The following is a 70,610-nucleotide window of genomic DNA, read 5'->3' on the forward strand; positions in this document are numbered from 1 at the left end:
ATAGAACGGCGTGTAAAGTAATTTAAATGAAACAAATGTTTGTGGCTTTGTTGATTCGTATGCTTGTGTTATTCATGCTAATTTTAATTCACGATCGTATTCCCTAGAATAGAATAAAGCACACCAGGAAACGACTAGAGCACGAGAAAAACGTAAAGAAGAACACAAGCGAAGGCATTGCCTTATATTCTGATTTCTTTATTTCGCCCTGTCCTACTCGGCACCCTGTTCGCAGGCATAGGCTATGTTACACGCATATTATGAACATGTGCACACGAAATGTCTTGGGAAAAGGCTCTCATACCAGGTTGCTGCAATGAATAAGTACAACTAGTACTCAGGCAGACGCTTTTAATTCAGATCTCGCAGATTCAATACTGACTGGAAGTATTGCTACTATTTAAGGATAACAGTGTCCCGAATGATATATATCATATTTTCGTCGGTAAGACCCCTAACTGCCTATAAACTTGCTTTATTATGTTGAAATTGAAAGACAAAAACACCAAATGTGACATAAGCAAAAAAACTATCAACTTAAGAAAATGTACGACTAAAGATTAAAAATCACGAGAATGGAACGTTTAAATTCTTAACATCCTGTCACAGAATCAAACTTGACGAACTGTAATTCACCTCTATCCTTGTATTCCTGCACTTCTTTTCCACAATTATTGTTTTATTTTCTCTGTAGAATGCTTTATCCAATTAATTTGTTTATTTCGCGGTATTTAGTAGTATAATTTGAAAATAGGAAAGATAACTTTTGACAATCACTCGCGCCCGGTACACTGTTCTGTAAAATTGCTATTCTCCCTCCCTATCCCACGCCTACAGCACTTTGTAAACTTAACGTTGTCCCAGCCATTCACCATTGTCCATTTAAACGTCTGACTGGAGGGAAGTAATGCGAAATAATCTGTCTTGTAAAAGAAAAAACCCAGACTTCTTGAATAACGATAGCGCTCCCCAATAAATCACTGAACAAAGAACACATTTTACTTTATTTCGACTTGTTTATTCATTTAGTTGAGTTCGAGTTGCAGCACTTTGTTCAAAATATACGGTCATATGTTTTCTGCTACTAACTACTCACGGGTTACTGCTTTTGATCCTATATCCGTGCGTTCCTTTTAGTTATAAGTTAAGAAATCTTGTAGGCTTTCAACATAACCCAACGTGTGGCTACATGCACATCAAATTCGTCCCCTACTGCTTAAACTTCTTCATTTTTTACCTTTGACAGCTATCTTTAAAACGAAAAGTTCGTATGTTGTTTAAATAGCACAGTTTTTTTGTTTGCGCTTAGCCAAAAATTAAGCTTTTTTAATTGTTCGTAATTCTTCCCTGCTATTGACCATATTTGATCCTCATTGATTGGTTTCGCGTCACCGCTTTGGTGCATTATACCTTAGGCAAATATTAGTTTGAGGTTCTCTTCGATTTAAAGCTTAAATGATTTTTTGCTTTCAACACACTTAGCGGGATCAAAATGTTTAATATTATTATTTATACCATGCCATAGAAAATACAGCCAATCAGAATACAGGAAAGCCGTTGTATATTCGACGGTATTCAACCCAACCTTCCCATCGTGCGCTGCGATTGTATTCTCGACGAAATTTAGTAAGCGTATTTTCTATGGCATGGTATACCGAGAAAATACAAGTGACTCGTGGGATATTCCATAGTATACCACTCGAAAGCGTTGCATAACTAGTATATAAACATCAGTGAAATACCAGGAAATCTTTCGCGCGAAAAAATCATATCTTCACACGTGAAAATAACATGTTATTTTCAAATGTGAAGATATCGATTTCGAAACATTTTCTGACAAGTCTGCCCTGTTTCAATGCTGAATGAGCCAAAGTAAATCGATATTAAGTCGAAACCTCAACGGATCTTCCTCGGCAATCTTCGGATATCTTCGGAAATTTTCGGAAAAGTTTGGAAAATGTTCGGAATCATTTGTACGACCTTCGGACAGCATTTTGCAAATCTTCGGAAATCTTCGGTAAATGGTCGGCAATCTTCGGAAAATCATAAAAACATCGTAATTAGTAGGTTTATATAATAAACAGAATATTACATGGTTGCTTGGAGATATGAAATTTATCTTCGAGTGTTCAAATCGATATCCCACTCGTTCGCTGCGCTCACTCGTGAGATATCGATTTGAACACTCGAAGATAAATTTCATATCTCCAAGCAACCATGTAATATCCTCTATATATTTAACTGCTTACCGAACTTATGTTAAGTAGTGCCAATTTCCAACTGTTGCTAAACCATACAATACTTTAATATACCCATCATTGAATCTTTGTTTATGCATGCACTCCAAAAACGATCCAAACATAAAGTGACCTTTCATTAATCTCTTCCCCTAACCTCTAGAAATGATCAAAATTTAAAATCTCCTTACACTATGGATAACATTTAAACAAACTACATGACCGATCTGTAAGGAGATTTACTATGATGATCAACTGGAGACTGGTTTCGATGATTTTATGGTTTAAGCTGTTTGTAAGCCTTGCATAAGACCCTTGCTATTTGCTGCCGTCGTCTGTTTCTTTAGAGGCGCTTTCGCCATCGCTTTCGTCTGCGGCGTTTTCATCAGGTTTCTCGACGTGTTGGTCCACCGCCATTGCATTCCAAGCCCACAAGAACCAAGGCGTGTACGAGAAAGTAAAGGAAGGATCTAAAACAAAATAGAGAATGTAAATGGTAGCCGAATAAAACGTGGCGATAAAGGTTTAAACAGGAGTGCAAAGACTTTGAAGATAAAATATATGAATCGAGTTTTAGCTTTTTCTATTGCTATTAAGAAGAAACTTGACCGTATTCTGTTTAAAATCCGCGAATCTGATTTGTTGTCACGTTGTTTTTCATTTAATAGAACGCGATCACGTTTTTTTTAAACGGACCAGTTTTCTTTATTTTTGTCTTAAAGTAAATAAAACTGTGGGCTTTGAACTGCAATCCCTAAGAGTTTATACCAGCTGTGTTGTACAAACTTCAAATGTTTGATGACAAATCATGCAACGTTTGGTACCTACTCAAATATTTTTTTTCATAATGTGTTCACGCTTAGATTTACAATTACACTATTCGTCCTTGTTTTAAACGCACATAAAAAAATCGAACTCGTAGTTTAAAGGCAGGGGAGGGAAAACAAATTAACGCCCATTTCAGGAGGGCGGCCAGGATCTCCCCTGACACTTTTTCTTGGATAAGTATTTCTATTTACGCCTGGCGGCCGAAAGAATCAAGAAAATAACTTTAATTAAACACAAGCTCTATTTCGGAGAACATTAATGGCTTCTTCGAAAATTAACTGTACCCGTAGGACAGGAGGGGGTACCCATTAAAGCGCCTTTCACGAGGTATAGTAACAGCTTTCGTAAGCTTGTAATCCTAATGGTCCTTCAGTGTCGCAGTTTCTATTGTTTTGGGGGCTAGAAGCATTGTTCCTGTTGTTTGTTCTAATTTTCCCTTGGAGGGTAGCGAGTCATTTTTGTGAGACCTCGCGAGAGCTACCCGACCTTGGTTATTTTAGAGCTTGAGCGCTTACCTGCTGATCTGCACAGCACAAGAGACTCGAACGCTGGGAAAGCTGAGTTTGGACGAGGCCCAATATGAGTAGGAGCCATCATTTCATCCACCAACTGAAATAAACAGAGTCACGGTTAGACTGACCAGGCATATGCGGCGGAGCTGGGGCGACAGGCGGGGCTGTAGCCCCCCCCCAAAAAAAAAAAAAAAAAAATTTGGGGGGCTCAGCATCGGACACTGTTTTTTTTTTTTTTTTTTTTGGGGGGGGGGGGGGGGAATTTGATAAGGGGGCTGTACTCGGCTTGGAGTACGATGCCCCCCCCCCCTACGTTTCTCTGTCGGGAACATGTTTTTACAGCCGTTTCACCCGTTTCGTCAGATCTCCAACCCGATAGTTTTTACTTATAGTCTGTGGATGAAATCCTAGTCTGTGCCAATTCAAATGAAAATTATTGAGCGGTACCTTCGTGCGTTAATTCATATTTAAATGAAAATGCTGTTCCATTATTGTTTTTGTCTATTGATGAAAACTTAGTGTGTGACCATTACCATTCAAATGAAGGTTATTGAAAAGTACTTTAATGGGGCGCGTTCGCTTTCCAAAATTAGCGATTTTTTTCGAGCCATTACTTGGGAACATTTGTTATTGAACCCGTTGTTGAACTAAATAAGGGCGTTGAACGATCTGGTAGTTTTTTTTAAAGAACTGGGGTCGATCAATCTATCTCCGGACAAGGGTGAACGTTTTGTGGTGGGGGAAAGGGGCTATTTCCTTTGTACACTTTCCGTGGGAGAAACAAGATTACCGGGTTGGGGGGGGGGGGGGGAAATCGCGTATGAAAGGGGCGGTTGTTTTTCCGGACCGGAAGAACCTCTGCTGAAAAACACCGAAGTGTGTTGTGGGATTGAAAAATCCCATGGGGACTCCCATATCGAAAGGAAGGGAGCATGTCGGAAAATTCGAATTTTAACTCCAAAAGAAGACCAATCTGGGCGTGGCTCAATTATTTTTGGCCCCTATAGGAAACCATGTCTCTTGCCTGATTGGTCCATTCCGCCACACTGTATGACAACATTTTCCATTTCTTCACGTGTAACCCTAAGTGAAACCTTGACAGCTAAAAATAATGGCATTTTGTCCTGAATATCCTAAGTGAAATACGTGATTTTCACCTCCAAGCGAGACGACGAGCATCCCCGTCCCTTTTACATGGGAGCCATGCAATGCTTCGCTTCGTCACGCAACCCTTCTTCCCACAAACGTTACGCTGCGTGACGACACTAAAAACGGCCGCAAGGGAGACTACTGGGAATCCTGTCCCAGGAGGAAAACTAAAAGCCAATGCTCAGGGTTTATGTTGTGTGTTAATTGCACCTTTCTTAATTTTTTGTCTTTAACAAACAGATAACCGGGTATCTGTTGTTACTTGGCTTACAATTACATTAACATTAGTTTTACCTGAATAATTTCATTCTCTGTAAGGTCGGGATCAACGGCTGTGCTCTCTGAAAAAAAATTAAATGAGTCTGAATTAACTTATCTGATCAAAACAGTCAAGATAAGGGACGGGCCATTATTTTTTTGGAGGGTTTATTAATAATATTGAAAAAAAATTGAATTTAAATTTCGAAAGAAAAAAGATTTGCAGAGGTGCACAAACTAAAAAGAGGACAATTTTTTTAAACCCCTCCTCCAAAGGAAAATAATAGTCTGTCCCTAATGGCTCAAAAACCAAAAAGGTCGGTCACCTGGGCACTTTATATTTTCGAATGCAATCAACGACAGGTTTCGTTTATGTCTCGGCGATCCTTATAAAACATGCGCCGAGAGAGGACCCTGGGAACGAGGTTGCGACAACCTGACTCTAACTCCACCGCGGTCAAACGACAGAAATATGCAAAAAAAATAAGAAAAGTACTGCAAAGATAAGGTTTTAATTTTCACAGTTCAAAGTTCGATACATAACCGGTATCCTAAGGGTTTACTAAGTTTTTTGGAGCTTTACTAAAAACGTTCTACGTGTTTGAAAATAGCGATATGCGGACTTGTAGCTACTTGTCGGCGCCATTTGTCAGAGCACCTTTGGTTCGGATGCGAAACATTTAAAAAGTAAAAACACTCGTTTACCTGAGGTAATGGGATTATGCTTTCACTCGGCAACTATTTTATCTATCCTTGCTCGTAATAACGCTTAAATACGCACAAAAATGCCGAAATGGAAAGAAAATCTGCCTGAGACGTTTGACCGCGGTGAAGACTCTAACTGTTTGTTTTAATCTCGTACCCAGATCTTCTCAGCCTTCGGAGAGAACATCTGGCAAAGTCGGATTTTGCACGCATCATGTGTCAGAAATCTGACACACGAAGCGACTACGCATGCTCGGTAACTAAGTGGATGAAAAGTTCATTTGGCTGTAATAAATCTGCTTATGTCGGCGTTCCACGAATGTTCGACAGGACACACTGTTAGACGTCGCGAACATTTTGTCGCGGAAAATTTATTGTTGGGGTTTTCTTGTGAATTTCTTTTGGCGCCAGTTTTGGAATAAACTTATTGTGTTTGGGTTAAGACTCTTAAGTCTTCCTGTTTTGTGGGAGAAACATCTGCAATGAGACAAAACCACCTTCCAGCATATCCGGTTGGCAACTATGTTGGGCTGTCCATCAAAAAACAACGCAGAAGGAAAAACGACGATAATTTATTGGCCGGAAAATGTGAAATAAAACGTTGCAATTTCCATGAAAAATTAAAATCTGGATCAGGCAGCCAGATTTAATTAAGAAACATCCAGAAAACATCACCTTGACGACGCTAATACTCAAGTGAATTTTCTAGGAATTTAATATATCCTGTTTGCAGGTCACAAGACACATTTAGACGAACAATGACACGAATATAATTAGGAGCTATTAGGGTGTGGAGGGTGGGGTATCAAATGGTTATCTTGTGATATGGACAGCAGCTGTCATATGACGCGACGCTTAGGTTGCATTTCTTGTGGTAAACAACTCTTTGTGCCAAGTAATCAGATTTTTTTCATTTGGGTACTTTCCCCACTTAGGACAACTATCAAAAGCTTAAAAAGGCTTAGAAGATTAATTCTCCCTACTGCACATTATAGACATTCCTTTTTTTTTAAAAAAAAAAAATGATATTAGTTAGGAGAATTTGGTTATTAATACATCAAAATAATATATTCTCTGTCGCGTTCCCCTTCCCTCCCCCGTTAGTCACCCCTTATTAGCTTTTCCAAGAAATCGAATTTTGTTCAATCAGTAGTAAATATATTTTTCAAACTTACGTTTTTCTTCCTTCTCACATGCACTCTGTAATGGGATTATGCTTTCACTCGGCAACTATTTTATCTATCCTTGCTCGTAATAACGCTTAAATACGCACAAAAATGCCGAAATGGAAAGAAAATCTGCCTGAGACGTTTGACCGCGGTGAAGACTCTAACTGTTTGTTTTAATCTCGTACCCAGATCTTCTCAGCCTTCGGAGAGAACATCTGGCAAAGTCGGATTTTGCACGCATCATGTGTCAGAAATCTGACACACGAAGCGACTACGCATGCTCGGTAACTAAGTGGATGAAAAGTTCATTTGGCTGTAATAAATCTGCTTATGTCGGCGTTCCACGAATGTTCGACAGGACACACTGTTAGACGTCGCGAACATTTTGTCGCGGAAAATTTATTGTTGGGGTTTTCTTGTGAATTTCTTTTGGCGCCAGTTTTGGAATAAACTTATTGTGTTTGGGTTAAGACTCTTAAGTCTTCCTGTTTTGTGGGAGAAACATCTGCAATGAGACAAAACCACCTTCCAGCATATCCGGTTGGCAACTATGTTGGGCTGTCCATCAAAAAACAACGCAGAAGGAAAAACGACGATAATTTATTGGCCGGAAAATGTGAAATAAAACGTTGCAATTTCCATGAAAAATTAAAATCTGGATCAGGCAGCCAGATTTAATTAAGAAACATCCAGAAAACATCACCTTGACGACGCTAATACTCAAGTGAATTTTCTAGGAATTTAATATATCCTGTTTGCAGGTCACAAGACACATTTAGACGAACAATGACACGAATATAATTAGGAGCTATTAGGGTGTGGAGGGTGGGGTATCAAATGGTTATCTTGTGATATGGACAGCAGCTGTCATATGACGCGACGCTTAGGTTGCATTTCTTGTGGTAAACAACTCTTTGTGCCAAGTAATCAGATTTTTTTCATTTGGGTACTTTCCCCACTTAGGACAACTATCAAAAGCTTAAAAAGGCTTAGAAGATTAATTCTCCCTACTGCACATTATAGACATTCCTTTTTTTAAAAAAAAAAAAATGATATTAGTTAGGAGAATTTGGTTATTAATACATCAAAATAATATATTCTCTGTCGCGTTCCCCTTCCCTCCCCCGTTAGTCACCCCTTATTAGCTTTTCCAAGAAATCGAATTTTGTTCAATCAGTAGTAAATATATTTTTCAAACTTACGTTTTTCTTCCTTCTCACATGCACTCTGCTCTTTCTTTGCCTTGCCGCCGCTGCATTTCATTTTGTAGATCTTATACCCCTTGGGGCCTCTTGGGCTGCTTTCCCCGCGAACCTCTTTGAAATCTGGCAAAGCGTTCAGTGTGCATCTAAAATTCGTTTTCCATTTGATTGGATTCGGTCTGTCTTTGCCCTCTTTGTACTTTCCAGAGTACTTCGCCCACTGTGAAAATATTTCAGCGTCTGTCATACACCAGTTCTGGCGGGATCCGTGGACCCAAGGAATTTTAAACAATCCTCGTTGTCGATTGATCCACTCTACCCCTTGGATTTCTCCGCTGTCAAGTTTCTGAATCAGCCAGTCTCGAAATCGCAATCTCTTCTTTCCAGACAGTTTGCTATAATCGTGCATCGCGTCTTCTTCTGCTCCTCGCCTCTTGGAAAACCAGATATAAACTCAAAAGTCGCTTTTATGGATTCAAATTTCGATAGACTGAAATAATTTCGATTCCTTCTTGAAACTAAACCGGAAGTTCATTCGCTCTTTTTTTCTCAAAACTGAAAGTGAAGTTTTTAAAAAAATCGGTTTCGCTTTTGCGAAGTTAACAGGGGAACACACCAGACGTTTTGGTGAACTTTAAGCTGCTAACTGCATCTAATATATCTGCCTTTTACATGTGATATGAATGTGTAAATATTAGGGAAGGGAAAAGTCCCTAAAGGGGTTTTCCCCTTTTTCCGGGTGGATGCACTTTGGAAGACTATCACACCACTCGACGCAGTCATGCAAATCATTCGAATGCCCGACATAATGTTGGTAAAAATGTATTATTTTTTGAAAATCCCTCTACACTTCATTTTCTTATATCTCTTTAGATATGTAACTGTAAATCCCGTTTTTCATGACTGTACAGTCACTCTCACTTGGCAACTACCAGCTGTAAGCGAGTCAAATAACACATAATTTATTATTCATTATGCTTAGGGGTTTTTCCCTTTCCGAGACCCGTTTGTTCAGGTTAAAGAGGCAAAATATTATTCGCTGTCAGTGGTTTCTGTTATTAAAATGAATTATTTTAAGCTATATTGGGAACTTTTTGTTCTTTTTTTCCTGGAAGCGAAATATATTTCTTGTAAATTTAAACATTCGACTCGACTAACATTAAAACGATCGTATTTTCAATGTGTTTACAATATGCGCTCTGTTGAATACCGTAATCAAATAACAAAGATAAGTCATGCGTTTACTGAGTCTCGTGTAAAACTGTTCATGGTATGCGCTTATTTTTTACGTTACTTTATATTTTAACTTTTAAAAATCCTTTATTTTAGTCGTGCAAATGTTTTCCTTCAACATCGAAAATTCAAATCGGCTTAAAATGCAAATACGATATCATAGCAGCCACACATGGGTTTTAGAATGCATTAAGAATTAGGGGAATCCCCGAAATCAGCGATTGTTTACAAGCGCCAAGGTGTTCTGCTTTTCGTCGCACGATAAATGTTTTTTTTTTTTTACTGTTCTCTATTCCTATCAGCTAAGCGACTACATATTGATTCGTATTGGGACTTTTACCTTTGATATACATGAACGATTTCGAACAAAACAAATTTACTCAAAATAATAATTAATGTTATGTTGAGTTGATTTTAGTTATTTTGACCTTTGTGACCACAAAGCCTCCCACATTGTTTTTATAATCACCCACTTGTTAGATAGGTGGATATTTGGCGGTTCAGGTCTAAATCGTCAGCGAACCGTTTAAAGGAAAATGGAAATATTATTTCAGTGAGCTGGATGTCTTGTTTGAAAACAGAGGAATTTAAAATTCCTGATTGATTTTACTTGTCTTCGATAATCTTATCACCAAAGTGTTGGCATCTTTTCATTTCTTCGGTGGTTAAATGACTCTTATTCCCTTTCATTAATATTGTTTGCTCTGCATGTAAGCTTGCAATTTGAAATGTTTTGAAGCAATGACTGTATTCGTCGGGCCATCAGCTGCATTCCAGGTACTAAGAATTTTTCGCGTAAATTACGCAAAAACGTTCAACTATGAAGGGAACTTAATAACATATTGGAGCAGGGTGAAATATATATAGTCACGAAACACATTCTACTGAAACATTCCTGAAGTTTTTCACGACATGAACGGCAAACTGATCCTTACGGCGAAAGCAGTCAAAATAAACAAAGTGGATAAAAAACTAAAATATAGGGCAATATATTTTTATCCACTTTGTTTATTTTTGACCACTTTAGCCGTCAGGATCAGTCTGTATAATTATTTTAAACTAAGTTACTGATCCAGGTCTTCAAGAGATCCGGCACCACTCATCGGTTTGTCGCTGTGATATTGCAGATTTTTATTTTTGACGTTTTTCAGGCACATATAGCAAGATATTTTCTTGGCAACCAATACGCCAGAATTTCAGACGTCTTCCTCCGGTTGCGCGCCCTCGAGAGCGTGCAGGAGGCGATTAAAAGGCGGCGAAATTTTTAGTTTTGAAAGCAATCGTTTGTTTCAACTGAACGGATATAAATTTACCAAATCTCTCGGTATTCACAATAAGACACACACACAAAAAAAATTAAAACAGACGTTTTTCATGTGAAATTTATTATCAATCAAAATTGAACTTGATATTCAAGAAGGATTGCTTTTAGCTGTTGGGATGAGTTTCCCTAATGGTCGCGGGTCGCGGGTCGCGGGTTTCAAGTCGCGTGTCGCGGGTTTTAAATAAGTCGCGGGTTTTGAAAAAGTCGCGGGTTTTGAAAAAAGTCGCGTGTTTTTAAAAAGTTGTGAGTTTTCAATAGAATGCATTAATTTCTCAGTAGAATTCATTCAAACAAATTTAAACCGGTTGCAGAGACGCCGGTTTTAAAATGATCGCATTTTCTTAGGAGCTACGTTACGAAGTAACGTTGCGAGTTAGACAATCAAATTGCGAACTTCGGAACAAACTTCCCAAACTTTGCCGACTGAACTTCTGAACTTCCCAAGTTTGCAAGTTGAGGAGGAACGAGACACGTTACAAAGTGGTGGCAGAAATATTTCAGCGATTCTAGCTGCTCGAGTTTCAAAATAGTTGTTTGAACAAGCACGGCGTCGGTATCAACGTTCTGACCCACAGTAAGTAAAAGGATGACATATACCGTCCGTTGCATCACGTCCTGAAAAAAAAAATGTTCAAATTGGGTATCAAACATTGCATGATTTGCAATCAAGCTTTTAAGTTTGAAAACAACGTTGCGCGCGAGCGATCATGAAGTTGAACCAAAGTATTCATGATTGAACGCGTACGGTTGATAAATATATTTTACTAGTATTCTGTGGCAAAAACTCTTTAAAATATTTTTAACTGGCGCAGATTTTAAAAACCCTTCTGTAGTTATGTTTACAGAAATGGTTTTGCTTCGCTAAACCATCGGAAGAAAACAGGTACCATAAAAATAGAATTGAGCCGTAAACGTGTCGCGACTTTTAATTTAAATTTGTCTGACTCTTTCGCATTTGTATAAAATTAATTCCACGTGAAGATCGGTAAAGCCGTCCAGTTTCATTCGGTTTACAAACGCAGAAGACTTGACATTGAAGTAAAAGCCTCGCAAAAATTTGAAAGATGTATTTGCTGTATATAAAAATTTGAATTTGACCAAATTTCAGCCGACGTAAAATTTATTTATCGGCAGATCGCTCATGCGAAACGACGTCAGGCTCTTCAACTTCAACAAAATATTTTGTAACTCTAGCCACTGGAATCGCTGGAACATTACCGCTGCTGCCATGTTTTCTTCACCTGAATTTCCGAAATGACCATGACTTTCGAGCAACATGTCTTGTTCCTCCTCAACTTGCAAACTTGGGAAGTTCAGCCGAACCAAAGTTGGGGAGTTTTTTCCGAAGTTGGTAATTTGATTGTTTAACCCGCAAAGTAATTGGCTACTTTGTAACGTAGTTCCCAAGAAAACGAGTTTAAATTTGTTTGAATGAATTTTACTGAGAAATAAATAGTTTCTATCGAAAACTCACAACTTTTTAAGAACACGCGACTTTTTTCAAAACCCGCGACTTTTTCAAAACCCGCGACTTATATAAAACCCGCGACACGCGACTTGAAACCCGCGACCCGCGACCCGCGACCATTAGGGAAATTTCTATAGGATAATGAACGTAATTTTGATCAGGTCGGAATTTTATCTACCTTTCTGGATATATTCTCTTGAGCTTCCAAAAAAATACAATGTCGCCTGTTTTATGTTTTATGAAAATAGAATGGAGGATTGGAGGCGAAAAAGCCGCTGTTGTAAAACCATTTCCGGAGGGATTCTTTTCACCTTAGTAAGCATCAAAATGGCAAAACACCCAAATAATTCTGTGCTATAATTAGCTTTAAGCTGTATATTGATTTAAACGTATCCTTTTCTGCTGACAAAGCACTTGACTGCAATAAGACGTACAGCGACGTATCTATAAAGAAAACCATGCTCTATTTTAAATTGCAATGTACGTACATAACTGAAGGGGTTCTCGTAGCGATAACAGAAGTGTTTAATATAAGCAACCACAGGCTAGAAACACTGAGAGTCTGTCTTTTTATTGTCCATATTGTGCGCAATATAGTGTTTGTGTAAGGGATCTGATGTCAAATATAACTAGTAAACCTTCATACTTTTAAGTTTACCCTCACCGGTGAGCGCATGTGCAATCCATACATTTGTCTCCAAATTTTCGTGCTCACTTGCTCGGCAAAATAGTCAAAATAAAAAGTAACTGCTAGACAGCCTAAATTTGAATGGTCACACACAAGGGGTTGCATATACACAGAAGCTCCTTGTTGATGTTTGAGAACCACGTATTGCCAAATTGCTTTATTTTTCTGAATGGTCATCCATAAAAGCTTAAACCCAGAGTAGCTTAATTAGAGTCAAAACTCTGAAACACCTTGTACAGTATTATCATCAAAACCATAGTTAAAAAACTGCATGAAAATGCTGCTCACTATAAACCTTTATTCAAATGGTCACACACTAGAATTTCGTCTTCAGACTAATGAAAGACGACTTCCATTATGTAAATATTTCAGACTCAAAAGCTGGAACCACGACGGACTTGAAAATATGGAGTTGAGTAATATTTATGTAGTTTTAAAAGTAAATTCTAACTCTGGGTAGATAATTACGATAATAGAAATGCTCATTTTACAGCTACTACTCAAACATATCTAAAGAAATTAAAAATAGTTCATCGTATCAAGGTTTTAAACACAATTTATTTCGTATAATTTAAAGTCTACACACAGTTTCGGGTCATTGCTTTGGAATTTTAATTTACGCTGAACTGACTCCAATAAAACATATTAGACTGATTTTAAGGTCGATAAGAAGTGATATCTACTACGCTGATTGAATTGAATAATAAAATGAACAAAACACTGACCAATTAACACTATTATTTTCAACACTGACTCGTCAACTTCTAAAGATAGACGACTTTCATTTTGTAAATATTCTACACAACGTTAAGTACAAAGCTATTTTACAAATACCACATACAAAATATAATATTGTTTACTTTTTAAAGTATTTACCACTATTTAATAACTGTTTTGTAAAAACGACTTTTTCTGCAATAATGCATGGCATCATGATATAGTTCTGCAGGTAGAAAGTTTTAATGGGTGAACAAAGATCACTTTTTGAGTTGACAAGAAAATCTGATTTCTAGGAATAGACACGCTTCAGCTTGGTCCTTTAAAGCTGATTTCCAGTCCGTACTGCGCAGACTCGGGGTTTGTTTTCGTTTTTGTTTTGAATTCGTTGAAACGTTACACTTCGTTGACAGCATACATGAAGTTTTTTTTAGTCCGCCATTACAGTTCGCATCGTTTAAGAATTTCCGATGAGCTGAAACGTCGGTTTGAAATAGCGTCAAGGTTCTTCTACTTGTTATTATTTGTTCTGCAAGGATATCTGGCGTTAATAATGAAGAAACAGGTAAGTTTGTCAAGTAATTTTTAGTTTTGCTTTGTTTGTGAGGCTCACATAAACATTGCAGCCGAGATTGCGCAGTACGGACTGTAATTCATCTTTAAAGGGTAGATACAGTTTCTGTAAATGGCTTAATTAACCCTTTTCCAACCACGAGTGACCGAATTCGAAATTGAAAAAGTGTTGTGTCATGCCACGATAAAGGGGTGGGGTTATGGGTGGAGCGGGGTGAGAGGAGGGGCGCACTTGTATAAGGGAAAGAGTCATTTATGAGGTTCCAAAGGTGTCCTCTAATTGGAGATTAGACGGAGCCTTGTTGCTTTTTAGATCGAAGCCGACTGGTTAATATTTCTTTGTATTCGTGATAGCACGTTCCCTTTGGTTGCTGAAGTTGACATTTTGTTTATTTCTTCATTAGAGTTCTTCACAAGAGGTTCCTCAAATGTAGATTGTGAAAGATTGTTATGATCTCTTAAGATCTGTTGATGACACTCAAAATCTCCCGGGTGGAGTCTGGCGTCAAGGGGAGGGAAGCAGTGTACTCATTTCCATAATTAGATGAGCCTTCAGTCTTTAAGACCAGCCGCAGAGGCGGGCGCTCTGTTGGAGTGGAGGCCTCTTCTGTAAAATCTACGAGAGAGGAAGAACATGTTTTTATGGTGCGTGACTGAGTATTTTGCCTTTGAATTTTGCACAAAGGTCTTTACGATCAGCTGACTAAACGACAAAGAGAGATGCTTACAAATTCGCGAGAAAGCAAACAGAAGTTGATAGAGAAATATCGTGCTTTTATTGACATCTCCCTCAATAAACATACATTAAGTATCCTTTTAAATAGAGGCTATTAACACCGACTGGGGGGGTCCGCTTTAAGGCCTGCCTTAATATGTATATTAGAAAGGATATTGCTGACGATCTGTTCCATGATTCATTCCAACCATAGAAAGAGGAGCAGTTCAAAGCTTCCGTAAAGCTTCTTATAAGCATTGCTTAGAAAATGTTCTAAATGTTTTGGTTAAGTAATAAGCACTATTTGAATCTAGAATTTTGTAACCTTTTTGGAAAATGACGTGTAATTGTTAACGGTCTAACGTTTAGGACGGGTAAAATGGAATTGGGTTTTGGGACATTTTTATTGGGATGGGTTTTGGTTGGTGGGATTCAAGAAAAATATTTTGGGAAATGGGATTTTGAAAAAATGGGGGAAAAAATTTTTCCCCCCCCCCCCTTTGTTAGGGTTGATTATTCCTCACTTAAAAAATACCATTTTTATGAGACCTTTATATTTCAAGCGTTATCGTCCTCTGCTTCAAATGGCTAGCAGTCTGAGATATGTCGATAAGATTTTGACTCACCTTCATCATTTGATCCCTCCATGCCATCCAGCTCGTCAAGTGAAGAGCCACTCTGGTCTGACATTTGGTCTACCAGCTAGGAAGGAGAGGGAAAAGCATTTAAGTTATCACAGCCAAACTAAGAGTAGTAGCGGGGGGTGAGGGGTTAGGGGAAGTAATGTAAAAAGGCTTAATCAGTTTGTCAATAACGCGGGGCTTTTTAGGAAATCCATTTTCGACGTTCTTAAAAGAAACTTAACTTCACCTCCTCGCCCGGAAACTGTTAAAAAACGCTTCAAAAAAAAAGCATTTGACTGATTATACCATGGACACTCCCTAAAGGGTTTGAACTGGCTCAACTTCAACCTTGTTAGCCAATCAGTGTGATCCAACAATCGCACGTGCAATATATCGAAACGTGCCTGCCATAGAGACTTTTGGGAATACCAATATAAAGACGTCAAAAAGATTTTAAAAATCTATCTTTTTTGGAACGGCAATGAAACAGCAATTTCTTTTACCACATAATACAAAACAAGGCAACGGCAACATCAAGAATAACATCAACAACAGCAACAACAAAGAACATTATCTTACATCGATGATTTCCTGATCGCTGGGCACTTCATCTTCTGCAAAAGTCATATTAAAACAAGGTAAGTATGAGGTCACAGATTCAAAAGTCTGTTTACTATGAACAGTGCAGTTTACGTGTTAGAATATCAAACGCAAAACCTCACCTTCTTTCACGATCACTTTGGCAACTCCTGAGGAACCCTGAAATTAAGATGAAAAGAATGTAAACTTGGAATAAGTACAGACGTTGAAACAATTTTAGATACAACATATCTTAAGGCTACATGTACAGAGGCTTTTTTCTCAAACTTAGTTTGAACATTGCAATTGGGCACTGTTTTTGTCATTTTGTGAAACAACAGATCGAATTGAATTTTAAAATCATCGCTTTTTATTTTCAATCTTTAAAATTACATGTAAAAAAAATTAAAATTTCTGGCCGGGGGGAAAAAATAAAAAAAAAATTGAAAATTCTCCCAGTTTAATAGTTGACCAAGTGCTGCTAAAACTGTGCAGTTGAGCAATTATTGAACAAATTCGCTTTTCTAATTTCTGTAAGCCATGTGACTATCCTCGTTTTTCAGGTCGGGATGGGAAGTGAGAGTACCCTGGGAGTGAGTTTGACCATTTCACGCGACTAAGGGCGTGTCTAGATATTTTACGAGCTATTTATAACTCAGTTTTATTCAATACCTCTTCTAAATCAACGAGTTCCCTGGAGCACGATGGCATCATTCTTTCATCTGGAGACAAAGGTTCTTGTTTGATTCCTGGTTGAGTCATAACACCAATGTCTGAAAGCGATGAATGGCAAGAGGAAGCTACATTGATAGTTCAGTGACAATTAGTAGAGAATTTTTTTAAACACTGTCGTTAAGTAAAACTAATCAAAGTAGTCACATTGGGCCAATCGTAACAAAAGGCAGATGACACAATGAGCCAGTCAGATCACGTGGCAAAGTCATGTGACTTTGTTACAACTACACGAGAATGCGTGTAGGAAAATCTACGATGAGTGTTGACGTTGCTCTTCATCCACTATCAGTACAATCGACACTTAAAGGTGCAGTACATGACGTACCTTTCATCTCGGGTCTTGGGTCGAACCACGTGCTCATGTAGTCATGATCCAGCAGATGTGGCCAGGCGTGGAACGTTGGCCAGAATCCAAAGCCACTGAAGGGTTTGCTTCCCGGTAAGGGGTAGTATGGAGCCTTCCTGGGTTGTTCCTAAACAATGACAAGAAGGTTAGCACCCCTACTATACAAACTTACAACCGATCTCCTTTCCGACTAATTTTTTTTTAACCAATAAAATTGGGCTAAGAAGGAAGCGAGGAGTTATATGGCAAAAGTTTTTACTAAGCCATTTATAATTAGACAGATGATCTTTCCGTGGTGTTAAGGGCAAAACAATGTACTGAATTGATTGAAAGCAGTATCTTTTTGTTTTGCTTAATGTGAATTTAGGTCATGGGCAGAGTAGCAAAGAAACCTCGAGAAATGATTATGAGGGCGTTAATGATTTTTTTTTGGCGGCTCGCTGATACCAAATCACCAATTTTGCGATTTGGAAGAAATAAAGAGAGTACCCGCAGTCTGCGACGAAATAACAAAATAAACGTGGATGAGGAAAAAGACGCCTCCTTTAAAATGTCAGGACGAATTCTAGAAACGACTGGAGGCTGTAGCGCACTAACTTGATACGCATTGACAGCTTTGACTGACAGCTATGATTGACAGGAATGGATCAAAATGACGTGAGCCGAGAGCTAAGGTTGCATGCTGTTTCTAAAAGTACCAAAAAGGCATTGGCTTCCAAACATGAAAACTCGCTAAATTTTTGGTTCATTGCCACTTCAATCTTCTGTGCTCCTTTGTAAGAGGCCATCATTTTCTTGTCCTTATTCTACCTTGGTTAAACTTATACTTTTCCTGAAGCTTTTTTCGATCTGGTGACTGATTCGAATGTTGACAGTCGTCACTGGCACGTGATTTATTCAACCTCATGACGTGCCTCGTGTAAAACTAACGAAACTGAAAAGAACTGAAACACGACTTACGCTTTGACGAAAACAATTGCGTTTTCGCAAGGCTTAGACTGAAAGCAACCACCTTAAAGGAAGCGAAACCACTCTACGTTCGCACCCCGAAACTTAAAACTTTCATTTATCTCTTTCAGTTCAAGAAACCCACTCTTGTCTTCAACATTTCCTCTTCAAATTTAACTGAAAAAATTCAGCAGATCTGTGGTTAACAAATAACAAAAAGAATTCTCATTGCCAAACTTTGTAATACATGTATGTCAAAGAATTTGATTCTATTTTAATCGTTTGTGAAATGGTAAGGTTTCTTTTCAGGGATTAATCGTTAACTGAATGTAACGAGAAGTTGCTAAAAAATTTGCTGCAATTTCATGCAGCAATTAAGACGGACTGAATCCGGGCGATGCTTGGAGGAAAAAAATTGAATGTTGAAATTGTGACCTTTTGATTAAACGAGGCTACTTGGAAAGTAGTACTTTCGAGGACAATTCGGCGGTAATTGTGCTTGGAGGTCAATAAATTTAATCTTCCCTACAAAGGGTCTGCTCTTTCGATTTTCCGAATAGGTAATTTTCTAAATTTGTTTTTTTGGTGACCTCAATCTCAAGTAAGCCTGAGTGACCAACTTATCGATTTTTTTTACGAGGGTATAATGAAACATGCTACATAATATTTAAGTTTAGCTCAGTGTTTAGAAGTAGCGCTTTTATCGCCTTGCGTTTAAAGTATTGTAGCTTCTGCTGGGCTCTAAACCCCATTGCTTATCTCTTAAATCTACTCGTTTATAGCCTCGTTTTATAAAGAGCGCGTCACCTACCCCTGGAGTTGCTCTTTTTTTGGCGGGTTCCGGATCTCTCCTCGCTCTCTTCGATGCTGTGTGGTCTCTGGAAGGTGGCGTTATATTTGTGTTTGTCGCTGAGCTGGTAGAGGCAGTTGCTGCAAGATACAAACAAAAAATTGCTATGTAGAAATAACACATAAGAAATTATTCTTTTTACTGTTAACTCATAGCTAAAGCCAGGCATTAGCCTGTGCGTGGCTTTGAGGCTGTTCATAAGGAGGAAGGGAAACGAATTTTAAACGAAATTTTGAATCAAATAACACGAAAAAACTTCAAACGTAACAGTGCGTTTATTGCGCTTGTTGAACGATATATAAAGTGAGTGTAAGAGCCGCCAACCTGTCTCTTACGAAAAAGGAACTTGTAAAGGATTTCATATAGGCTTATAGATAATCAACTGAGCAGATATGCATGTTTACTTGAAGTCTGTCCTGAGTGAAGACGCCTAATTCTTGATAATGACAAAGAAAGTTTTTGTCGTACGTCTGTAGTTCCAATTTTGTTTGGCGGCTTGAAGCTAAGGCAGCGCATTTAAAATACACGTTTCAACTCTTCATACAACAATGCAAAACTTGCTTGGAAATAATATAAGCCTATTGAACACCAGTTAACGTTTTGTCTTTTTGTAAATTTTTATTTACAAGCAGGTCGCGAACCTTTGTAATTTCGCCTGGAATTCCGCATTGTAAACGCCATTCTTATAGGAACAAGTTTTTCCGTGTATCTAAATCCCTCCTTAAAACTATTACCAAGTGAGGAAAATATATCCGACGTGCGATTTCTGTAGAAACAGTTCCCACGAAGATCGAGGATCTGAGCTACTTGAGTGAGCTCAACTTGATTTTTTCCGCATTCTATGGCTGCGAGCAAAAGATTCTTCTCTAGATAGCGAAGTTACTGAGATTCTTGTCAAGTTAACTTCTGATATAGACAGTTGTTTCCCCTGGTTTTTTCTTTACTCAATCGAACACTTTGATTAAACCGATTTTTTTCATGACTGTGTTATGCTCCTTCCGAGGAAAGGTGATTAATTTGAGGTCAGTATTACACCTTGAACAAGGGCGATAAGTAGTTTTTCCGTTTCAAACTTGTCCATTTAGTGAGTCAAGCACGACGCTCTATTCTGAACCCCCTCTTCATCATATCTTTTATTGTTTTATTGCGGTGTGAGAGAGAACCAGGCGCAGCATTTTACCAAAATCTTAAAATTTCACACGACACTGTACTAAGTCGATACATTTTTACGCGCCATTTCTTGGAAAGTTCGATAAACAACAGATGTTGCTAGAATAAGTGAGTTATCAACCGCTAGACACAGACCGGATCGAATCTTCTCCGTGCTGATATCGAAACGATATTCACGACTATCGAACCTTTCGGTTTCAAATCATTTTCTAATCACAACCAATTGCAATACCAAATGCTTGGTTCGAAGCTTGTCTTCAATGGGCGAATTATTCAACAAACCGTAACGCTTTCCTAGAATTTTTCACACCCCAAAACTACTCTATACTACACATATCTGTGGCCATGCTAAAGCAACCGAGTTATTCACAGAGAGTTGGAGTCAGAGCTCTTGCTGATTAGAAACTGAAGTATTTAGCTTTCTTGCTGTGTTTGCTGAAATGCACGAAATTCAACAATGCTCGATCATTTTTCTAGGGCGTTCCCGACTCTCTTTGCCTCCGTTTATATTGTTTTTCCTTTGAATCGATGCAACGAGGACGTTCATAATTTTTTTGATAAACCAACGCTGATAAAATTCATTTAATCTCAACGCTTTAATGAAATTTTTCCATCAGAATTATTGCAGTTTCGTTTGAACCTTTTTACCAGTGCTATAGCCCGCATGCAAATTACGTCACTCGAGCCTTTTTCTCGGAAAAGCTTTCGTAAACAATGTACTGCCTTTTTCTGGGAATTGGCTATGCTTTGATGCCTACAATTGATTCTTTTCGCAGTGTTTTGGCAAAATATACCTTCGAATCCTTGTTGAAAGCAATAGGGAATTGTAGCAGATTGTAGTCTGGTCGTTTTTGAGAACTTCCGTTTAGAGTAAACATTGAAACTAGCCAAAAACTGGCAAAGTGGGTTTATCGGGTCACGGGTCTTGCACACGAAGCTGCACAAATTCCCCGCAGACAGACTTCAGTAATATTTTTCTTTTGAATTTATACACAACCTCTGAAATGAAATATTGCATTTGATAGGGCAAATTTCAACAACATTCGTGAATAAATAATATAAAAAATTGATTCGGTAAGCATTGTTGACTGTGTGATGTGACTTGTGTGCAGATATTTTAATATCTGCTTAAAAGCTGCGTGCCGAGGTTGTTGTTTGGCGTAAAACCGTGTCGAATACTTACATTTGCTCTGTCGTTTATTATGGCTGTCTTTCTTGGTAGACTTCTTGACTATCTGGTAGACTTTATAAGCATCCTGTCCTCGCGCTATGCCCTGGTTTGGAAGCTCGATAATATCCGGAAGAGCGTTCAAAGCACATCGAAAATTCGCTTTCCATCGCCTGGGATCAGGTCGGTCGTAACCTTTTCTATAGCGTCCGCTATGGATTGCCCAGCCTTCGAAAACGCAGGCGTCTTTAGGGTAGGACCAACACTGCCTCGAAGCATGCTTCCAGGAGACTTTAAAGATCCCTTTCTCTCGATCCTCCCACTCAAGTCCTGGAAGTCGGCCGCTGTCTGCCTGTTGCTCGATCCACGCTCGAAGTCGAAGCCTTTCCGCTGGCATTGCGAAATATTTGTTAATAAATTCTGCGTAAGGTTATCTACTTCCAAAGTAGATTCTTAAATTGTCGTTTGAAAGCCAATAGCGTCTAGATCCGTTCGCTTCGGTGTCTGAGCTTCAATGCTTCTAGCTCTGGGGAAAAAACGCTTTTGTATTTTTAGAATATTCACATGACAGTACGGGGAGTCCCCTTGCACTTTCCGGGAACTTGACGTCATTATTGAGCGAGCCAATCAACGCGTGTCACATCTTCGCGCCAAATGGCTATTTACAGCATTTTACTCTGGTCTTGTCTTGAATAAATGCAAGAAAAGTAATTTTATAAGGTAAAGCAATAAAATTCTTATAACATAAGACGGTATATACGAAATATTATGTCACTCTTATCCTAAATTTTTGAAAAATATTTAATTTTCAAAATTAACATAAAAATTTTGGCAGCTATCGTGTAAACATATTGAAATCAATTTCATTTTTTGGACGAGTTTTGATTTTGTTTTTGAGTAGAACTGCTGAAAAACCGAAAGAGCTGAACAGGAAATTACCTGGTTTAAGAAACGAAAGAAATTGTTTGCGAAACCTAGAAGAAATATGCAACCGAAAGGTTTTTATTTCGGCATAATGATCAGAAAAAAAAAATGTTTTGTACAAAGTGTTCTGATGTCATTTAATCTCTATAGCTATAGGATCGAAGCTCTGACTGCATTAACATGAAAGTCTGGTGATCGTGGAAGTTGAAACTTAAGCAAATCGCGTCCGATTGTTCGGCGTCATATGAGCTATAGGATAGTGGAGTTTCAAGCCAATATCACCACTAGTACTACTCGACCTTCGATCACACATGGGTAACCAGGCCGAGAAGACTGAGTGTGAGTGGCCACCCCGGACCAGGGCGGACCACGTGTTGGGAGGACAGGGGGCGGGCCGAAGGGCGGGGGGACCGGGAGGGAAGGGAAGGGGAGGAGGGGCGGAGGGGCGGGGCCGCGAGGAGAGAGAGGGCGGGGAGGGGGCGGGGGGGCCGGGCAGGGGGGGGACCCCGGAGCGCGGGGGCGGTACGGGGGACAGCACAGGACGAGACCCCGGGCCCCACGGCGGGGGGCGGGGAGTGGCACATGGGCCCGGGGCGCAGGGGGGGGCGCGGGGGAGGACTCACTATCCTATAGCTCAGCGTCATGTGATAAATTTATTCTAAATTGATATTCTTGTACCAGTTTTGATATGCTAACGTACACTGCTTCGTTGAGTTCAAGATTACAGCGAGTTTAAAGGCTAGCGCCGGCGGCTAGCCTGGTAGAGATATCATGACTTGTATTTTGAAAGAAGAAATTAAAAATGAAAAATGATAGCTTCTTACGTTTATTGACAGTTTTTCGAAACGAAAGGTCCGAAAGTTATTGAAGTTGCTAAAAGCTTGAAACTTGCGTGACAAATGAATGAGTGAGGTCGATACTACAAATTCAGCAAAGCGGAACGCCGGGTGTTTACGAGGCAAACTGTTAATAAAACCCATAAATCTAAGAAAAATCCCGTTTGAACTGAAGCAGCAAATTTTCACAGCTGGCAAGGATTTGTTTTTGTTCTACTTCAGCTTTCGATCCATTTTAAGCGCGCGATACTGAGAAAAATTGATTGTTGAGGTTTAATATTCCACGTGTCCCGATCAAGTTCCGCTTCCGGAACAAGTCAGTTCCATTTACCTTGTAGTGTCAGGATATAGGTTTTTTCACTTTTATTTCATTTATTACCGCAGAAAATCGCTTGTCTCTCTTCGCTTTTTCGTCCTGCGGCAAGCTGAGCTAACGTTGGAGAATAAAAGTTCTCGACGAGTTTCAAGCCATTGTTAATTTGTTTGCTCCCATTTTGCATCGCTCTTAATTGTATCACATGACATAATTGTATTGTCACGGGGTAAAGTCCTTTTGACATAAGGTCGACGGATTACTCTATTTAAAGAACTCGGGCACACCTCTTCAGCACACCCTTATTATTTAAATGAAAATAGCTCCAAATCCAACTTCCGTGAAAGAAACAGGTTTATATGCCCGTCATATCACTTAACATGCACTGAAAGCACTTTTTAACTCACCATGATTTCAAGCCATCATCGTGCAACACGCATCACTTGTAAAATTCTGTTTACAACCTAATCATTCGCATACATATCATGGGAATTTTTTATCGAAAAGAGATCGACAATTGACCAACGTAACTGAAATTGGTCTTGATTAAACAAATTCTTTCAACTGGTAGAGAAGAATGTACGGAAACCAGTTTAGAGAATTTGTTGGTTGACTTAAGACAAGGAGAGGTCTTTGTTTTTACCTCTCTTAAGCTGCAGAGAACTCGTACAGGCGAAGCTAGAGAGATCTGTTTGCACAGACTACAGCAACGTTGGGACAATAAATCTCGTGAGAATTCTACAATTCTAGACAAAAGTCTAATGACACAACCAATTCCACGAAAAATTGACATTGTACTGACCTCCCTCTCCCCAACCCCAATTCAATGTTGATTTGCATCCATCGTATTGTGAGACAATATCTCAACATTGTTTTTTTGGGGGAAAGGGGCTCGAAAAATTAAACAATTAGACAAAAAGATTTGTCACTCAGCACTATTTCTGTAAGTGTCCCAAGGACTTTTGTCTAGGATTGTAGCATAACGGCAACCGTCTGTAGGCCGAACATGAATTGAGGTCAGACTATATACGGATAAAGCCCGGGTAATTGTTTCCCAAACATCCGCGTGCTATAACTTCCTGTGCTAAAGACGAAACCAAAAATGTGCAAATGTGTCAAAATGGCTATCCTGTTTACAAACTGAGTTTGTTCCGAACCTTTTAGATGGCTCAGCCCTATAGACATAGGGGAAGCTGTATGGGTTAATAAACACTTTATTAACTTTATTAATTTGCTGTCGTACATAGTAAGCTTGCAATTGATTAAATGGAATTGGTGTTGAATCAAATCAAATTAAATTAATCAAATTAAATCAAATCTTTAAAGTGTCGATGTTGTTGGCGCTCACACAATGCGAAGGAGTGATCACTCTACAGAATTATTATAGTGGAACTGAACGGAGCAATTTAATTTTTATTGAGGAGACAAAATTATGAAACCTTGGAGAACCGTCCATTTATTTCAATTTTGACAGTAGCTTTTGACGTATATTACCACATTCACGTCCGACTGGTTCTATTCTAGAACAGTATTGTAAGTTATTTTGCTACAAATAAACCTCAAAGGGCATACTGTGGGAGTTGCCTCAATTTAGCAATAATGCTACGACTGTGCTCAACTAAATATGGATTTTTTCCTTCTCCCTTACCACCGGCTCCCTTGGGCGCAATGTGCCACATGGGGCGTGACGGATATTTTTTTAGGTTCCTTGCTTTTTCCGCACAAAAACTTAATACGTATATATCTGTAGAAATTATAATGTCCATAAAATTTGATTGAGTTTTAAAATGTCTACCAAGCAAAATATATGCCCATCGAATTTGAGGGTGAAGCACGCATTCCGGTTTCAAGTTTTCCATACATTTATCTGTAAATTGTCCCACCGATTTCACGTGATTCTAACACAGCCACTAGCTCAGAAAAAGTAATTCATAGAAACTGAAACCATGACTACAGGCTTCCAGGCACGTCTGCATCCGTCCATCGCCGAACTTTTACGGAAATTGTTAAATAACAGATTCCCACACAAACATTAGCTATTTCGCGCCAAGTCTCTTTCTGATCCAAAAATTGGTGCGATAGAACGCGAACCGTGGCCTGCCTATTTTGATGGTGTTGCTAGCCATGATCGGATACTATTGCAAAAGGAAAAAAAGAACAACCGAAAGCAATTTAACAAAGATTAAACTGTCAATCAAAACGTTAAAAGCCATGAAAATGATACGAAAAAGTGTCTTGCATATCTATCGACGACCATTTGTCTGAATTAACCTAAATTCCTTCATTGAGTACTAATTATACCTGCGAGGTTGTTTGTAGCATCTATCTTCCGGTCCAAAATGCTCAAAGCTAGAGGAGTAAATGATGAACAACTGGACAAAGGAATAACAGGAACTAATTCATAAAATTATCGCACCAAGTCGGACGGTCCAAGAAGATTGCTTCCAATCAATGGAAGTTACAAGTTTCAAAAGATTTAGCGCGCCGCCTGCTTCGAATCAAAGACGTGTATTATACGAGGGACGAGATTCGAAAAATCTTTTGATCAACTCTCAACATGGACAGTCCCATAAAAAAATCAAAGAGACAGAGTATTGAAAATGAATGCTGGTTCTGATAATAGTAGCATGTTAATTTTTTTTTTTTTTTTGTTTTTTTTTTTTTTTTTTTGGGAAAGGGGTTTTTTTTTTTTTTCGGCCGTGGTTAAAAAAAAAATTTAAAAAAAATATATTTTTTGGTCCCCCCCTTTCCCCCCCCTCTTTTTTTTTTTTTTTTTTTTTTTTTTTTTTTTTTTCGGCCAAAAAGCAAAAAACCAAGGAAAATTTTTTTTTTTTTTTTTAATTTTTTTATTTTTAAAAATTTTCTTATTATAATTTTCCGCGGCCCAGAAATTGCGCCGGTATTTTTTTTATTTTTTATAAAAAAAAATGGGCATGGGACCAATCCCCCCCCCCCCCCATCCCGTAAAAAAGGTATTGCTTACGGTAAAAACGAAAAAATAAAACATCAATCCCTTAAAAGATACCAAGTGCAAGGAAATAAAAACGCGGCGGATATAAAGTTGCTACACGGATCATCAGCACTAGATTCCAAATACGCCATTGCATAGTTTCAGTGCCTTGTTAAAGAGTTAAACTTCACTTCAGGCTTCAAAAAGGGTGCGAAGCCAGAGCCTTGCTATGGAAAGGGACGTTTGGAATTACGTTAAAGAGGGAAAAGTTCTGACAAAAGTGCTCAATTGGACGCGAAAAATTCTACAGGACATCAAACGATTTAATTCAATCAGATCTACAATTAAAACGAATTCATCCGGTATCGACTGATACGTTATGTAGTCTATTATGTAGTCAGATTGTACCCTACGTACCGAAAGCAATCTTTTTCACTTTTCCACAATGTACATTGAGGTAGCTGAAAAGCCTTTTCAACTCTCCTGGCTCTTCTAGTATCTTTTGATTTGTGGGCGAACAATGCTTATAATCATAGCAATGTTGGGCACAGAGCTGCAATACAACAATACAGTAGCAAGGAAGTCTACTTCTATGCTTATCGAGCTGTATATACCGTGAGAAGCAACTTTCACAATGAGATTCGTTTAAATGAATCATGATTCTAAGATTAACGTATTCAATTAGCAGTTTTTTTATGGTGAAAATAATAACAATTAAAAAAAACTTCCTCATCGGAACTGCATGTGTTCTAGAACTTTTAGCGGCTAATTAGGGTCATCAATCAATATAACAATTATACTGGGTGCGCCATTTGGTCGGTGGAAGATATTCATGAATCGTTGCTTTCGAAACTGATTGAATGATTCATCGGGACTTTCGATCTCTAAAAGACGGCTTAAACGTGAAGGGTAGAGCTTTATTTCAGTGATATTGTAGCTGAAGCCCAGCCCTTTCTAAGCGGATATCCGTCAGTGAACCTTTAAACTTATAAGGTTACGAGTATTCCCTTAATCGTTCCTATTCGACTTTTGCTAAAAAGGAACTGGCTAGGCTCAATAACCAGCCGCTGTCAGAAAAATGAGCCCGCTGTCAAACCCTTACTGAGCCAGTCGACCACGGTAAACTTGATTTATGGTCCGGGCTATATACACCTAATTGAAGAAACGTTGACCATGTGAAAAGCATGAACCATGAACTATATATGACCCAACGGTATTTTGGGTAGACAACATTGATAAGCTTACAGGAGCCCATATTAATACATTCCATTTATTGAAAATCAAGATATTTTCTTTCTTTGACAGCCGTGAGAGCATGATTTAAGCTACCTGTCTTATAATAATGTTCATTTTGTCACAGACGACGATTATTTTTCGGATTTCCCAGTAAACATTTGGGGTGCATCTTATGAGGGTCTGAATGGGATTTAGTGTTAGGGAGTTTCTTTTTTTTTTTTTTTTAAATTTTTTTTTTTTTTTTTTTTTCTTTTTTTTTTTTAAAAAAAAAAAAAGGTTAAAGAAGTGTTATTTGCCCATCATTTTTAGTGTTTGCTGTTACATTGGCTAATTTTTTAATGTTAACTGTTTCTGAGAAAATAGTGTTAAGTGTTTGGAGGGTTTTAAAAAGAAAAATTTTAGCATTGTAAATTCTTATCTGCTCTTCAAAAATCGAATAAAATCCCTCATGAACTTAGAGAAAATCTCCTTGAAAATCTTCGGTAGTCTTCGGACATCTTCGGTAGTCTTTCGGGAAAATTCGGTAGTCTTCGGAATCTTTCAAACTGATCGGTAAACGTCGGAAAATGGCCGAAAACTTCTTCAAATAATAAACAAATTAATTTTGGCCTTTTTCGAACCGTTTTTGTTTCTTTCTAGATAAAGTTTATTGTTTCTGTGAATGTTTTACTGTTAGTGTTAAAATGCCTAAAATTTTACTGTTTTTTGTTACAGAGCCAAAAAATTAAGTGTTCACTGTTGTCGAGGTACCCCCATTGAGACCCTCTCTTATGCTTTTCATGGGTCAACGATTCTTCAATCAGGTGTACTATTCTATTTACCTACTAGAAGATGGTTTTCCATGTTCTATAAGAAAATAATGCACGCTTGAGGTCTATAAAAGCTGCTAGTGGATGCCCGAGCCGTCAGGCGAGGGCATTCAGCTGCTTTTCTAGACCTCAAAAGTGCATTATTTTCTTATAGGACATAGGAAAACCATCTTCTAGTGGGTTTAGAATATAGCATTAAAAAGAGCACAGAACTTACAAGACTCGCGGCCGCTCACGGCATTTTACAAATGCACGCAACATTGGTAAAAGTGAAAGTTTAGTTTATTCTTTTCTTTGGCGGCTTCTTTATAAATAAACCAAGATACCATTTCATTCATATTTCCTATTTATATAGTCCTTTCTCCAACTACCAAAAGATTCTCACAAAGCCGACAAATCTAGTTGAAATATTTACGCATTCAAGTTTGGTTAAGCCTACTTCAATTTCATTCAAATGAAAAATTTTCATGCGTTCGTTTCGCAGCAAGTTTTTCAAATTCGCCTCTTATTTCGATTTAAAAAGGACAAAAGTGGAGTGTTCTGTCTTCATATTGTGGCTAAAAAAGGTTTCTTACCTCAAAGCGTTTCTAGAGTCCGGCTTGTTTTGCTAAATAATTTCCAATCAATTTCGGCCAGTTCACGGCAAAATAGTGGCGTATACAACTCCAAAGAAAAACAACAAGTTTCAACGATTCTTTCTTCATCTGTCGCTTTCTTTGGCACTGTTTTACTTCCATTTAAGCAGGTAAAACGTTTCTGATAAAAACTCGCTGCTTTAAAGCATCATTTAAACAACAAAACAAGAGAATAGATGCGAAGTCGACGAAGTCGTTCAGCGAAATTCGACAAACAATTCGCACATCCGGGGTACCGGGCTTCTATAGTTTTCAGCTATGTTCTATTAAAAATAATGCCCGCTAGAATTCCATCGCGCGTATACAGCGGCTATATTCTAAACACAGTTGAATGGTGAACCGAATTCCACTCACAGTCCATGCGGATTATTATTATTTTTTCGATAAGAAATTCAATTCAGGTTTCCCGATCAAGTTAAACTATCAGCAAAGGATGTAAACGGGTATTACCGTACAATGCCGATAGCAAGCTCCCCAAATATCTCAGACGCTTTAGAAAGTAAGCCACCCCATGGGTATTACCCTAAAAAAGGTTAAAACGTCTTCCGATTACAATCCTTCTTCTCATTCGGAGACCTTCTTTTTTGTATTTCCTGTCGTTATATTAGACTTTCCATGTTAATTTAATGATTGTATACCGTATTTACTCGAATAAGCGCCGCCCCCGAATAAGCGCCGCCCTCGAATAAGCGCCGCATTTCGGACAAAAAAGTTAATAAGCGCCGCCCCCGAATAAGCGCCGCAGTCCCGATGCGGCGCTAATTAGAGGAAATCTGTTTTGCTGCACTACAAAGCAACTCCAATGCAAACTGGACATTTCGTTTCATCAAAAGCGATGTTTTGCAGTTTACAGTGATGGTTTTACTGCTCGCCCATTTGTTTTCTATCAAGCATTCTTACAATACGTAAATGTTGTGAAGGCCGCAAACTTTGCAAGGACAGCTAGCGCCACTACTCTCTTCAGAAGAGACGAATACTGACAATCAGAAGATGCTACTTTCGATAACTGTAAAATAAAAGACTCTTTGTGGAGTCCAAATTTTAAATAAGCGCCGCACTTGAGGTGGGAAAAATTTAATAAGCGCCGCGGCGCTTATTCGAGTAAATACGGTAACTTGTTTTGTGCTTCATACTGTCATGTTCAGAAAGTTTTACCGTTTCCTGTGCTCACACGGAGTTTTCCAAACGTAACATCCATTCCAAAATAATATAAACCCAAACATTTTTGAAAAGCAAAATTCCCTTCCAATAAAATGCACAACGTGCCTTCTGCATGCTCGTCCCCATAGCCGCTTGTCCTTCTTAGCCAGCAGAGCCCAGGGCATGAGGAACAAGTAGCTCGGGGAGGACATGATTTGATTGGCTTGATTCTTAACAAAGAGAATTTAAACCTAGCCAATCAAATCAACCAAAGTAAAATCCCATACAACAAAGGGATTTTAAAACGGTTGATTTGATTTGCCAAAATTTAAATTTCCTTCGATTAATATCTAGGCAATTAAATAAGGGACGGACCATTAGAAAAGTGATAGGGGGGGTGGAGAATTTTCGGCTCGCACGAATTTTTTTTTCTGTCCATTTCTTGTGCAGGAATTTTTTTTTTCGGGTGAAACCCTCTGCTCGAATTTTTTTTAGACAAATGGTTTTTTTTTCAGACAAATGCCATGTATTGCTACTTTATACAATGTTTTTGACAAATGTTGCTTTGTTGATTATTTGCTTAATAGTTTAAATATTTTAAAAATGCTGTTGTTCATTGATTTCATCCGTTAGGGACTGTCAATAAGTACTGAGAGGGGGGAGGGGGTGAGGGGGTCAAGGGGCGGTGCAATTGGAAAAGAAAAATATGTGACCCACCCCTTCCTTCTAGCTCAAAATTGACTGACCAAGCCCTGATCGAAGGTTGGAAATAAACATGATTCACCCCTTTCTACAAAAAATAGTTAATAAGGAAAAAGTCTTTTTGATTGTCTGTAATGGATTAGAGGTTTTTGAATTGACATCAGCTTTTAAAGTGCAATCTCAATCATACACCACCCTGTGTCCTATATCCATAATGGACACTGTGATTCTATGTACATCTTCTTTCGGTTCTTAACACACCAAAGCAGGATGAATTTCTCACTTCGTATAACAGATTTGTGTTTTTCACATATTTCTATGTAAAGTCCGTGGGAAAACTTAGACATAAACATATGCAAAAACTAAAACAAAACGTAATAGAAATTCAGTACTAATTACTGCAGAAATCATATTTGACAGGAATTGACAACAGAAACTACAACCACTGTACCATTCATCTGTTTGAGAAATGAGTTAACTAGTTAGCAATCTACGCAGGCTGGAGAGAGACGAGCTAAACGAATTTTATGATCAGAATCTATCTAGGGGGGTCTGGGGGCATGCTCCTCCAGAAAATGTTGAAATTTCTTATGCTCGGAAATGCTATTTTCAGCGTTCTCCACCATATATTTCGTCGAATAATTGATCTCATCAAGTGTTAAATGATGACAGGTATTTTCAGAGCTTATTAGAACCTTTCCTTCTGCACGAATTTTTTTTTCTTTGCCTTCCCCTTTGCACGATTTTTTTTTCTTACCATTTTGGCTTGCATGAATTTTTTTTTTGTTTTTTCCCCACCCCCCCCCCCCCCATCACTTTTCTAATGGTCCGTCCCTAATGTGTCGCCAGAGCCACTTGTTTCTCGTGCCCAGGCTCTGCCGGCTAAGAGGGACAAGCGGCTCTGGCGACGAATGTGCCTTCTGTCGTTACGACAATCTCGAGCCCAGAGTCCGTCTATGTCGGTCTGCGCTACGGGACGGACTGAGTGAGTCCCGGCGACCCTACCGCTGACAGATCGCGGAGCCTGGGGTCACTCTGAGCTCGAGATTCACCTGTCCCCTGGCGCCAAGTTGGCGCATAGGGCCGAGATTGTCGTTACGATAAAAGGCAGCTTTGAGGTTCGTTCCCAGTTCGCGCACTTCTAAAGATAACTGTAAGTTACGAATTCAAACAGATATAAACTCTTGTTCTTTTTAATTATTAACTATTCAAACTCTTAAATTACACAAGTATAAATTTTGCTTTAGCGCTTACCTTAGTTCTTTATATCGAAAAAAAATCGACAGATACATCGACGAATTTTTATAACACAATGTGAATTTGTCGAAGGAATATACAAAACTTTAACCAAACTTCGACCTGAGTCAATTTTATATATTAAAACTTTTAAATGTACAGTTTAAATATAATTTGTAAAATTTCATTCAATAATTCAATTCTTCTTATCAATAGCCCAATTTATACTAGAGACGGATGATCCGTCTGGACGAACTTGCATTTTAATTAGGCGAGAATTTTTTAGTTCGTGCGATAATTCGTCTGTGTATAAATACGGGCAAACAGACGGATTATCGGTCCAGACCGACTATCTTTATAATTCGTCTGCCAAGACGAATTATAAAGATAGTCGGTCTGGACCGATAATCCGTCTGTTTGCCCGTATTTATACACAGACGAATTATCGCACGAACTAAAAAATTCTCGCCTAATTAAAATGCAAGTTCGTCCAGACGGATCATCCGTCTCTAGTATAAATTGGGCCAATGCGGCTATGTTGGAACAAGTAAGCGGCGCAAGCAAATAGAGCACGACATAGGCGATAAAAAGTCGTTTTTATCGAACCGTTTTTTACCGCCCGTTTAAGGTAACATCCGAGAATGAACTGCAATGTCTAGCTGTGTTTCTCAAGAAAAATCGTATTTTCAAAATCGCATTGAAATCGACCGCGAAAAAATCTTCAATAATTATCCGAAGATTTTTTGATCATCAAAAAACCAATCGGAAAATTGCACGAGAATTCGCTAGTCCACGTCATAGCGATATAACTATAAATAACAGTGAATCTATCTTACGAAAAGCACAGCCTCAGTCAATGATATATGTTGTCTCTCGTTCGATACGTTTGAGTAAAACATTATGAGCTTTTCAAGCTGCTTTACATGAAAATGAGTTTTAATCACGTTTTCATTTCTTTGAAAGATCTCGTACTTAGACTCGTTTTAAAACACAGGCAGAGCAGACCTTTAACACTTTCACGCTCAAACATGTCCGAGACGTAATGCTCCTCGCAGATTTTTGTACCTAGCTTTGTACGTTTACCGTACCCAAACTCGCAATTAGCCTATCAAAGGCCTTGGAAACTGTTTTGTTTTACCGCGATATCACGTTACTGGTCTGATATCGCCGGATTATTTTCCTGACGAATTGGGGTACGGTACATCCTTATTGTATCGTATTTGAACGCACTGGTTACATATCAGGCTCGTTTGGTCTCGCCATGGATGTTTTGGCTCGACTGCGTCTCGACAGTGAACGAAGCATGGCTCAACGAAACTCGTCTGATATGCTACCAAAGCGTACCGAAAAGATATACGGTTAGGAATATTACATGTACTATCATAATTCACCACTAGCTCCTCGACAATCTGATACAGAGCATTTCTGCGTGAGAACGAATAGACTGTATAGCAAGATGCGATACGGCTTTGCCAAACATTTGGCCTTCGAAGATATATTTAAAGCCAGTTTCAGTGGTCACTGACAAGCACAAGCAAAAGCGTAAAGCCCGGGCTAAACGAGGATGAGAGTCGACGAGAGTTTCGACTGACTCTCATCGACTATCATCAACTCTGGACAAGCGAGAGAAAACCCTCATCCACTCTCATGAAAAATTTGAGCACGTTCAAAGTCGATGACAGAGCATGAGAGTCGACGAGAGTCCATAAGAGTTTCAGGCTATACGAGAGCGACAGTTTAAACTCTTAACAACTCTCATCCTCGTTTGGCCCGGCCTTGAACGAACACACACATTTTTCATATGCTGTCTCCTCCAGGAATAATCGCGACATAAACGCAAGCATAAACACAAGAAAAAACTAACAATTTTATTATCTTCTGCTTATGCCGCGGCGATTCCTAGCGAGGGCAGTAAAGTGAGCATGAGTTGTTCATTCTCCTTATGCCCTTATGCTTGTACTGATGCTTGACTATGTTCGCAGCGAAAACCAGCCTTAAATTACGGTTCTATTTCTTGACTGGTGACACGCACAATGCGCTACTCGCCGCTCATCTGGGTCCAAGCAGGGGATAAGGCACCTGACAAGAATTCCCAGGAAGCGGCCAGGTCCTTGGCATGGTGGGAGTCGGCGTGAACATGGGGCGTGGTCTACACATACTGGGAACAAACATAGGTCGACCATAGTCCGGTAAGCTGGGATAAACCTGTTGAAACCGGTTTTGGTTTGTAACGCCACTTGGTTGGTACCAGCGCGAGTCATTTGAAACTAGATGGGGCGGTCTGTCTCTTTCTCCGTTGCGTACATTTAAATGGGCAGGAACGGTCGGTGCCAACCAACAAGGATAAGAGTACTGTTGGTGAACTGTTTTCAAACGCGCTGCCTCCCTTTGGTACTCTGCTTGGCTATACTCAGACAGACCTCTCTCCATGTTCTGTGGGCAGAATCGGTTGTCTCCAAAGTTCAATTCTCGAGGGTTTTCACGTGCCACATGATCACGTTCTACGCGTAATACAGCATTCGCTGACAACGGCACTGGACTTAACTTCCGCTGTTTAGCCATATTTTCGGGCTCTGCGACATGTTTCCTTTTCCCAGTATGCGCCCTGTTATCCCTCTGCGGATCGTTAGTTTCTCTCAAAGGCTTACTTCTACCTCGCGAATCCCTGTAACGACTCGTACCAGAACGACCATGTTTGGTTTTGCCTTCTTGGGTGTCACTCTCAGGCTTCCTGGACAGGTGCGGCTGATTTGCAGTAGCGCTGTGTGACTCCACTATCTTGGTAGTCTCCTCAGTTGACTTATCGTGCTTGACTATTTTAGCTTTAGGCTCTACCGACTTTACACGCACGTCTTTAATTGCAGTACAGTCCGTGGTGTTATTTACTCCACTGGAATGACGCTTGTTGATGTTTTGTGTTGGTGGGGCAGAATCGAGCTTGGTTGGTTTCACGCCTTCATTCAACGTGGCTGTGAATTGTTTATTTTCGCCTGAAGGTTTCATCGTTAAGTTATCAGCGCTGCAGTTCTTTGGTAGTGTTAGCGTTTCAACAGAACTAGAAACTACATTTTCTTGCTTTGGATCTGGTTTAGTCTCTAGTAACTTTTTCGAACACTTTATTTCTTGTACTCTTTCTGTTGAAGTTCCAGCATGTCTCTTTTCTTGTACATCTTCTGAACTCTCTGTTGGACATGACAAATTTACTGCTTCCTCTCTTCCTGTCACGTTTCCACTTTGCTTGTTACTCTTGTTTACTTCTGTTGAACACGGGCCCGGGTAATTGACCACTTCCACTCTTTTCTCTTCCGCGTTTTTGGGACGTATCTCCTTCATTTCTGATGAATATTCGACAGCCTTTACTATTGTCATGGCTTCTTCATGCGGACACACTAACGCAACGCTCTCTGTGGTTTCCACTGAGACGCTTGGCACGGCGTTCAGTTTTTCACTGAAGTAGATCTCTGGCTTTGGAAAAATTGGCGATGCAACATCCTCTTTCTCGGTTTCAAGTGTCTGAGAAACCTCGGACTGCTTTGTTTGGAGCAAAGTCTCTTCTTTTGATGTTTCTAAGCTCTGGGGCGCTAGAGATTCTAACAGCGTATCTAAGCATCCTTCCCTGCAGTTCTCTGTTTGTTTAGGGTGCTGTTCCATTGAACCCGAGCCTTCTAACACATTACCATTCTCACATTCAAATCCAATTTTTGCTGATAATTCACCTACGTGCAATTCTTTTTCAGATATTTGAGAAACGGGCATCGCAGAGGCCACTTTAACAAACGTCTTCGAATCTTCACACTGCGATCCAGAGATCTTTAAATCCTCACTCGAATTCGGCTTTTCGGTGTTATTGTCAGGCGAGCCTATTCTAGGCACGATGTCTTCCGAAGAAGTTACGTTTGTTTGCGAATTTTCATCTGAGCAAATCACGACCTCTGGTTCCACGCACACCCCTCTAAATCTCTCCTCGACAAGAATCGTTTCTTCGTCGGTTGTCGTCGTTTCCCTTCGGGATACCTCGTCCATGTCTTCATCAAACCCAAATTTTCCTGGAAATCGTAACGTGAATGTTTCTATGGAATTCATTGGTGAACATATCACAGTTTCCGGTTCCGGAAAATCGCAACCGTCGATCATTGGCCATCGTTCAATTGGTTCTAAGGCTTGGTCAGCTTCAGACCCGATATCAACTACTTCAGTAGATCCATCATGTTCTGCGATAATGAAAGAGTCCTCTTCTGCGATAATGAAAGAGTCCTCTTCTGCGATAATGAAAGAGTCCTCTTCTGCGATAATCATAGAGTCCTCTTCTGTGATAATCATAGAGTCCTCTTCTGCGATGACCAAAGAGTCTTCTTCTGCGATAATCAAAGAGTCCTCTTCACTGACTTGGAGTTTACTGGAGTCGGTCGCGAGCTTAAGCAATCCCCAGTCTTGAAATAGTGACGTTTCGATGACACCCCCTAATTGCGGCTCTGTATGCTCCGGGAAATTCATACCATCTTTTTCAGAAACTGAACAGTTAACAGCCAACGGCTTGTAGTCGTTGCTTTCGTCTGTGGTTGCAGAATCGTCCGCATTTGCTCTGATCACGAAATCAGTACTTTTCAACGCTCCTCTGTCTTCTACGTCTTTAGTCTGCGTTTTGAGATCACCCACGGGTAATGAACGAGGCGAAGACTTGCAAGGGTCAACAGAAGAAAGTTGAGCATCTCTTTCGCAATCAGCTACGCACAGATTAGGTTGATCACAATTTGTCGCTGCTGTGAAAGCGTCTTGCAGCGTTTTCAACTGGCGCGTGCACAGTTTTGGAGATTTGGTTGGTGAAAAAGAAAATCCAACAGCCTCACGGTTAGTGAGCGAGCACGTTGTAGGGCTCTTCTCATTTGGTAAACGCGCCTTTTCTGTCGCAGCGTCTGATGTTGTTGAGAGCATAGTCTGCACTGGCTTCTGTTCTAAATCTTTGGCAACACTGTTGTCAGTATCTTGCTCAGGCGACGAAGCCAGACATGAATATGGTCGTTTCCTACATGATAATTTCGTTTCAGATTGGTCTGTTGTCACATCTGATTCTGTGACCTCTTCAAGGTCTGGTGCCGTGTCTTTGCATATCCCGGACACACTTAGCTTAATGGGACTAGCACCTGCAGCCAAACTGTTTTCATTTTCACTGGGGTCATTTATTATTTCCATCGGTACAAAAGGTTCTTCGCTGTTCTTCGTGACGCAACCGTCTTCTGCCAATTCCGATGGCGCAGGTTGGATGGTCCCGTCATTATTTAAAGCAACAGTGTTCGACACCAGTTCCAAGTCATCGGCAATATCCATATCAACAGGTTCTACAATGTCAGCTGATACTAAGGTTTTGGAGTCGACATCCACGTTTGCTGTTGTACTGTTCACTTCACCTGCCTTCTCGTCACGCGCAAAGGACTTTCCTTCATGGGCGTCAAAGTGCTCCGACGAGCTTAATTTAGTCTGATGGGTTGTTTTAATATTGGCACTGTCAGCGTCTTCTTTCCAAGCATTTCCAACATCGCTGAATACTAATGGAAGTGGTTCAGAAGTCTTTGCGGTATTTGTACCCGAAGGACCCGCTAACGTGTCACTCGCTGGTTCTTCAACAGAAGCAGATAATTTGTAGCCGCTAGCACATGGTGCAATAAAACCCGCCGCGTTTATTTGCCTCGACGAGCAATCGTAAGGTGGAACCGAGGGTGCGGATGAGTAAGCATGACTTAAAATAATGGGGCATTGCGGCAATTCTGAGATTTCCATGTCCACAGTTTGCAGATCGTCGTGCACTTGGGGGATTCTTGGTTGGGTAGCCTCTTTGCTCAAGCTGTCCACTGCTCCCGTGTTTAGCAGGTTTGATGAGTCTGTGTTCGGCGGCTCCGAGATTTCCATATCAATGGTTTGCAGGTCATCGTGTAGTTCAGGGATTCTTGGTTGGGTAGCCTCTGTGCTCAAGATGTCCACTGCTTCCGTGTTGAGCAGGTTTGATGAGTCTGTGTTCGACGGCTCCGAGATTTCCATATCAATCGTTTGCAGATCGTCATAGGTCTCCGTGTTTTTGTGGAGTTCAGGGCTTTTCTGTTGAGCTGCTACCTTCTTCGAGCTTTGCAATGCTTGCTTGTCGTTTAAGAATGAAGAGTTCTTGTTCCAGTTCTCCAGATGCCAGCTTGCATTGTGAGATGTTTTCTCTTCCAATGCTAGAAAAGGGCTTTCCATTAAATCCCCTAAACTTGAGTCAGCTTCGTCGATGCTTTTCGCCAAATTTCGTGTGGTATTTACAGATAATTTATCGCCCAGTTGTGAACGAGTGAGGCACCAATTGTCTATAGGCTTCTCCGATAAGTTTCTCTCACTTTTAGTCGGTCTGTCCTTTTTCACCGGTGTGCCAGATATGAACGGAATCCTATCCGAACAAGAAGAAAACACAATTGGCGAGTCCGGCCAGAAAGGCGAGAAACCACTATTTGTGGGGCTCGGAATAGCTTCAACAGCTAATGGCGCTTCTGGGGATTCCTTCATTTTTACGTAGGCTCGTTCTAAAACCCTATGAGCAAGGGAAGTGCTGGACAATGATGCGTCGTGTTTTCTTCTATCAGTTATGGAGCTTGCTAGTTTTTCGCCTGTACATATGCTTCCCTGACATGCGTCTTTGAAAGTCGATGGCGTTATTGGATCTTCTCTTATTGTCACATTCGTCTTCGTTAGCTCACGCGCCACAACAGAGCGTTTTAATGGCGATCGAGGAATAAAACATTGTTCACTCTCTCGGATTTTTGATGAAGCGTCGCAATTGGTTCTTAGCTCAAGAGATTTGTCTGGTGTAAATGGCTTGAGTTCAGAGTCTGAATTGCCACAATGTGGTTTCTTTGAAACGTTAGAGCACTTTTTCAAAGCCGCTAAATCACAACTGTTAACAGTTACTAATTCTGGCGTGAAGGATGTTAGGGTATTGGCCGATACACTTGAGACGTTATTAAGGTCTGGAGTGTTCATGGCCTGTTCTGTATCCAAACAATTACACGACGGTCTATCTTGATATTTCTCACGACTAGGCACCGAATTCAAACAAAGCAGCGAGTTTTTATTAGAATTTGTTCTAATATCACTTGAATCACTTTTAATCGCTCTCGAATCATCACCCAAGCTTTTAGCATAAGATCTGTGCATTCCATAGTCACCAGAAACTTCAGACGGCATCGCGGGCTTCGCCGTGCTGTCTTCCCGAGAACCATCACTTCCAGACGTACTTGCACTCCTCGAAATCCTCAGCAAATGTTTGCTGGCGTCTTTGGCAGGACTAAATGGAAACGACAGGGATCTTTTCACGATCTGGCGAGGATGCACGTGTTTAGGGCTCAAGCGACTTTTATTCTCCATCGAGGATACTACAACCTTTGCGTTGTGTTGTGCTTTTAAATCTAACGATGTCGGTCGTATGGCGGTCGCACCAGTCCCTACAGAAGAACCTGTGTGTGAAGAGATGGGTGATCGACCGCCCACAGATGGAGTGACAGAACTTGCTAGTGGCCAGGATGAGGTTGGGGACAGTGGAATTGATTGCCGGCGACACACAATGCAAAACATTCTAAGTGGCTTCTCATCCGCACAGAAACCTAGAAGTAAAAGAACAGAACCACTTACTTTTCAATTTTAAGGCTTACACCGAGGCAATCACAGAACTCTTAACCACGTAACGTTTTTAAAAAAAATTCGAAACATTGCAACCGATAGCGCTTTTGCTCAGACTGGATTTGTTTCAGTTCCATTCTTAAATGGTAAAAAGACCTTACTTCCACAACCATACTATCTAGACCTAAATAAAGCCAGTAGAGCCAGTCAAAAATGATAAGGACCTTTACAGCAATGAATGTTTTATTCCACAGAATAATAAATTTCAGTTCAAGTGACATCCAAAATCACTTGATGTCAACAGCGAAGATTAGGTAACATTGTAAGAAAGATAGGAAAGAAAGAAAGGTAGCATTGTAAATGACTTGTCTGAATTGCCAGCCGTCCTCTCGTCAAAACCCTCTGAGAATGGACTTCCCTCTCGCCCGCACCCCTCCACTGAGGGGTTAGGACGAAAGGGCAAATGAAAATTCAGACTATGCAAATGGCATTCGTTTGGGTAAAGCTTAGAACATCAGTACAAGAAAAAACAACAACGGCAAAATAAACTGACAATTCTAGTGTCGAAAGTATTATTTTGTTGTTTTGTTACCAGTTAAGGGAACTTGGCATTGAGAGGGAAGAAAAGAATGAAGAAAAGAATGTTAACGCAGTGGACAGAGGAAATACTGCATAATTTTTAAAATTTATCAATTTGCGGGGGGCAGGCGTTTTCCAAGTGAACTAGCGCAGAAAAAATTAAGAGACAGACAAAAAATTGCATTTCTCTACAAAAGAAGCTTACCAAGATGTACGGTCAGTTTACTGGAGGGAACAAGGAACATGGTAGTGGAGGAATCAATGCACACCACACCAGCCTGTAAAATAAGAGAACAGGCATTGAAACATTTTTAAACTAAAGATGCTCAATGCCACCACAAACAACTTACAAAAGCAAGAAAAAAAACTAGAGATAAAGGTTGATAAATAGCTTTGATATAATAACAGATGTACAATGGCTATTAAGCCAATCAAAACGCTGGAAATACACCATCGAATTCTTGAGTTTTTAATAATACTCTATAGAAACTGAATGCACACTGTTGTTGGGTGACAGCTACGTCTTTTACAGAAACGTTATAAAAGTGTTTTTATGGTTTTGATTAGAAATGGGAAACACTTTTTTCTATGCGTTTATTGAGACGTTTATTAAAATTGTAGCCACAAAACAGTAACATGTGTGACAAGTGTCTGTATTAGAAATCGTCGAATCTGACAGGTTCTTGTTTTCTATTCCCTGATAGAAGATATTGTGCGCGGGTTGCTCTTGAAAGATAGAAAGGGAAATTATTTTTGATTCTGATAGAATTGTAGGTTTTCGACTGCAATCCTTTAGAGTGTCTATTAAAGCAATAAGACTCAAAGGTTGATAAATAGCTTTGATATAATAACAGATGTACAATGGCTATTAAGCCAATCAAAACGCTGGAAATACATCATCGAATTCTTGAGTTTTTAATAATACTCTATAGAAACTGAATGCACACTGTTGTTGGGTGACAGCTACGTCTTTTACAGAAACGTTATAAAAGTGTTTTTATGGTTTTGATTAGAAATGGGAGATTTCTAAGATTAATAAGACTCAGTGCTCTTCCACGTTTTTCTTTATGCGATAGTCAACTCGGCTGGGCTTTGATGACTATTCGCCAATAGAAAAAACTCGACCTCGTTGCCGAATCGTTAAATAGGCCACGTGAGTAGTCCTTTATGTTTAAGAAAGCCATGTTCAGTTTTTTTAATAAAACAACTTACCGATTTAGCTTTAATGGCCAAATGTCTCGTGAAGCCGGTGAACGTTTCATTCGGTTGCCTTGGTGTGGCCTTCATTGTGCAAAGACTTAGTACACGGTTTCGATACAACACTGTCGAAAATATACAATGAATGGTTATTAACGCTGGGGTTGACGTAAATAACACAGATAAGGGAATATATCAGCGGTATCGGTGTAACACCAACTGAACCTTAATTTTTTTTTGTTCACGGTGACTTAACATGCTGTGTGTCTCCTGTTAAATCACGATTCAGAGAATCAAGCACAGGCTATGTAGGTTTGCCCAAACAAAACTTTTAAATGATTTAAAACACAGCAAAACTAATGGACACTAGCTAATGGTTCATCCGTTTCTGTTCAAAGTCATTAGCAAAGGGCCTATTTCAATACTCGTTCTAGGTTTTTTTACGCCTTTGGTAGTTGAGTCGGAACTTCACAGTATAAGTCCAAAACGTTTGTAAGTTGTGTTCGTAAGTTATGCCTTATGTTATGAGATAGTTTAAAGGATTGATTTGATTGGCTATAAAATAGTTTAAAACGGTTAATCGGATTTAGATTTCCTTTGCCAAAATCTAATCAATCAAATCATGTGTCCCCAGAGCTACCTTTTCCTCGTGCTAAGTCCCCACCGGCTTCGAGGAACAGGCGGCCCTGGGGACGAGAATGTTCAGTACTCACAAGGTGATTTCCAAGCGCTTCTTGTATCTCCAGGTAGCATCATACTCAACTGCTTCAATGGCATTTTTCTAGAGACATCAAGATATGATTTCCTGCAACCAAAAAGGTAAATAACCCCATTCAAATACAGTCAAGCCTCTCTAAGCGACCACCCCTGTTTTTTTGTCAAAAGAAGCTGTCTAACTGCTTCCCATATACTTGTCGTTTAAGGGACGTTTACTTGTATTTCCCTATAGTTTGGAAACAATGGTCTACAGTCAACTCTCTTTACGACGGACACCGTCGGGACCGGCCCCAACTGTCCGTCTTATAGGGAGTTTAGTTACAGTAAAATGACTGAAAAACGGCAAGGACGGGACAAACACCAGGTGTCCGTCTCATGAAGTTGTCCGTTAAGAGAGCGTTGACTGTATTACCAAAGTAATTCAGACCTTGTAACTACCAGCATGAAAGGACGAAAACGATATGCGCTTTACCCTTTTTGCTGGTATACAAAAACTAAGAAACGTTTTGAAAATATATCAGAAATATTTATGAAATCATGAAAGCCTTTGGAAAGGTAGAAATAAATAAATTACAGAAGGCTTTCGACACACGTGTGTCGAAAGCCTTCTGTAATTTATTTATTTCTGAAAATATATCGTAAACACAGAAAAGCTTCCTTAAGAAAATATGCCGCGCTCGCGGGTAATGTTTATAACGAGCACGGCTTTTTAAATATCAGAGTCTTCTAAGCACTTCTAAATTCCTTTTGGGATTACTTCTGGAACGAAGTTGGATTATTTTATCCTTTCATTGATGGGAACATAATAGACAAAAAGCTCACTAATAACCTTATAGTGGCTAAAAATTGCGCATTTACATGCTATCTACTCACCAAAAGTTGAACCCCAGTTTATGCCCCGCCAGCAAGGACACACATCCCAAGCTTTTCTCATTACTGGTTACCAAACCTCTCCACGCTAAAATTCCATCTTCGTCACTGAATGATGGGATCTTCATGTCCTGTAGGGGAAAAATGTGTCATACATTGTAAGTAGAATTGAGCCAGAGAATGGGGAAAGACATTAGCCACTTCGGTTTTCTGGAGTTGCAATGTGATTGGCTTCGAGAGCCCCGTCTATCGATCGATGGTAGTACTTCGCTCAAAGCGCGCTTTTATGCATTAGTGCCAGAAAGTATGAAACGTTTTTAACAAGATCGTCGGTAGATCAGTTTTAATGGATATTCTGTGTTAAACAGATCAGCCACTAGACCACTTACTGTGCTATCTACTTTGATAGGAACCACGAGCCATCAGAAAGGTAGGTAAAGCTTGCATCGAGCCAAGTGGCCAATAACGCCGAAGCTTATCTCGGTTTCTGTAGCATTAAGCGACTAGGAGTATTTCTACTCCTCACTGGATGGGATGCTAGTCTATCGCAGGGTTACTCTCCATTATTAATTCGCCGGTACCCATTTATATATCTGGGTGGAGAGAAGCACTGTGAGAGTTAAGTGTCTTGCCAAGAACACAACTCAATAACTCCGACTGGTGCTCGAACCCAGACCACTCAATCCGGAGTCCAGCACACTCACCGCCCCGGCTAAACGATCAAACATTTTCGTCCAACATAGTGTCGCACACATAACATGGGCCCTCGTCCGTCGGACAAGTGAATGTGAAAAGTCACTTGTCGGCAGGAAAATCAACTTGTCCCGGACAACTGCAAGGAGCTCCCCCCCGCCCCCCGTGTTTTTAAACGAGCAAACAATGTTTGACCAAACATCGAACAAAGTGAATCCGCATAACGCTTTGTGCGTACTATCGTTAAAACGTCACATAGATTCCGTTTCTGATTGGTTGCTTTTCCCGATTGGGCTTGCTTTGTTTGAAGAGGTGGTTAGACGATCAAACGTTTACCAAAGTGTTGGATGAAAATGTTTGATCTAGATCAAACATGGGGAACCATTTAAATGCAATGTTGAGAGAGAGGCGGCTAAACGGTCAAACTTGCTCTTCCAACATAATGTTGGACGAAAATGTTTGATCGTTTAGGCGGGGCTTCAGGCCACCGCGTCTCCCTACCAGCCAACATTTTGAGTGTTAAATAAGCCACGCTTATAACTTACCTGAGTTGATTTAGTGGATTCTTTCACGGGGCTTGCTGGCTTCTCCAGAGGTATCACCGGTTTTATAGGACTTGCCTTACGTTCGTTTCTCTTTAAAGGTATCACAGCAAAAGGAAGACAGTGGCGTGGACGTTTTGATGGAAGTCCTTCATCATCGTATTCATAGAGATAATACTGCCAAACGAAATACGCCGCTATTAATATTGGCCCTTTACAAGGCTTTTTAAAAGCAGTACAGTGGACTTTGAGGTTGAGAAAAAACGGTGAAAGAAATATATATAAGGTTATTTAGATTCAGCATTTTATCAATAAATTGAGACATTAGTACAGTGAACAACCCTAAAAAAACTACGAGGCGCACTGCTTCTTAGGGATGGTTCACACGAGCGATACAAACGCAAATGCAAGAAAAACAAGTGTGAACTAGCATAAAGCAACAGCAAGCGCAAATGCAGGGAAAAGGTGTTCATTTTCTTGCACCTGGCTTGCGCTTGCATTTGCACTTGCTTTACGTGTGAACGCGACTAGCACAAATGCAAGTGCAAACGCAAACAAGCGAACCGTGACTAATCCGCCATCTTGGAAAAAGACTTCAACTGTGTCCGTGTTTACGTTCTTGTGTTTGCGTTCTTTTTGAGAACGTCGCTTCCATTTGCGTCACACGTGTGGCCCAGGCTTTAAAATTACACTACTTACAATAAAACTACAATTGAAAATACTTCATATACAATAAAGACAATAAACGATATCTAAATGTTGTAAATACGCAGGGAAATAAACTTGAATTTCGGACAAGCAGCTCTCAAATTTTGCTTGCCCGAGCCAGTTGCATGTTTATATTTTACGGGAAGACGGCAGACGACCTGCCTGAGCCCTCGTCCATCGGGCACGTGATTATGAACAGCCACTTGCCGGCAGGAAAATCAACCTGTCCCGGACAAATGGACAGGGCTTTTTTCCCGAGTTCTGAATACGAAAGTTTTTGAATCTTCAAAATGAGGCCCAAATTGTTCAAGCTTATAGTTCATAACAACCCCAGCTATCCTTCGTCCTTTTTGTTTACTATCACTTCTGTTTTACTTTTACTATTTAAATGTCCACGATAACTTCGAGATGAAGAACATTTTGCACACTGATACTGATACTTTACCTGCGTGCTTCGCATGAGTGTGAACAAGTCTGTAACAGACGAACTAGCCGGGTTTCTTGACATGTGGCAGTCATAGTTAGGTGTCGGTTCCAAGTTAGGTGTTTCGGGAGTTAACTTTGGTGTCACGGACTTCACTCGGCCCTTCACTATCTACAGTGAAATAAAATGAATTAAGTTATCATCACTGTCGCCGGCTGTGTAGTTATCATCGTCAGTGTCAATGACGTCATCGACATCTGTCCTCTACGTCACCCTCCCATTACGTCATAATAGTTAACATCACAATGGTCGTCGTCACTATCCATATTACATCGTCATTACAATGTTATCTTCATCATAACCATCATCTATTCTTGTTTCCATCCCCTCCGTCGTCAAACAAAACATAATCAATCTTGACCAAGGAGTGCTTTAGGATTATGCGATAAAAGGGTGTATAATACAGTTTGCTCTCACGATAAAGGACACCTTTGGGACCACAATTTGGTGTCCGCAATAGAGAAAACCAATTGTAGCGGGAGTTATTTTCAAGTATTTTTGTTCGCAGGAAAGTCAACTGCTGTCCGTAACAACGGGGTGTCTGTAATAGCGAGGTGTCCGCAAGGCGGGAGTTGTCTGTTGGTACAATTATAAGCTACAATGGGTGACAAAAGAAGTTGAGGCAGTTTGTTGAAATGAGAGCTAATTTTAATATTTCGATTATTACACTTCAAACCCGGTTTAGGTTGTGAACCGCCCATCTCCCCTTTTTCAAATGTTGTACAGAAGCAAAGCAGGTCTTCCAGACGGCAAATCCAACGTTTTTTTTTTTTTTTGGGGGGGGGGGGGGGGGGGGGGAGGGGGGAGTTAATATCAAGAGGTGAAATTTGTCAAAGGTACTCAAGAGGAGCAGAGTGTCTTAACACTTTTCTCGCCCATTGCAGCTTTATTGAACGAAATACAGTTACATAATTAATAATGGGAGATATAATTAATAATGATTTTAATGTTGATACTGTGTATGCGTTGCTACCAACTGGTAACTCTACTACCATTTCCGAGCTACCGTGAACGGCCAACTATTTTCCCGCGTTTTTTTTTTTTTTTTCACGTGTAAAACATTCAAGTTTGTCTAGACAAACCGTCGCGTTTTTCAACTGAACCAATTAACGTTTAAAGCGTCAACATGTCAAGTTTGACAGCTCCGCGTGTGTGTTACTGCAGATGAAACAATGGCTTTAAAACCTTTTGCGTCGACATTTTACATTTCTTCAATGAATGTTGACAGCAAAGGAATGCGTTACATTCTGGTTAATGCTGCGACAGCGATCTTCGATGGTTTATTTGTTTTTTCTTTTCCATATTTTTTTTTTTTTTTGGGGGGGGGGGGGGGGATTTTTTACGTTAAGCTACGTTAAATGGTTTACTTGTAAAACGTGACAGTTTGTCTAGACAAACTTGAACATTTTACCAGTGAGAAAATGCAGAAAAAAAGTTAGCTGTCCGCGGTAGTTCAAAAATGGTAATATTTGTGAGCGCACCATATACGAATGACTTTGAAATAATATATCTCCAAAGGCATTCACAAACTTACTTTAAAAACTAACAGGTACGCCGTTCCCGACGCGGGCCAACTGAGCGCTCTGAGACACAAATCCGGACATTTCCACACAGTCACCCCCATGCTTCCATCCCCAAGGGTGTGGTTCTCTCCCTCGCACTCCAAACCCAGCCGACATATCTCCTTAACGCGGCTGTCTTCAGTCTCGACGCAGAACGCCAACTGTTCTGTCAGTTCTTTGGAGGATCTTCCCTCCTCTCGTAAGGTGGCTCTCTTCTCATGGTACTCTCGCTCCAGGTTAGGATTGTCGACTTTCTTTATATGTGAGATGCTCACGGCTCGATCGAGGTCGTTTGTATCCCATGTCAGGCGTCTGACAGCGTGTTCTATTTCTTTAGCTTCTCTGGAGTCCACGGGTAAGGTGAACTGACAATCTGCAATGACATTCGATATAATTCACATTTAACATACCGTGAAATTCCGGTTATAAGCCCTGGGCTTATACAACTTCGTAAGGGGTTTTGGGTGGGCTTATATCCGGCAGGGCTTATAAGCAGAATAAAAAAAAAAACGTTTCGAAACGAGCCACGGAAATGTTGATTGAAATACGTTCTTAATTTAAAAACGAATTATAAAGCAACATCTTGCCCTGTTCAGTACTGTCATCCGGCAGAGAGGGGGGGGGGGGGGAGGGGGCTTATAATCGGATGTATTTTTTTGTTTCCAGGTAGATGGGCCTATAACCGGGGGACTTACAAGCGGGGGGCTTATGACCGGAATTTTACGGTATCTAAATCGAGATTATAGGGCCGTGTTCACACTTAGTGTGGTACCTAAGCACCGGCGAAAAATAGCATCGTGTTCACACACAGAAAACCAAAGAACACAAGTACCCTTAAGTGCCCGAGTACAAGGTCTCGACTGTGTACCCGGGCACGGGCACCATGCCTGAATTATGACGTGGGTACTTAAAAATAGTACGTTCAAATTACGGCCCAGCGAGAATCGTACTCGTGTTAAACCATGAAAAGTTGATGTTTTTGAACGGTTATTTTGCATAACAATTTTAAGTTTTCGCGTAATACATTCATTTCTTTTGACACCTTTTGTAGAGTTATTTTTATCATCAAACACTTATTTCATCTTTGACTACGGTATCAATTATATACTGATTTTTGGGAATGTTTGAATTGAGTGCAATTTTGGTTTTGAAGTTATCTTTCTTATCTAGTGTGTGTTTTTTGTCAAGGTTTCTCGTGAGATACTTGCCGGAAAACAGTTTTTGTTTGACTATTGAACGACAAAGTAAATTCATAATATTTACTCATTCCTAGGTAACTTACACTATTCACCATTGTTTTAAGAACAAAAGACATACTTGTTTGCTTATTTATGATTAGATAGATCTTGACCTTTTTGACCTTAGATTAGTCAACCACGGATTCTTTCCTGGAATAACTTGTTTTCTGACCTTCAGTTGTTTTTATACACTTGTATTCGGTGATATTTTTCTAGCAGGAAACCTTGACCTTATTTTTCCACGTTTTGTAAGGACAAAGAACCTTTTTTACTATTGTACAATGTTTATTCATTTTTGTACACCCTTGTTTGAACAACCATGTACGCAAGTATTCTTTTAAATTCGGCTTGTACAAACGACCGCTCTGAACTCGTAAACAACTTAGTATTCATTTATGGAAAGGGGTCGGACTGTAGTTACCGAATAACACGCCCCTTCTTCTTCGAGTTTGGTGGAAAATTTGTTGTTAAACTTTGCACACAAAGAAACCTATTTTCAGCTCTAACTGTACAACATCATTGTCAGAAAAGGTTCTACGCTGAGTGTAGTGATCATTAAAGAAGTTGGAATAAGACGAAGTTGTCAGTCATTGCTGTTTAAAAGTGGGAGATGCTAGTCCCCCTTAAAACCGCTTTTAACACTCGGGCACCGTGTCCAGACACTACGTATGAACACAGTTTATGTAAACAGAAAGTGTATTTTGCGTTTTAAACATGCGTGTTGCCAAAATCTGTGCTCGTCATATCGGATGTTTTTTTAAATTTTTTGTTCTACCTTATTATAGGAAATTAAAGCTCCTGTAAATTAACGTCTTTGAAATTAACGCGACTTAAATTAACGCGAATTGGAGGGGAAATTTATTTCGTATAAAGTAAATTAACGCGGGGAGAGGGGGACAAATTTTCAAAATAAAGAAAATAAACGCGATTAGTGATGTATCTAAAGATATTTTGGCTGTAGTAAAAAAGGATGTTCAGTACCGCCCTTCTAAAAGCAAGAATGACCTGGAAATATTGCAGATGAGATTTCTTTAAGGCTTTTACAATTTGAAAGATTGAAAAAAAGGTGTGCCGAAAAGAGAAGGATATTGTTTCCTATGTTTTCGGACAGTATCCAGAATTTGGGGTGGAATTATGGTCTTGGGAATTACATTAATGTCATGGATATTAACGCTCACAAAAATTAGCTCGACTTAAATCAACGCGATTTTTTGAGAATTCGCGTTCATTTCCTATAATAAGATCTGATATCAAAAAATCCATAGCTTAACAAACAGACATTTCCTTTAGCGCGCTATATTGTTCTGCCTTTCAAGAGATGCCTGAAAACTTCCATACAGTGTTCTCCCTAGGTTTTTGGGAAAGGGGGGGATACCCCTTTTTTTAAACCATACCGATGTGGATGTAGCAATACAGAAATCCAAGTACCTTATTGAATAAGCGCGCGGCTCTTATTAAATTTTTCGCGCCTCAAGTGCGGCGCTTATTTAAAATTTGGAATCCACAAAGAATCTAATCTTTTACATTAATTAAAAATATCGTCTTTTGATTGTCAGTATTCGTGTCTTGCTGAAGAGAGAAGAGGCGCTAGCTGTTCTGGCAAAGTTCGCGGCCTTCACAACATTTACAGAACTTCGCATTGTAAGAATGTTGGATAGAAAAACTAATGGGCGAGCGGTAAAACAATCATTTTGAATTGCAAAACATCGCTTTTGACGGAAAGAAATGTCCTAGTTTGTTTAAGAGTTGCTTTGTAGTGCTTTTTAATTTAAACGGAATTCCTCGAATAAGCGCCGCATCGGGACTGCGGCGCTTATTCGAGGGCGGCGCTTTTTCAGGAGCGGCGCTCATTCGAGTAAATACGGTAGTGTCTTCAGTTGGCCGTTGTTCGGTTTTAAATTCTCACCGGCGGTCAAATAACACAGGAACGCCAACGTGACAGTAAGGCTTATAATCGTTATTGTGTTATAAAGATTCGATATTAATTTAAGAGTTTGTATGAGAACGGATGCGCTTTGTTGTTTAAAGTGGCGTAAATTCGAATTATAAAAAAAAACATTGACTCACCGGGAGTCATTTTTATTGGGGGAAAACAAAAACAAATACAAACCGTGAACAAAAACAATCTTACTAACACCACAAGTGCCAAAAAGGGCCCTGTTGCTGTTGGCGCTCTTCGGGTTTCATGCGATTACGGGGAGCTTTCATCATTTTGGGTACACACTAAAACACCTACCATTAGTTCTTTTCGCTGTGGAAACGTGGAACCTTCAAATGACGGTGATTGCATGTTGCCGATGCGTGGGCTTTCGATGCTAGGCGCATTTTATACTTCAATAGAAAAATTACAGGTAGGATTCTCGAGTGGTAAATTATTGGAACTGCTGAATAGGCCCTAGCCTCCTACGCAGACGTTCGTTTGGCTCGTCACGTAATATTTCCTTCCAACGAAGATTGCGTGACGAGCCAAAAGAACGTCTGCGTAGGAAGCTAAATAGGCCCTTAATTTGCAGAGGGGTTTAGGAAACTAACTTTACCGTAAGTTAAAATCTCTTCTCATGAATTCCAAACTTTTAATATACCCCCGGTACCTATTGCCGACAATATATGGAATTCCCTATCTGACGATATTAGAACTGCCACCACTGTAAATAGCTTCGTCTGTAAACATGTTTTCTTTCACACCAATCTATGTCATTGTAAGTGAATAACTAGGCATCACGTCTTCTGTACACGGTTGACGCATTTGGCTAACTGTAAAATAGCTGTTCTTGGAAAATTCACTTAATAAACGTAAAAAATTGCGGAGTTCGATATATATTTCGATCTACGATCCTCGTCAGCCATCCGCCATTTTAAAATATGAAGTTCAGTATTATTCATTATAAAATATATATATCGAACTCCCGCAATTATCACGTTTTTGTTAAGTGAATTTTCCAAGAACAGCTATTTAACAGTTTTATTAAGTTAGCCAAATGAGGCGAACGTGTACAGAAGACGTGATGTCTAGTTATAATTATTCTCGATATTCAAACGCGTTCTTGGCTTGGTCTAGGGCTAAAATAATTGTTTTTCTAAGTCTTCGCTCATACCAGGCGATTGGAACGACGGTATAAGAACCCCCGATCGCTTCCAATCGCTTCGATCGTCTCAGTTTTTGAAAACGATCGATGCAATAGATACGATCGAGGCGATCAAGTGAGAATCAGGCCGAAATTCAAGAGCTTTGACAGATAATGTTCAAGATAAAAATGTCAAATAATCGTTTTTCTTCAGGTCAAACAATTTGCCGTATTTCCCCCCCATTTATTTGGGGTATGCGCTTGTGAAAGTGAGTCAAAACCAAACAAAATTAATAAGTAAGTCGAAGTTCGGGAGTGCGTGAATCGTAGCTTCCCCCGCACTGAAATTAATAAGGAGAACTTGTCACTTCAAATGGTCCGTGGCGTTTACGAGCGTAATTTAGATGTCAGAGATCTATTTAAATTACGAACACTTAGAAACGCACAATAAAGAGAGGTGAAAAGCTTCTTTTTTAAAAAAAAAAAAAAAAAATATCCTTTTCCAAAAAAATACTGGGTCTGTCAGTCGATGAAAAACGAATATTGTTAGAAAGTTCAGCAATTACGGAGAGAAGTGACTGAATTGAACGTGCGACACGGCTGGACAATGGAGAAGGCGTACTTTTGAGAGCACGGCGTTGCAGTTGCTAAGAGCTTTTATTTGGCGTCTAACAATTAACGCAAGCTGCAATTAGGGGCACAAGATTGCTCGTGTTGTCTTCTGATTGGTCCAAATTTATACTACAAACAGAAACGTCTAGACTATCTCTACCAAAATTTGTAATTAATGCAGCTATCATTTTCCATAGAAAAGAAGATAAATTAGCAATAGTATCAACCTAAAGGTAAAAATGACCTATATTCAAGGCTTAAACTATTGAAATATTAATTTTAATGATACGAGTGGAACATGCTTTGTTTTTTTATTCTGTAATACAGTTTTAACCTTGTGGGGACAACAAAGATATTTTTATGACTCCGATTCTCGATATAAACTTGTTTCTAGAAGCTATCTACATGTAAATCCGTTGAATTGTAACAGACCCGTAGGGCCGTATATTCACATTTCAACTAATTGTTTTGAGATCACAAAATTATATACCGGCAATTTCAAAAGAAGCCGTTTAAAATAACAGAAAACAATACAAATGGCTGAAGTCGGGTAATATTTATTCAAGCAGGCGTTAAAAGTTATTTTTGTTAATGAATGAGTCACGAGTGAAGCCTTTGTTTTCGTTGTACTCGAAGCAAGACAAAAACAAAATAAAAATAAAAATAAAATATAAAACTTGTAAAATACATTTTTTTCGAATATGCATTCTGTCTGCAATAATAAAAAGATCTGTATTAAAAAAAGCCGACAACGCACCTAATATTTAAGCTGGGAAGTTACTGAGCTTTGTATTTATTTACATCACGCAAAACATAAGCACTGCTAATTATTGAAATGTCCTTATGTACTATAGAACAGAAAGCTACAAAAATTGTGTACGGAAATTTTACCGTAGCAAGTTTCACGTTGGCAGAGGTTATTAACTAAAAATATTTAATGGGCTAAGGTATTATTTCGACTTTTGCCCATTGAGTTGACAACCACGTTAAAATTAACATTTAAAATTGTTTACCTTCGGAAGGTCTCCTTTCTTTGCGAGGGATTGTGTATGTCTTGAACGATCTGTTAGCATCACGTTCGTCCCGGACCATGCTATCTGATAAACTTGAGTGACTACATAAATTAAACAAGAAAAAAAAACATAGAAACATTAAAAAGAATTTCTGCGGTTAGTGAATTTTATAACGTTTGTGAGCACGGGAAACAGGATTGTCATTAAAAATTCAAAAAAAAAAATTCAAAAATTACGGCGAGGAAAACTGTCAAACAAATCGCAAAAATAAAGTATTATTCAAGCGACAAACCTTGCAATATTTTGATAAACATTTCCCACCGATTCTGTTTGATCAATATTTCGCTTGCGTAGAGGCCTTGTAAAGTTCGATAGAGACAATTATAATAGCGACCGAAATTCCTTCTACAAGACTCAGAGTATTTAAACTTAACAATTGGAAAACTAGGGTAAAATTTACATTTCAATTTCGGCCACCTGTTTGGAGTGTTTATAACTGCACAATGACGTAACAATATATATAAAATGTTAATGAAAGACCTACGAAGCATCACCGGAAATTTTTCAACACTGTGATTAAATTTTGAGTTCCCGCTCGACGCGTTCGCCATATCGATCGCATGGTTCTAAAACGATCCGCTTGGAAATTACACAATCAATAATATCAGTTTAATCTTAGATACGGATACATTCGCAAAGAGTAAAACCAAGAAAAGCTGCAATTTTGGAAGCGAATTTATGCTCTCAACAACTCTTGTCGAACACTTGAATTTTAATTTTGTGTGCGAAGAGATGTCACTTCGTGCAAAAGCAACTTAAATTCAGCGTGCAATCCACGATTCTTATCCTTCGAATAAAGGGAATTACTACTTATTTTACTAAACGTTAATTGTCAGCTATAAAAGGCAGGAAAACGGAGTTTTCTTGCGTTTTCTGGTAGCTTCTAGTTCATATTCAACTTACTTGACAAGAGGATGAGTCATTCTCTCGTGACTGCAAATTGTGAAAACAAACTGCGTAAGCTAAATAAATTATTTTAAAACACCTACCAAAACAAGTTCGTCGTTTTGTACAAATGTTAGGAACCAATCCATTCACAATTTTGAACAAAATTTCGATGCATTTATAAACAACGGATCTTGAACGAACGACGAACAACCTGCTTTCTTTGAAACTGAAAATTTTGACAATGTGGCTGTCAGTTGATCGTCAACGTCACACACATGTACAATGCGTTTGTTTCGCGCGCCAAAGAAATGGCGCCAACTCAGCGTGGCGGGAGGTTTGGGCGAATCAAGAGTATTTCACACAATTTTTGCCACATTTAACAATAGTTTGAGTGAAAACAAAGCGCATACTTTCGACAGTATCTTTGTGGACATCGAAACGATTCAACAAAGGAAGTTCGTTGTGAATTAATCTAACACCCTTCCGTTTCTTTGTTAATGTAAAAATATTACCATTAATTTTCTTTATTTCCAGAACGCGTATTAAATGCGAGTCATGAACTGAAAACAGTGGAAAATTCGATAAAAAAATCAGTCCGGATTCTTTTGGCTTATGTTTCGTATTGCCTTGATTTACAACCTTCAAAAAAATTAAGCTCTGACATAAGTTAGTTGAGTAAGAAAAAACTTACATTCTCATTTCGCTATAGAATAAGTACTGTTAAAAGAAAATATTTTTTGAGGTGCTTCAATTTTAAAGAAGAGAAGCAAATATGCTACAAAATTCGCGGTTTCGCACTTACCATGTAAAGAGATTTTAATCTTCTCTTTTCACGTCCTTTTCTCTATATCGTCCGTATTTAAGTTAATTTTTTTGAGAAAATAGCCCAGGAAATTGTGTAGTTTCATACAGCAGTAAATCAACTACTAAGCTACTTATCATTCTGCTTTTAAAAGCCCCAGGAGATCAAAGACTGCCTTTATTAGCCCATTGTCGTAACCAATCACTACCGACACTAATAAAACAAAGAGTTAACAAAAAAAGCATTCTTTCGAAAGGAAAACCGTTGTCATCGAAACCTGTAAATCGTCTTAAACCTTTCAGAATTGGCTTTTACCACCTGAGTGATATTCGTCATATTATTCTAGGCGATAAATCATTGACACGCTCCGAATTTTTTGTAGTTATGATTCACAAGTACCCAGATCTCACACTCTTCGGGGGAAAAACTGGGTACAATATTTTATTGCCGTCCCAGGTAGGCATAAATAGATTGTGCTCGGCAACTTTTGAGCAATTTTATTTTGAGCAACTTTTGTAGTACCAGCAACCTAGGGCAACTTTTGCCTTCCTTGGCAACTCTTGAGCAACAATTGATATAAAACCGATCCAAACCATAAAAGGTCGTTTCATTTCGAAGGATTTTATTAAAACTGGTTTTATCACCTGATTTATTAAAACTGAGTATATACAATAAAATGACAATACAATAACACTTGCTTTACGCCCACGAAATCTGGACAGCGGCTTTCTATCTAACGGGCGCTTAAATCCAGCGGTTACTCGCTGCAACATAGAGCCTGCCGCCGGCCATCTGGTATTTGCTGAAGTGCGAGTCACTTATGGCATCGCAATCAGATGAAATTTCAAATGAGGAAAATGGAAATAATTCAGACATTGATCGAATTGAGGTTGCCATAGACGCTGGGGCAACTCTTTGTAAACCTGCAAGCTAGCGCTTCAATTTCTAGAAAACGCAAAATTCACTCTAGAGAGCAAGCAACTTTTCTAAATTTTGGTGGCAACTTTTTGATATTTGAGCAACTTTAGAGCAACTTTTGGGTATAGGGTGAAGCAACTTTTCTCTGAATTTACAGGCACAATCTATTCACGCCTAGTCCCAGGCGGACAAACCGGCGTTTATAATATTTTTGACTCCTGTAGTTTATTCTTGACAAATAGGTATCTGGCTTATATTCCTACAGCTTGTTATAGCTCAAATAAAATATCTAGGCTGTCTATTTACAACCCCACCTTAGACCCGGCGTTTATTCGATACCCGGCGTTTATTCGAGAAAATACTGCATAGCACAAGATTGCATCACAGTGAAGCGAGCGGAGAGCGCGAATTACTGACAACGCAAATTCCGAAAATAAGCCCTGGGTAATATTCCGTATATTTGCTCAATATGTCTCATGCAGGTAGGCTTATTTTGGTAGAGGGCTTACTTGTATACGGGGGAGGACTATTTCCGGGTAAAAATTTGCGTTGTAAAAGTCTTTGGGATTTAATTTGGACGGGATACTGTGATTGAAATTTTTAAGTGCATACAAAACAAGTACACATGGTAAAACTCTCTATACGTAACAATATGGAACCCAGAACAAGTCGTACAGACGCTCTGGGCATTCTGTAACAGTATTTTAGTATTTAAATCGTCGTTGAAGTCGTCGTACCACGGGGGGGGGGGGGGGGGGAGAACCGGGGACGATTTTTTGCGCAACTTTTTACTCGGCAACACGGTGCGAGTTTTTAAACCCAAGTCAAAACACTCGCAAGCCAAGGTGACGAATATTTAGAAAGTTGGCTCGTGTAACAGGGTCGCCGTCGATCTTTTGCGCAACGCCTTCCCAGAATTCTGTTCAACGTGGACGCCTGGAGGCGCGTTGCTCGGATACGCGTAATGTTGCGAGTCGACGTTGCGCTGAAAATCGTCTTGTGTCACATGCATGTTGCCAAGTACCTAATTGTTATTTATTTTCGCAGGAACTTAATTTTGCAAAAATGGAACGGGCATATTTCGCAGGACTTAAATTTCGCGATTTGGCCAAAAAAATACGTTTAAAGGAAATAAATTTCGCGAAAATTGTCAAAATACTGGTCTGCATTAACAAACAGAAAGTCTCAAAATTGGCCCAACTGATTTTAACTTTCGCCAGCAATAGTTTCCAGTGCTCCTTTGTAACAAAGTATGGTTAGTTTGACGACTGTACCAAGATAATTATGTAGTTAACTGACGACAACGTTGATTAATCACAACGAATTATATGGAAGGGTATTAAAGTTCGCGTCGTTATTTTTCGCGAGAACCTTTTTACGCGGGTCTTTAATTTCGCAATTTTTTGAAAATCGCGAAAATCGCAAAAATTAAGTCCCGCGAGAGAAAGTAACAACAAGATACATTTTGTACGATTTTGTGCAAAAAGTTGATTCGTTTATCATACCACGAAAAGTTGACGCGGTTTTGCGCGAAAAAACGTTGTTGCAAGTTGTCCCGTGTAAAACTCTCGCGACTCGCGCGATTCGAACTCTTCAGACCCTTTTCCGCCTTTATCATTGATTTGTTTTATGAAAATGAACTATTTAAAGTAAACAAAGTTTCCATTAAAATCAACACAAAAGGGTCATTCATTCTTTAAATCCTGGCCAAAACTAAGCCATTCATTCATATCATTTTATACCAAGGTTATCCACACTTTTAAATAAATACGTAACAGGATTAGATAGAAATAAATTAAAAGTAATTATGCCTCGTAAGTTTAGACCAGGAAAATACACGGTGACATGTTTTTACTTGTTCGCGCTTTTTAAGAAGATCTCTACGCTCAAGAAACTCCGGGAGAAACTAGCTGGTACTACAAACCTAATTTAAGTACTTCGGACATGCAAATCAAGTTCGCAAAACTAAACAAACACGTTTGAGTGGTATTGTAATTTTGTTGAAAGTTGTTGACATATGCAAATACTGTTTTTATTGAAACCTCTTTGTACGCTCATTGTTCTTTTCAAAACCATTTAATTTCCAGTCATCGCTAAAGTACTATTGCGCATAAGCTCCAAACATTCCATGTGATTTCCGTTTAGCTAACTAGCGTATTGGCGACCTTACTATGGCGAGTGAAGCAAGTTAAAAAGAGGGAGAATTCATTTTCCAAGTCGATCGATGAAGAAGGGCGAAAGCGCGCGCGACGAAATAAAAGCTTGCAACGATTGTTATCATGTATTTTGATTTAGCGCGGTATCACGTTAATTGCAATCACCTCTTTCCCGAGGATTTAACGAATTTTACTATCTGAAAAGCCATCATTGTACAAAAGGGTTTAGTAAGGGAAGTAATTGTCGCGATACGGATAAGGATAGAAAGGAAGAAATCAATTAAAAAACCGCTCTACGCCGAAAGTCATTTAACTTCATTTAATATGGTGTCAAGAAGCTTCGATGGTCTTCGATTTCCCTCGCAACGCATTACACAAACTTCTGAAACTTGCTGCTTCGTTGATCGAATATGTTGAATTTAAAAGTCGACAAATGTTTTTTTTTCGTGATGTCAACGAAAGTACCACCGGCGTTTGTCGGTTTTTTCTTTAGCGGCCCTCAAGAAAATAAAATGTATTGTGCTCTGTACAGATGTTAAAAACAATCATTTCACTTGATATACAGGATCCTGAGGAAAGATTAAAATCTAAAAAAGCAAGCGTCGTATGCCAGGAAACCATAATTCCACGTGCGGGAACCGACCACTTCAGACTGTGTTTTGGTTCTCAGCGTGATATGTTCATGGTCAATGCCCTTTGATTGTCAAATACGGTAGCTCACGGTAAAGTAAATGTCCACAGAACACGTGGGAACAAAATAAAAGCCGTTTGTTCAAAACGAGATTAAACGGCTCGCGCGCATATTTTCGATTGTTACTTTTCTGTTGCCGGTGGCTGATAAAAAGTTCGCTCGCCGGCGAGCGATACATTTCACAATAAGCTACAATTAATAGAAGAACAAAGATATTTACGGCGTTTCAACTACTGAAGAAGATAGGTCTGATCGTCGGCTTTGCACTAGAAACTAGTTAGAAGGCAAAGAAAAGAGAGAAAATGGAACTACCTACATGTACATGCATTGAAACGGAAGAATTCAGCGTCATCTAGTACTCCAAACGTCTCAAGCTGCTTATTTCAGTCATGCCGTTGTGAGCTTTGTGTGTCTCAGCAATGAGTTTGATATAAGACATTCATCAAAGGGTGTTGTAAACTCAATGGTGGATTTTGTCCTGAAGAAACTTATCTAGCTGGCGAATTTATGGCGAGTATTGACAAGAGCATTGTTTTAGTTTGAAATTGCTAATGTAATCTGATGTAATGTTTCTAAAATTACATACTGTAATTTATGTATCCTGGCCGTTGCGGTTTTACATAATTTTAATTATCTCCTATCTGTTACTGTACTTTGTTTGTTTCCCGTTAAAAACTCTTTTATAAAAGTCATATTTTGTTGTCAGTTAATTTTCTCCAAAGTTTATATATTAGCAACAGACACTGTGTAATGAGGCCAACGAACACTATTTATATGACTCATCGGTAGATAACAAAATTCTACACCCGGCCGAAGAGGGGAGGAAGTAAATCTCGACCGGAAGCAAACTCAAATTCTATACAAAGATACACAAATAGTTTTCAGTCCGTCGGAACGAAGAGATCATTTTCAGCGTATTGTTAATCCCGGCTATTTAGTCTGGTCTTATTGTACCGAATGACTGCTGAACTTTACATACCTCGGACGGCTAGAACATTGAATGGATACCTAACAACCATTGTGTGTACAAAATGAATTGATTGGTTCGTCTAAAAAACTGCCTTCAATGAAAAAGAAAAAGAAAAAAAGAAACTTGCACAGTCTTGAATTAGATGCAAACAATAAAGTGACTTCCTGTTTTGGCCATTTTTTTCTTGTTTCTTTTTTTCTAGATTCTTATTTAACAATAAAATATTATAAAACTACTCAGAGTGGGGAGCGGTTAAACCACAAATGTCCGCAACCGGTACAGCCAGTTAACTGAAATCTCAAGCGGACTAAAGCGTCTGCTGATTTAAAAAAAGAAGACCTCCAAGTGCTCCCAACAAGAGCAAACCAGACCTGTTTGGTAACACAGGCCTGCCTGTTCCAGGCGCTGCGTTAGCATAAGATTAGCGCAAAGAACGGCGAGTGGAAAAAAATGGTAACTTGTAAACAGGCTCACCGGACGAGGATGGAAAAAAGAAAGCACGAAGAGAAAGGAGGGGGAGAGGGACAGAAAAAAGGCGGGGGGAAGGAGGAGAGCCTGCTCCCCGCGTTTCTTTCTCCCCCAAGCCCTTCTCAGCTCGCCGATTCCTTTGACCCCGCCCTGTACGCAGGCCTGGCGTCTGTTTTAACACTTACCGTTCTTTGCGCTACTCCCCTACCTCCCAGTTCAAACAGAGTTCTGTATTGCAAAGACATAAAGTTCTTCTTTTAAAAGAATTGTATTACTTATTAACAAACTATAGCTAGATTATGAGACCAGGTTTTCTATAACTGAACGCCTGGAACACGACCAGGCCTTCCACAGACATTGGCTAAGTTGCCATGTCTAAACGACCATCTCCTAGCTGATAATTGTGACTGAGTGAAGTCTTTATATCCTCTCTTAATGGAAGTTAATTAAATTCGCCTTATCAAGATATTTTGCCTTTTTTCACTTACTTGTAATGCGACTTGAGGAGAACGCTTGTTGCCATGGTGACACTCAAATCCACTGAAGTTCGTATTTGGAGAGTCTTTCCCTAAAACCAAACCATTCGGAACATAAACTTAGGCGAGTGAACTGTGAACAGCTTACAGAACATACTGTAGCTAAAGGCTACGTAGCAGTAGGTCTAACGAACTGATACCACAGTCGAACTGCACAATGAATTTAATGACTTCGGAAGGCTCATGCACCATGTACCAAGTCACGGGTTACGTAACAAAGAATAAATCAAAAGAAAAACAATGATCCTTTATTCTGAATTGCTGGCTTACAGCTGACGCCATGCTGGTGGACGAGAACAAGGCGTTTCCCTCCGCTGGGAACTAAACTCTTATTTCATGCAGATTCCGCGAAAACAATTTTTATTGTTTTATCCACCAACATGGCCGCCTTGTAACGCGGTTGCAAGCAAAAAAATAGACCTGGGACAATAGAATGATACAAAAGACAGAAAACGAACTTGGTATATGGTGCTTCCGCCATTCGGAATACGTACAAATGAGTATGTGTGATCATGAACCAGCTGAAATGTAAATAACAAAATGCCTTAGTACAAAATATCGCACGAAACTGATAACATAACTTCAGAACTTACAATCTGTGGCCATTCTCGTTTCTAGAACCCGCGTCCCCCAAGACCAGCGGTCGGGAAACGCTGAGGAGCTCTTCGAGGACTTCTGCGTTTCCCGCGTTTTCTAGGGAGACGCGGGCTCTAGGTACGAGAATGATCTGTCGCTGTATATTCCACGATCATCATGGCAGTCGAAATGCAAAATCCAACATAACGGTAGAAACCGAAACGACGACGATGTTACATGAAATTCAAAAACTGCGAATACCGCTAGAATTTGAAATCATGCGAATATGAATGCTGACTGAGTCACGTAATTCTCTAAGGTATTATCCAACAACTCAGAATAACTCCAAAAAATGCACGTATACGTAAGGACAATAATTACAGTGTTCCGATGAAGCGTTATGCAAAGAGTGCAAAGTGAGTAAGAATATTACCGATTCAGGGGAGAAAACCCCCAGGGCCCCTGGAGGGTCACTCCCCCAATACACCTATACGGGTCTGTGCTGCCCAACGGGAATTTTTGGGTTCCTGATCTGTAACGGGATATCCATTTTAGAGACGAGTTTCTAGAACGGGGTATGATATTTCGCGTACGAAAGTTACAAATTATCAGCAGCCAGAACGGGGTATTTAAAATTGACCTATTTCTAGAACGGAAATGTGATTAATTTGAATGCAAATTCTGTCTAAAACGGGGTACTAAATTGGAATAAAGAAAAAATTGCAAGGCCGATTGAACGGTTTGGGACTGTATTGAAATTCCAATATTTCGGAAGGCACGGCCTTCCTTCTTCAGGGTCTTACAAAGAATGACTCTAAAGGTTAAACGTTACAGATATAAAATGTGGGAAATACGATACAACGCGTAAATAACAATGGTAGAAAAACAAAAACGTTAAAATTTGAAATTTGAAAGGATAAAGAGACGTTACAACATGAAATTTAAGAAGATATACATATATAATAAGATGCTATAAATGGCACTAAAGACTTGAACACCGTAAGCTAATACTATAATAACAACATGAGTGTAAATATAAACTACGAAATGTCATGCTTCATCCTTTTTGTTTAATCCTAAAGGTTCAAGTGTTTGACCTCTTTCAATGAGGTACGCCTCTCTTGCCTTCCGAACAACGTCACGGTTAGATCGAATGAGTTCAAGTGTTAAAGAACAAAAATCGGAACTTTGGTATACAAGTACAAAACGCGCGAAAATAATGTGGAACGTGATCAATAAATATTTATGTAAATTCAGTTTTAAAAATAGAGTTGTAACGTTGTCGGTATCTTTAGAATTTTACTTTGATCAGGAAGCGTTTGGTTTCGCATTGGAAAAGCAATTAACTTGTTCTACGAATTGACCAATCATATCTTTTCACTGACGTATCGGTAACACATTAGGTTATTTTTCCCACAACGAAGGGATTAACGCCTGTCGACAGTTCCTTGACACACGTGACCGCAACACCATTACTGTTGGTACAGAGAAAATTTGCGACCTCATACGTATGATCCTTAATTGTAACAACTTTACATTCAACGACAAGCACTACTTACAGATACACGGTACGGCTATGGGAACCAGAATGGCACCTTCTTATGCTAATCTGTTTCTCGCAAAATTTGAGACCGACGCTTTGTCACGTGCACCTTACCAGCCTCACACATGGTGGCGTTACATAGACGACATATTCATGATATGGACACATTCTATAGACGACCTCCATGCCTTTACCTCTTACCTTAACAGCATTCACCCCACCATCAAGTTTACATCTAATTATTCATTAACATCTATACCATTCCTTGACGTCAACGTTTTTCTTAATAACGGCAACATTAGTACTGACCTTTACACTAAACCCACCGACAAACATCAGTACTTATTACATTCTTCATGTCACCCTACACATACTAAAAGAGCTATTCCATTCAGTTTAGCTCTTAGACTTCGTCGCATTTGTTCCTCTGACGAGACTTTTAAACAACGTACTAATGAACTTCAATCTTATCTTAACAAACGTGGGTACAACTTGACTTTCCTTAAACAAGAAATACACCGCGTACATAACATCACACGAACTGAAGCACTTACTCCTAAAGCCTCTTCCACTACTAATCAGCCACAACGGGTACCCCTCGTCATAACATACAATCCAGCTCTTCGCCACGTATCATCCATTATTCACAAACACTTCAACATTTTGTCTTCATCCCTCCGTTGTACTAACGTTTTCAAAGATAAACCCATTGTTGCTTTCCGGCGGTCTAACAACCTAAGTAATATAATTTGTTAGTGCTAAACTTCGCAAAACCTCTGCCACTAACCAACCCCATGGTTCTTTCCGTTGTGGTAACAACTGCTTAACATGTAACTACGTATCTGACGGATTAACTAATTATACATTTCATACCACCGGCGAAACTAGACTTATTAATCAACACATTGACTGCAACTGTAAGAACGTTATTTACATGGTACAGTGCAACCGTTGTCACAAACAATACATAGGGGAAACCAAACGTAGACTTAAAGACCGTTTCAACGAACACCGCAGAACTGTTGACAAAAAAACTAACCACTCTAAACCCACTACAGTATCAGAACATTTTCTTTGTAACAATCATAACGCTACTGACATGCAACTCATTCCTCTTGAACTCATTCGATCTAACCGTGACGTTGTTCGGAAGGCAAGAGAGGCGTACCTCATTGAAAGAGGTCAAACACTTGAACCTTTAGGATTAAACAAAAAGGATGAAGCATGACATTTCGTAGTTTATATTTACACTCATGTTGTTATTATAGTATTAGCTTACGGTGTTCAAGTCTTTAGTGCCATTTATAGCATCTTATTATATATGTATATCTTCTTTAATTTCATGTTGTAACGTCTCTTTATCCTTTCAAATTTCAAATTTTAACGTTTTTGTTTTTCTACCATTGTTATTTACGCGTTGTATCGTATTTCCCACATTTTATATCTGTAACGTTTAACCTTTAGAGTCATTCTTTGTAAGACCCTGAAGAAGGAAGGCCGTGCCTTCCGAAATATTGGAATTTCAATACAGTCCCAAACCGTTCAATCGGCCTTGCAATTTTTTCTTTATTCGTTATTTAGTTATAGCTGATTAGATCCTCTACAGTGAGAGGATCCGGTACTTCTATTTTGTCACGGTGGTCCTTGCAAATTCACGTTAGTTTACTAAATTGGAGACCCCGGCGGCACAGACCCAACCAAAACATTCCCGAGTGCGCCCCGCCCCCCCCCCCCCTCCACCGGGGGAGAAATAACCTGATTCTCAGAAAATTCTACGCTTGTCCAAATTCCCTCCTCTCCGATCTTCCCGACGGGGAAAAGAAGGAGTCAGCGAGCGGACTATTTCCAAGTGGAAATATTTTTTGTATATTTTGCACGCGCACGATCCCCGGGGCGCCTGCATGAGATGATCAAACTAATTTCCGATGCGCCCGGGGGGGGGGGGGGAGGGGGAGAAGAGGGGCAGAGGATAATGGCAGGGTGCAAGGTAGGATTAAGGTTCCCCGTCCGAGCCCGTGAGAAAGCTAGGTAGCCAGGCCTTATTACGACTCATGCCATAAATATTGTTAAGCAAAACAAATCTGAACACTGTATTTGGGACAATTACATTGGGGATAAATGCGTAGCCTGCAGAACAGGTGGTTTATTTTGCATATTGCGACCCGCAAATAGGCTAAATAAACCGCCTGTCTGCAGGCTAACGAATGCGTGACGAATTCAAACTGAGGACGACTGACACAGCGTTCAACGATCGAAGAAATCAGAATCCATCTGGTGCTCAGAAGTTTTTTTTGAGTTTCTTTATGGTTGATTCGTTGTACAATTATTTCTTATTTGTTATCCGATTAATTTCTACCAGCAGGACGATCGAAGAAATATAATAACAGAAAATAGAAGGCAGCTGTGACCAGTCTAATCAAAGCATATCGATTTAAAATTTTAAATGTCAGATATCAAAAAAGAAAAAATTCTGTAGCAGTTTTGTTTTGGCAGTCTGTTCATTGTCAGTAAAGTCGAGGTTGAAACGCGATTTTGTCAGTTGAAATTGAATCTCAGGCTACTTGCCAGCAGTTCATGTCAGAAAACATGTTGATCTTTGCCTGTTTTTTGCACTTGAATTAGATACCCTAACACCAACAAAAATATTTTTAAACCAAAAGAATTGCAACACATCTACAACACAAATACAAAAACAAAGCCAAAAAAGGAGAGTAGGAACCGTGGGAGGGGGGGGGGGGGGGTTTGCAAATGACTTTGATGGGCATCAAAGTTTTTCTCCTTCTTGAAGCCCGAGCAGTCACGTTTAATCCTATGAGCCTCGAGGCTTTGAAATGGAGCCATTTGATCTTTTTTGGAGTCCTGATAGATTTTTTTTGTTGGAACCTTGTTGTGGTTTCATCCGACGCAGCTTACCATATCGCCCAGTATACTGAAATGAAATGAAACCGCCCTCCGTATTGTTCGAACTGTTGTCACTTTTTTCATGGAGCAAACCGAATACTGAAGAAAATCAAAAGTGTTCAAACTTACATCACTCCCTGATCTTTCAAAACACTATGTAACGTGATCATATAGAACTCACATAATAACACTGATAAGGCTTGACACATGCACTGAACTGCTGAATTAATCCAGTTCAACCATTTGACCATTCCTATTGTTTAAGGTTTCAATGTTTTTATCCGCACAAAATAGCATTTATTTTGGAAAATGAAATTTAATACTTTGGAGAAAACTGTATCACGAAATTATTGCGAGATACGTGCAAGCATGATTTGCGCGCTTCGCGCTACCTGTGTTTTACGCATGCTAGCAAAGTAAAGCTGTTTTTTACCTTTAACGTGTTTGAAATAATAGAGAAACAAAAGTAATCGACTTGTGCACGCCGTGCTCTGTACTAAAATAACCTTTGCAAGCTATCTGTCAGTAATAGCAATTTGCAACAATTAAAAATTTAATCTGCGATATAGGGCTTACATATGGTGCATATTAAAAAAATCTTGCATATACATACCATTGCCTATGTGTTTTCAAAGCTTTGTGATCAGCTACAGAGCCCGAGAAATGGTTTAGTGATGCTGGGTTGACGAACAGCTCTCTTCAGCGACTGAACATGCGTTCGCTCCAAAACACTCGCCACGTTATCATTTCACGTTTGGCCAGTTTGCTTGACAACTCACACCTGTTTTGGCGTGGACTCTCCCATATTGCACAGGTGGGCGAAAACCACAGATTTATCCAACGCTTGGGCGGGCAATAAGCGATTCAGTGCTATTCAAGAGTTAGTTGAGCTTTTGCTGAACCGAATGTACGAAAGCTGTGCTGTTTACTTATACTCCAAACCTCAACACGCCCCTAAGGTCAAGCTCAGTATGGACATGACGGATAAGCCCAGACCAAATTCTGCTATGAACACAATAAAATGTTTATTTAACTAAGCTAGATTATTGGCTCAACAAAACAAAACAAGAGATGTATTGATTAATGACACAACACAATGTAAACAATGGTAAATATATGTCGCGAAAAATGACGTGTTGCAGCTGACAAACCCAATGATCGACAGCGCCGGAAAAAGGATTTGAGATTTTGCTTTTTCAAAATATTATGGAGGTCAAAGTGAAGTTCGGGTGGCTCAAAATAACTCCCTTCTCGGCCCAGGGATCGGGTACTCAATTATTATCTATACTCCAACTCCTAAAATCTTATCGTTTTATATGCCTGCAGCCTAAAAAGGCTCTGCTTTCGGTTGAAGCCTCCCCATATAGTCCATTACCGGGAGAACTCCAAAGAAAAACTGGAATCTTACAATTTACAAGTCAAGTTTTGATTTTTCAAACCAAAGCGACAAAGTTTGCAAGGGAAAGGGGAATTTGGAACTAATCTTTCATTTTAAGTGACCGGATGTGACAGTTTTTTTTTTCCATAATTCAACCACTCATTTTTAGGCCCTTTTAGTTGAAAATAATTGGCCATTGTAAATCAACATTCAAGAGTTGTCAATTAAGTCTACTGTATTTACTCCTGGGGGGGGAGGACTTCCATGTGAAAGGGGAGGGGATGTACGTTACCTAGGGTGTTCAACTCAGAACGCCAGTGTTTTTACACATCATGATATCTTTCTTTTAGGATTGCATACAAATAAATAAATAAATAAATAAATAAATAAATAAATAAATAAATAAATAAATAAATAAATAAACACGGTTAATCTGTGTTGGTGGTTTACCTTATTACATGAAATTTTCGCGACACGTTAATTTCGCGAATTTCGCGATTCCAATAAGTTGTCGCGAACATAATATTACGCAAAAATTAAGTGACTCGCATTAATAATAATCAAGAAAAAATAAGTTTAGTAGTACTGAAGGAAGGAATATTCAATGTAAATGGATGTTGTCGTCAATGGACTCAAGAACAATAACTCGCATACAAGCAGTACCTTCTTGTAAACATAGTGAGAACTTTGTTGTTTCTATTATCGAGATTTTGTCCCGCCCTTGCATTTTTGTTAATTTTGACGTTATTGTCCCTTTAATGAAGTCGTTTTGTTTAAATTTAAGGGCATGTTAAATAATACTGCCACGACAATGTATATTGTGTCTTACTCAAAAACGCGAAATTAAAGTGATTTAAAATACAAAATTTCCGCAAAATCGCGAAATTTAAGTGTCGCGACAAGTATGCGCAACTCAAAATCGCGAAATTAACGTGTCCGCGAAAATTTCATGTAATAAAGTAAATCGATCTCATGGGAAATGTCTTTTCTGTCGCTGTGGCCTGGTCACAAAAGCTCTAACTTGTGTGTCTGTTTTAGAAGGGTACCTTTTAGGGGTCAAATAAACCTTGAGCCACACGCAGGATGGTCTCTTTTCGGAGCTTATTTCACATTTTCCGACCAGTCTTTCGTCCGTTTACATGGGAGACCCCCTACGGATGTAATTAAAAAACCTAACTGAACAGTGCTAGCGTACGTTCATTAGGAGACCAGGTTCGGTTTCCTTTACACTAACTAAACTGTGACTTACTGACTTAATTCCTAGTTCTCCTCTGGGACCTGATAGGGTTTTAACTCAACCTAGTTCCCAGAGCTTTTCCCGCCCGTTCCAAATTACCAAGGAACAAGCCCTGGGGACGAGGTTGGTCATAACAAAACTATGACTCACACTTTGATTTCAAATAAACTTGGAAAAAAATTAAAATTCGCGAAACTGTAGTTCACAAAGAGCTTATTAACATAGGCTTTCACTGTTAGCGTTTTTGCTTGTGTTTTTTTTTTACTGAAATATAAATTTGTCTTTTTCTGTCGACGCTTTAACGATTTTTCGTCATTATCGGAGATTTCGTTGCGCCTTCCTTCACGGTCAGTTTCACGAACAAGCTAGTCAAAAAATAAAATACAGACAGCGGCTACGTCAATTTTCGTTCAAATTTTGCTATTATTTTCCTACATTTCGCAGTTTTCACAACACAAACTATTCGCGGCTAATTACATGCTGATAAAAATAATAAACTTAATTGAATTTAGTTGTATTCACAGGCTATTCTGGGAAACATCCCCCTTACCTTATGTACCTGACGAGGGACGTCGACTCTCGAGTTATCAAACAGATTAAATGACTGGCCGGCAAAAGGGTTAAATTAATAGAATTGTGTAGACTTCTTCACAAAAGCCAGTCGATCTTTATATTGGTCGAAGTCTTAACTCGACTGTTGCCGGTACGGTCCGGTAGCCAATTCTTACATTCTTTTACTAATACTAGTGGTTATATTTGAACGCTCAGCTTCACGTCTGCACCCTGTCCTGTAATTGGTTAAAACGTGTATTACCCAAGTAGAACAAAAGAACAAAGAAACGTATATCATATAATGGTGTGGCGAAGTAAATAATCGTATATCGTATAATGGTGCTTTTGAAAGTGCCGTAAATGATCATCGCAGTGAAATTCCAATTTAAGCAATTGGAATCAAGAAGCCTGAAAAAAATTGGCCCTGAATTTTTTCAGGCTTTTTGATTCCAATTGCTTAAATTGGAATTTCACTGCGATGATCATTTATCGCTTTCACCCGCAGTTCATATATGAATCATTTTACATACATTACATCAATGGTGTATTTTGAAATCTGAATACGTACGTACTTCGAAGACGGAAGCAAATGTAATGAAAAGAATACACTCAAGCCAAAAGTCCTTGGGGAAAATGAAGATTTGAAAACCGATCGCTGCTGTGGCTGGACTGAAATACCTGTAGACCAGAACGAATGTGATCATAATTTTATAAACAGTAGAAACGCAAAGTGCAAAATGTTTTTAAACATTAAAGGGTTTGTCACGAATTTAATTTACCAGATTTTTGAACAGCCAAAGTTTATATTTGTGTCGGAAACCTAAAAAGAATGGTTCATTTTTCATTTTTATTAACAATTGCTATATTAGAGCACTGAAACTGTTAACGTGCGTCTTTGGCTGCGGATTGCTCGGATGGAAGGCCTAACCTTTCAAGTTGTTTCTGTGTGTCTTCAAAAAAATCGATATTTATATCTTTCTTTAGATGTTCAAAGATATAGTCCGGCGGCTTAGGAGATTGGAGAGGCGCCAATCGCCGCACCCGTGTCAGTCTCTCGCGCGTGCCACAAGGTGAGCTTGCTCGCAGGCTACATTTCTTAATGCACTAAAAAGCTTAAAACGCAATAAAATATACTTCAGGAATATTCTTAGGCAAGATACTTTCTTCTCACATTGCCTTTCCGGCTCGGCCCACTGGTATATATACTGTGCAATGGACTGAACCGTTAGGCTCCAACGCAGAATTAACCTTTACCAAGAGTTTTGTTGCTGCTTTGAACGACCGCTAAGCCGAAAAAAAAAGTTTGCCGTGCAAGCTTGCCATGAAACGTTCCTGCTGAAACAGTGTTCAGAAACAGCGTTCAAACAAACAGCATCTTCTTCCCACCTCCACTGGGAATGGAAATGATATTGACAGTAGCAATGTTACTTATAGTTTTTAATCAGACCGAGCCAGATTTTGGCAGGGAAGTTTCACTGGTTGGGAACATGTGGGAATGAAAGTTCAGACACATTTCCGCTCTTTGAGTGCGGAACAAATATGAATTTAATTTGCGAGCTACTAGACTGATAAAAGTTGTTTTAAAGTGCTTATATGTACTTTGTCATGTTTCCGTGATGGAATTTTCTGGTACAGTTCTGGTGGACAAATGACCTGTGAAGCTAGTCGATATTACCGATAAATACAAGGATCACTTCAACATTACAAGGAAAAACAACAATAAAAAAATGAAACAAAAGAGCGGAAGGAGAGAAAAGAAACCACAAAATCACTTACAATATTTAAATGTCAAAAAAAATGACACGGATAGGTAACTTTGCGTATCAGTTAGAATTTTTCAGAACTCTGATTAAGTGAATTCTAATTGTTAAAACGATTTTACAGATATCGTATGCGATGAATATTAAGCAAAAGCGTAAATAGGCCTATAAAATCCTTAACACAAGGTAAAATAATGAAATGAAGGAAAATTGGCGCGCGTATGTTTAAATGATTTTCGCTGACTTGACAACCCTTATGTTATTAGGACACGTCA

The 70,610-nt window shown here is 39.3% G+C and overlaps 3 protein-coding genes across 7 annotated transcripts; all 3 read right to left on the reverse strand.

The window, feature by feature from the left end:
* Positions 1-2,222: 2,222 nt before the first annotated feature.
* LOC144666270 (interferon regulatory factor 4-like) lies at positions 2,223-8,725 on the reverse strand. The gene is made up of 4 exons (XM_078527685.1): positions 8,061-8,725; positions 5,021-5,067; positions 3,581-3,674; positions 2,223-2,707 (listed from the first exon to the last, which is right to left on the reverse strand). Exons 1-4 carry the CDS (start codon positions 8,467-8,469, stop codon positions 2,556-2,558), a joined length of 702 nt encoding a protein of 233 aa, XP_078383811.1. The 5' UTR covers positions 8,470-8,725; the 3' UTR covers positions 2,223-2,555.
* A 4,586-nt stretch (positions 8,726-13,311) lies between these two features.
* LOC144666253 (uncharacterized) lies at positions 13,312-21,734 on the reverse strand. Its single transcript, XM_078527654.1, has 8 exons — positions 21,213-21,734; positions 18,821-18,939; positions 17,041-17,188; positions 16,653-16,753; positions 16,124-16,160; positions 15,981-16,015; positions 15,405-15,480; positions 13,312-14,679 (listed from the first exon to the last, which is right to left on the reverse strand). Exons 1-8 carry the CDS (start codon positions 21,592-21,594, stop codon positions 14,522-14,524), a joined length of 1,056 nt encoding a protein of 351 aa, XP_078383780.1. The 5' UTR covers positions 21,595-21,734; the 3' UTR covers positions 13,312-14,521.
* Positions 21,735-32,642: 10,908 nt separating this feature from the next.
* Positions 32,643-60,459, reverse strand: LOC144666196 (uncharacterized). 5 transcript variants are annotated; one of them, XM_078527564.1, is made up of 10 exons: positions 60,341-60,459; positions 52,900-53,000; positions 46,944-47,344; positions 45,371-45,520; positions 44,221-44,394; positions 42,986-43,113; positions 42,109-42,200; positions 41,411-41,520; positions 40,404-40,476; positions 32,643-39,603 (listed from the first exon to the last, which is right to left on the reverse strand). In XM_078527564.1, exons 1-10 carry the CDS (start codon positions 60,373-60,375, stop codon positions 34,028-34,030), a joined length of 6,840 nt encoding a protein of 2,279 aa, XP_078383690.1. In that variant the 5' UTR covers positions 60,376-60,459; the 3' UTR covers positions 32,643-34,027. The 5 variants fall into 5 exon arrangements, with proteins under 5 accessions (XP_078383690.1, XP_078383695.1, XP_078383691.1 ...); XM_078527569.1 differs by lacking the exon at positions 60,341-60,459 and adding an exon at positions 54,650-54,786; XM_078527565.1 differs by lacking the exon at positions 60,341-60,459 and adding an exon at positions 53,949-54,078.
* Positions 60,460-70,610: the final 10,151 nt, after the last annotated feature.

The sequence above is a fragment of the Oculina patagonica genome, chromosome 9, assembly GCF_052425735.1.
Source record: "Oculina patagonica isolate OP01 chromosome 9, crgOcupat, whole genome shotgun sequence".
Lineage (NCBI taxonomy): Eukaryota > Metazoa > Cnidaria > Anthozoa > Scleractinia > Oculinidae > Oculina > Oculina patagonica.

What these genes read in the sequence shown, in the direction of transcription:
- LOC144666253 (XM_078527654.1), bottom strand. Translation starts at nt 21,594, where the DNA reads ATGCCAGCGGAAAGGCTTCGACTTCGAGCGTGGATCGAGCAACAGGCA. An exon ending in AAAAAAGAGCAACTCCAGGG is followed by an intron (nt 17,189 to 18,820) that starts GTAGGTGACGCG and finishes GTCATTGTTTAG; the next exon opens with GAACAACCCAGGAAGGCTCC. An exon ending in CCCAAGACCCGAGATGAAAG is followed by an intron (nt 16,754 to 17,040) that starts GTACGTCATGTA and finishes CATCGCTTTCAG; the next exon opens with ACATTGGTGTTATGACTCAA.
- LOC144666196 (XM_078527564.1), bottom strand. Translation starts at nt 60,375, where the DNA reads ATGGCAACAAGCGTTCTCCTCAAGTCGCATTACAA. An exon ending in AATCCACTAAATCAACTCAG is followed by an intron (nt 43,114 to 44,220) that starts GTAAGTTATAAG and finishes TTTCCCCTACAG; the next exon opens with GACATGAAGATCCCATCATT. An exon ending in AAGCGCTTGGAAATCACCTT is followed by an intron (nt 41,521 to 42,108) that starts GTGAGTACTGAA and finishes TATTTTCGACAG; the next exon opens with TGTTGTATCGAAACCGTGTA.
- LOC144666270 (XM_078527685.1), bottom strand. Translation starts at nt 8,469, where the DNA reads ATGCACGATTATAGCAAACTGTCTGGAAAGAAGAGATTGCGATTTCGA. An exon ending in ATGTGAGAAGGAAGAAAAAC is followed by an intron (nt 5,068 to 8,060) that starts GTAAGTTTGAAA and finishes ATTTTTTTTCAG; the next exon opens with AGAGCACAGCCGTTGATCCC. An exon ending in TGTGCTGTGCAGATCAGCAG is followed by an intron (nt 2,708 to 3,580) that starts GTAAGCGCTCAA and finishes ATTTTGTTTTAG; the next exon opens with ATCCTTCCTTTACTTTCTCG.